General features: G+C 47.0%; 4 protein-coding genes across 11 annotated transcripts in view; 3 read left to right on the forward strand and 1 right to left on the reverse strand.

The window, feature by feature from the left end:
• Positions 1-1,518: 1,518 nt before the first annotated feature.
• On the reverse strand, positions 1,519-25,265 carry LOC139420321 (phosphatidylinositol-3,5-bisphosphate 3-phosphatase MTMR6-like). Of its 2 annotated transcripts, XM_071170289.1 has the most exons (14): positions 25,024-25,265; positions 23,151-23,279; positions 18,911-19,073; positions 18,201-18,358; positions 17,984-18,112; positions 13,807-13,941; positions 13,575-13,707; positions 13,374-13,483; positions 12,078-12,203; positions 11,770-11,913; positions 11,549-11,655; positions 11,337-11,471; positions 10,166-10,292; positions 1,519-2,144 (listed from the first exon to the last, which is right to left on the reverse strand). In XM_071170289.1, exons 1-14 carry the CDS (start codon positions 25,045-25,047, stop codon positions 1,824-1,826), a joined length of 1,941 nt encoding a protein of 646 aa, XP_071026390.1. In that variant the 5' UTR covers positions 25,048-25,265; the 3' UTR covers positions 1,519-1,823. The 2 variants fall into 2 exon arrangements, with proteins under 2 accessions (XP_071026390.1, XP_071026389.1); XM_071170288.1 differs by having other exon boundaries at positions 1,524-2,144; positions 13,575-13,941; positions 25,024-25,239.
• A 676-nt stretch (positions 25,266-25,941) lies between these two features.
• Positions 25,942-37,273, forward strand: LOC139420322 (nucleoporin 58). Of its 7 annotated transcripts, XM_071170291.1 has the most exons (14): positions 25,968-26,363; positions 26,803-26,960; positions 27,331-27,597; positions 28,991-29,032; positions 29,112-29,271; positions 29,413-29,478; positions 29,604-29,778; positions 29,888-29,967; positions 31,277-31,395; positions 31,524-31,606; positions 31,722-31,923; positions 35,573-35,656; positions 36,106-36,204; positions 36,335-37,273. In XM_071170291.1, the coding sequence occupies exons 1-14, from the start codon at positions 26,284-26,286 to the stop codon at positions 36,502-36,504; spliced, it is 1,785 nt and encodes a 594-aa protein (XP_071026392.1). In that variant the 5' UTR covers positions 25,968-26,283; the 3' UTR covers positions 36,505-37,273. The 7 variants fall into 7 exon arrangements, with proteins under 7 accessions (XP_071026394.1, XP_071026392.1, XP_071026393.1 ...); XM_071170293.1 differs by lacking the exon at positions 35,573-35,656 and having other exon boundaries at positions 25,942-26,363; XM_071170292.1 differs by lacking the exon at positions 28,991-29,032.
• Positions 37,274-47,817: 10,544 nt separating this feature from the next.
• LOC139420553 (rhophilin associated tail protein 1-like) lies at positions 47,818-52,662 on the forward strand. Its single transcript, XM_071170746.1, is given in 9 exon segments — positions 47,818-47,862; positions 47,864-47,916; positions 50,116-50,125; positions 50,727-50,876; positions 51,002-51,084; positions 51,086-51,139; positions 52,318-52,334; positions 52,483-52,589; positions 52,591-52,662. Coding segments are annotated over 9 exon segments (591 nt in total).
• Positions 52,663-60,196: 7,534 nt separating this feature from the next.
• LOC139420323 (ankyrin repeat domain 33ba) overlaps positions 60,197-68,896 on the forward strand; it is a 23,566-nt gene continuing 14,866 nt past the window's right edge. Inside the window, exon 1 of the mRNA XM_071170299.1 lies at positions 60,197-61,193. Within this exon, the coding sequence (XP_071026400.1) occupies positions 60,771-61,193 (423 nt within the window). The 5' untranslated portion in view covers positions 60,197-60,770. The remainder of the gene's footprint in view (positions 61,194-68,896) is intronic.

Raw genomic sequence — 68,896 nt, forward strand, 5'->3', positions numbered from 1 at the left:
CCAGTTATGGCTGTTCTCACCAATGTGGAGGCGGGGAAAAAAAACGCACACCTGTTTAGACGAGGTGCTGCCTAGCGGAGTAGAACACCTGTTTAGACGAGTTGCTGCCTAGCGGAGTAGAACACCTGTTTAGACGAGGTGCTGCCTAGCGGAGTAGAACACCTGTTTAGACGAGGTGCTGCCTAGCGGAGTAGAACACCTGTTTAGACGAGGTGCTGCCTAGCGGAGTAGAACACCTGTTTAGGCGAGGTGCTGCCTAGCGGAGTAGAACACCCGTTTAGACGAGGTGCTGCCTAGCGGAGTAGAACACCTGTTTAGGTGAGGTGCTGGCTAGCGGAGTAGAACACCTGTTTAGGCGAGGTGCTGCCTAGCGGAGTAGAACACCTGTTTAGACGAGGTGCTGCCTAGCGGAGTAGAACACCTGTTTAGACGAGGTGCTGCCTAGCGGAGTAGAACACCTGTTTAGACGAGGTGCTGCCTAGCGGAGTAGAACACCTGTTTAGACAAGGTGCTGCCTAGCGGAGTAGAACACTTGAAAAATAAATGGAGAGCCGCACACTCTAGGAGCTCCGATGCAATAATTGAATAACCTAACCAATGTTGAAAGACAAGCGGTCTTCATCAGGGTATAGTCACCCTGACGTTCTCACCAATGGAACATGAGGAACTGTCTGAAAGATCGCGATAACCTGGTCATGTCAAACTCATTCCATGGAGGGCCAAGCGTCTGTGGGTTTTCCTTCCTCCCTTGTACTTGGTTGATGAATTAAGGTCACTAATTAGTAAGGAACTCCCTTCTCACCTAGTTGTCCAGGTGTTCATTGAAAGGATAAACCAGCAGACACTAGGCCCTCCATGGAATGAGTTGACAGCCCTGCTCTAGTCTCCTCTAATGGATTGACAAACTCTTCCAGTCTCTCACACACAGCCACCTTGTTCTCCTGCTGACCCCTCCAATGTTCTATGACCCCAGAGTAACTATGGCAATTACCTTGAAAATGGGGTTATGACCTTACCCAGCGAGACAAAGGTAACCAACTGGATTATCCAATCAACCCAAGGGAGCCAATGGGATTATCTCAATGCCATGTCCACGGATGAATGTTGGACATGGAAGTAAAAATCAGCTTTCAGCATCCATCATTCAGATTACAGTGGAATCATGCAATCTCGGAAGATGGAACAGTTTGAAGGATAAATGATCTGATTTCAGTGCAATTCCACGTTAAAACAGGGTTATCCAAAGATGTTCTGGCTTAGACGGAGGATCGAGACGTTTTAGAACTCAAATCTGTACCTGGCCGTCACCCCATCTGGAGGATCACAATATTAAGAACATGAAATATGGGATGTTCATTACTAAAATCGGCTAGACGTTGGATTAAGGGGAGAATCTGATGGTTTGAACATCAAGAGATCAGAGCAGACACAGTCTGATGCCAGGAACTGTCCTACAGAGCATTGGCTTTCACAAATACAGTTGTGTTGAGTTGAATAACATAGGCAGACAGAACACGCAGATCTTCATGTAGTCATTTATTCTCTTTAGTGCTTTTCAACATTCTTAAAAACAAGCCTTTCTATGTGCAGTAAATGCCGCTTTCTATAAAGATTTATAATACAACCTTCATTCGCCAACATAGGAATATGGCTAAACACAACACACACACACACGCACTCACACCAACACACACACACGCACTCACACACACACACATGCACTCACACTCGTCCTTTAGTGACCCCATCTCTCACTCTTTCCATTCCTCCTCTCTCCATTCCAGCCCAATCACCCCTCCTCCATTTCTCCAGTATCACGCGCCTCAGCAGGTCATGCGGGCCACTCCAAACTCCAGGCTGACCACAGCGGGCTCGGCCTTGGCCCCGTATGTCCCCTGCAGGTCACTGTAGCTCTCCTTGCGCTCTGTACCGCTGCTGCCCTCTACTGTCCGCTCTGTGTCACTGCAGCACTCTGTCACCTCCTCTCCCACCTCCTCCTCCTCCTCCTGCTGTCGCTGTGCCTCCTTCCGGCTGAGGGGGGCTTCCAGGATGAGGGAGTGAGGGCGCGTGGGGAGGATGCGTTGGTCTCTAAGGGAAGCCTGGGGGTCCGGAGTGGGGGGGCTGATGCCATGCTTCTGTAGCCTCTGGAGGGACAAAGAAGGAGACATAGGGTTAGATTTAGTAACGAGAACCCCCCCCACCCATAAAAACACATTGCGCACCACCAATACCTCCACACAATCACCTGTTGTTTTCAGAATTCTGATGTGCTGATTGATGTCACATTGTGTGTCGTTTCAATACACCAGCACCACATTAAAACCGTACCTCTAACCCCTCCTCTCAAGCCATATTTTATTTATTAACGTACACCTTTATTTAACCAGGTAGGCTAGTTGAGAACAAGTTCCCTTTATTTAACCAGGTAGGCTAGTTGAGAACAAGTTCCCTTTATTTAACCAGGTAGGCAAGTTGAGAACACCTTTATTTAACCAGGTAGTCTAGTTGAGAACAAGTTCCCTTTATTTAACCAGGTAGTCTAGTTGAGAACACCTTTATTTAACCAGGTAGTCTAGTTGAGAACACCTTTATTTAACCAGGTAGTCTAGTTGAGAACAAGTTCCCTTTATTTAACCAGGTAGGCTAGTTGAGAACAAGTTCCCTTTATTTAACCAGGTAGGCTAGTTGAGAACAAGTTCCCTTTATTTAACCAGGTAGGCTAGTTGAGAACAAGTTCCCTTTATTTAACCAGGTAGGCTAGTTGAGAACAAATTCCCTTTATTTAACCAGGTAGGCTAGTTGAACACAAGTTCCCTTTATTTAACCAGGTAGGCTAGTTGAGAACAAGTTCCCTTTATTTAACCAGGTAGGCTAGTTGAGAACAAGTTCCCTTTATTTAACCAGGTAGGCTAGTTGAGAACAAGTTCCCTTTATTTAACCAGGTAGGCTAGTTGAGAACAAGTTCCCTTTATTTAACCAGGTAGGCTAGTTGAGAACAAGTTCCCTTTATTTAACCAGGTAGGCAAGTTGAGAACAAGTTCCCTTTATTTAACCAGGTAGGCTAGTTGAGAACAAGTTCCCTTTATTTAACCAGGTAGGCTAGTTGAGAACAAGTTCCCTTTATTTAACCAGGTAGGCTAGTTGAGAACAAGTTCCCTTTATTTAACCAGGTAGGCTAGTTGAGAACAAGTTCCCTTTATTTAACCAGGTAGGCTAGTTGAGAACAAGTTCCCTTTATTTAACCAGGTAGGCTAGTTGAGAACAAGTTCCCTTTATTTAACCAGGTAGGCTAGTTGAGAACAAGTTCCCTTTATTTAACCAGGTAGGCAAGTTGAGAACAAGTTCCCTTTATTTAACCAGGTAGGCTAGTTGAGAACAAGTTCCCTTTATTTAACCAGGTAGGCTAGTTGAGAACAAGTTCCCTTTATTTAACCAGGTAGGCTAGTTGAGAACAAGTTCCCTTTATTTAACCAGGTAGGCTAGTTGAGAACAAGTTCCCTTTATTTAACCAGGTAGGCTAGTTGAGAACAAGTTCCCTTTATTTAACCAGGTAGGCAAGTTGAGAACAAGTTCCCTTTATTTAACCAGGTAGGCTAGTTGAGAACAAGTTCCCTTTATTTAACCAGGTAGGCTAGTTGAGAACAAGTTCCCTTTATTTAACCAGGTAGGCTAGTTGAGAACAAGTTCCCTTTATTTAACCAGGTAGGCTAGTTGAGAACAAGTTCCCTTTATTTAACCAGGTAGGCTAGTTGAGAACAAGTTCCCTTTATTTAACCAGGTAGGCTAGTTGAGAACAAGTTCCCTTTATTTAACCAGGTAGGCTAGTTGAGAACAAGTTCCCTTTATTTAACCAGGTAGGCTAGTTGAGAACAAGTTCCCTTTATTTAACCAGGTAGGCTAGTTGAGAACAAGTTCCCTTTATTTAACCAGGTAGGCTAGTTGAGAACAAGTTCCCTTTATTTAACCAGGTAGGCTAGTTGAGAACAAGTTCCCTTTATTTAACCAGGTAGGCTAGTTGAGAACAAGTTCCCTTTATTTAACCAGGTAGGCTAGTTGAGAACAAGTTCTCATTTACAACTGCGACCTGGCCAAGATAAAGCAAAGCAGTTCGACACATACAACAACACAGAGTTAAACATGGAGTAAAACAAACATACAATCAAAAATACAGTAGAAACATCTTTATACAGCATGTGCCAATGAGGTAGGATAAGAGAGGTAAGGCAATAAATAGGCTATGGTGGCGAAGTAATTACAATATTGCAATTAGACAGTGGAATGGTAGAATGTGCAGAAGACGAATGTGCAAGTAGAGATACTGGAGTGCAAAAGAGCAAGATAAACAAATAAATACAGTATGGGGATGAGGTAGATTAGATGGGCTAATTACAGATGAGCTATGTACAGGTGCAGTGATCTGTGAGCTGCTCTGACAGCTGGTGCTTAAAGCTAGTGAGGGAGGTAAGGGTCTCCAGCTTTAGTGATTTTTGCAGTTCGTTCCAGTCATTGGCAGCAGAGAACTGGAAGGAGAGGCGGCCAAAGGAAGAATTGGCTTTGGGGGTAACCAGGGAGACATACCCGCTGGAGTGCGTGTCAGTGAGCTGAGATAAGGTGGGGCTTTACCTAGCGTAGACTTGTAGATGACCTGGAGCCAGTGGGTTTGGCAATGAGTATGAAGCGAGGGCCAGCCAACGAGTGTACAGATCAGTGGTGGGTAGTACATGGGGCTTTGGTGACAAAACGGGTGGCACTGTGATAGACTACATCCAATTTGTTGAGTAGAGCGTTGGAGACTATTTTATAGATGACATCACCGAAGTTGAGGATGGGTAGGATGGTCAGTTTTACGAGGGTATGTTTGGCAGCATAAGTGAAGGATGCCTTGTTGCAAAATAGGAAGCCTTTTCTAGATTTAATTGTGGATTGGAGATGTTTAATGCGAGTCTGGAAGGAGAGTTTACAGTCTAACCAGACACCCAGGTATTTGTAGTTGTCCACATATTCTAAGTCAGAACCGTCCGGAGTAGTGATGCTGAACAGGCGGGCAGGTGCGGGCAGCGATCAGTTGAAGAGCATGCATTTAGTTTTACTTGCATTTAAGAGCAGTTGGAGGCCACAGAAGGAGAGTTTTATGGCATTGAAGCTCATCTGGAGGTTAGTTAACAGTGTCCAAAGAAGAGCCAGATGTATACAGGATGGTGTCGTCTGCGTAGAGGTGGATCAAAGAATCACCCGCAGCAAGAGCGACATCATTGATGTATACAAAGCGACAGCCCCCTGAGCCCCCACACCTCCTGAAATGACGCCACACTGTTAATCATTTTATACAATTCAAACCTAAGGCAGGGTTCGTTCTTGTTAGCCATACAGACAACTTGGCCTGGCCAAACAAACAGTTCAGCAAAACACATTTTACCCTTTTCTCTGCTTGAATAGCTTGGCCCCAATCACAAACATCCCCACAGAGAAGACCACTCCCAACCTCACACACAGAGTCTAGAGACAATAACAGCATTATCCTGGCACACAGAAAAAAACATGATCAGTCTCAGTCACTGCACAAAACAGATACCCCTCCCCAACTCCCAGGTCAACCCTATAGCTACTGGTGACCAGGGCTCCATGAGGTCCTCTGACATGTTTGGCACTGGGAGCTTATAGAGCACCCTCCACCTATACCCTGCCATGCTCTCAGCCCCCCACAACCCCCTGATGCCCCGTCACTCCCACTAAGCTCCTGATGTGCCTAACCTTAACACGGAGGGTGTACAGCGCCTTACCCCCCCCACTTCCACAAACTACCACATGCTCGGCGTGCTAAATATCAGTAATATCAGTCTCTTCTGTCACTTGCAGTGGTGGCCACTCCTCCAGAGGCTGCTCTAGCACACGCTTCACTGGCTCAGGCAGAGCCTCCTGGACCTTCCCATGACTCTCTCCAGCAACCTAAGAGACGTTAGTCCCGCCTGTTGTGCCAACTCCTGGGGGGTTTCCAACCCCCCACCAGTCGTTGGTCAGCTAGTCTCCTGCTGCCATTAAACATCACTGCAGGGTGGCTGAACAAACGGACCTCAAAGGGATCAGTGGGTTGTGGAAGATGGGCTTCTCCCACGCCCCCCCTCGTGTGGGCCTCGGCAGCTGCCAGGCACTCAGTACTGCAGCATAGAAATCAGAGACCCCTGCTTCGTTTAGTCTCTCCGGCTTCTTCTCATGAAGAAGAGCTTGCGGCCCAGCCCTAAACCACTCATAAACAGAGCACATGCTGGTTCCCTCCAGCTAACATCAGTGTGGTACAGTAGCCTCTGCACTGCTTCGAGTCAGAATGATGCCACCCTGCTCTCCAGGTCCACCAGGCCTTGTCCTCCCTCCGGGACAGATAATAATCCACGTATTTGCGTTGCATGTCCACAAGCAATCTGCCGGTGGGGAGGGTTGGGTGTGTGTGTGTGTGTGTGTGTGCGCGCGCGCATCTCCCTCACAACAGAAGTTATACGCCCATCAGACAAAAGTAAACAATGGGTTTTCTTGGTTTCCACACTCTGTTTTTCCAACCCAAACAAGAAAATGGATGCTGACAGCTCTCTCTCAACATGGAAAATCCAGCTCTTACAAGTGCTCCTTTCTCTTTGATGGGATAAAGAGCCCCATGTCCCAGTTTAGTTGATAGATGATCTTGCATCCCCCACCCTATCCTGCCACACCAGCTCAACCTCCGCTAGACTCAAGCTCCCCAAGTACCCTGAAGAAGAAAAGGCTGTATACTGCTGACAGAAACAACCAATCTGGGCTTTCCATACATCCCACCACTGACAGAGACTCAAACTCCCCTTTCCGGTGTCCCCACCTCTCCCAAAAGCCTTGGAAGCTTGAGCAAAAAGTGTTATCTTGTAAGAGCTTTAATTTGAATTTTCAATAGGACACCTGCCTGGGCCCTGGTGAAACAGAGAAGTGAGCCATGGCAATATGATGGTCTGAAAGCCCAACTGGGAGAATGGAGGCTCTCACTAGCGTATTGCTCTGATTTTTGAATGCATAGATACGATCCAAACGAGTTGCGTTCACCCTCCCCCAATCACCTTTACTGCTTTGGAGGTGGGATACTTAGTTCTCCATGTGTCCACTAAATCAAACTTATTCAGAACATCATTCAACACCGCTGCCGAGACCGAACGCAATTCCTCAACATTCCTGTCTTTAGTGAAGTCAATTGTCCGGTGGATGAAGCGAGGCATGATGTCCCAGATGTGCTCAATTGGATTCAGGTCTGGGGAACGGGCAGGCCAGTCCATAGCATCAATGCCTTCCTCTTGCAGGAACTGCTGACACACTCCAGCCACATGAGGTCTAGCATTGTCTTGCATTAGGAGGAACCCAGGGCCAACCGCACCAGCATATGGTCTCACAAGGGGTCTGAGGATCTCATCTTGGTACCTAATGGCAATCAGGCTACCTCTGGCGAGCACATGGAGGAGCACTGTGCGGCCCCCCAAAGAAATGCCACCCCACACCATGACTGACCCACCGCCAAACCGGTCATGCTGGAGGATGTTGCAGGCAGCAGAACGTTCTCCACGGTGTCTCCAGACTCTGTCACGTTGGTCACATGTGCTCAGTGTGAACCTGCTTTCATCTGTGAAGAGCACAGGCGCCAGTGGTGAATTTACCAATCTTGGTGTTCTCTGGCAAATGCAAAACGTCCTGCACGGTGTTGGGCTGTAAGCCTGTGGACGTCGGTACCTCATACCACCCTCATGGAGTCTGTTTCTGACAGTTTGAGCAGACACATGCACATTTGTGGCCTGCTGGAGGTCATTTTGCAGGGCTCTGGCAGTGCTCCTCCTGCTCCTCCTTGCACAAAGGCGGAGGTAGCGGTCCTGCTGTTGGGTTGTTGCCCTCCTACGGCCTCCTCCACGTCTCCTGATGTACTGGCCTGTCTCCTGGTAGCGCCTCCATGCTCTGGACACTACGCTGACAGACACAGCAAACCTTCTTGCCACAGCTCGCATTGATGTTCCATGCTGCATGGTCTGCACAACGCATCACCGGGGGCAAACTACCTGCCCTCCAGGACACCTACACCACCCGATGTCACAGGAAGGCCATAAAGATCATCAAGGACAACAACCACCCGAGCCACTGCCTGTTCACCCCGCTATCATCCAGAAGGCGAGGTCAGTACAGGTGCATCAAAGCTGGGACCGAGAGACTGAAAAACAGCTTCTATCAAGGCCATCAGACTGTTAAACAGCCACCACTAACATTGAGTGGCTGCTGCCAACACACTGACTCAACTCCAGCCACTTTAATAATGGGAATTGATGGGAAATGATGTAAAATAGATCACTAGCCACTTTAAACAATTCTACCTAATATAATGTTTACATACCCTACATTATTCATCTCATATGTATACGTATATACTGTACTCTATATCATCTACTGCATCTTTATGTAATACATGTATCACTAGCCACTTTAACTATGCCACTTTGTTTACATACTCATCTCATATGTATATACTGCACTCAATACCATCTACTGTATCTTGCCTATGCCGCTCTGTACCATCACTCATTCATATATCTTTATGTACATATTCTTTATCCCCTTACACTTGTGTCTATAAGGTAGTAGTTTTGGAATTGTTAGCTAGATTACTTGTTGGTTATTACTGCATTGTCGGAACTAGAAGCACAAGCATTTCGCTACACTCGCATTAACATCTGCTAACCATGTGTATGTGACAAATACAATTTGATTTGATTTGGATGAGCTGCACTACCTGAGCCACTTGTGTGGGTTGTAGACTCCGTCTCATGCTACCACTAGAGTGAAAGCACCGCCAGCATTCAAAAGTGACCAAAACATCAGCCAGGAAGCATAGGAACTGAGAAGTGGTCTGTGGTCACCACCTGCAAAACCACTCCTTTATTGGGGGTGTCTTGCTAATTGCCTATAATTTCAACCTGTTGTCTATTCCATTTGCACAACAGCATGTGAAATTTATTGTCAATCAGTGTTGCTTCCTAAGTGGACAGTTTGATTTCACAGAAGTGTGATTGACTTGGAGTTACATTGTGTTGTTTAAGTGTTCCCTTTATTTTTTGGAGCAGTGTATATAATAAGAACCCCTCTCCCCACAGTCTTTGCTGCTTTCATGTTAAGGCAGCCTAACCATAAAATCTCCAGGTGGGAGAGAAAACACCACAATTAGAAACCAGTAGAGTAGCCCATGAAGCCACCGTGCCATAAAATAAATATCAATTTACACAGAGTCTATAGAAATGCCCTTACGCACCAATGTGACCCACTTTCTTAGCCTATACTGCTTCCTGGGTGAGAGGACACTAAACCCCTAATTCTTCATCAGGTGTTGTGCTGACCTTACAAACCTTTCAGAAGAAGGAATATAACACTCCAGCAGAACCTTATTTTTCCCCTTAGTTCCCTCGCTGTATGTATAGGGCCCACAGACCCTGTACTCACCGTTCCCCACAGACCCTGTACTCACCTCCTCAGCATGCTTATCGTTCCCCACAGACCCTGTACTCACCTCCTCAGCATGCTTAGCGTTCCCCACATGCCCCGGTACTCACCTCCTCAGCATGCTTATCGTTCCCCACAGACCCTGTACTCACCTCCTCAGCATGCTTAGCGTTCCCCACATGCCCCGGTACTCACCTCCTCAGCATGCTTAGCGTTCCCCACAGACCCTGTACTCACCTCCTCAGCATGCTTAGCGTTCCCCACAGACCCTGTACTTACCTCCTCAGCATGCTTATCATTCCCCACAGACCCTGTACTCACCTCCTCAGCATGCTTAGCGTTCCCCACAGACCCTGTACTCACCTCCTCAGCATGCTTAGCGTTCCCCACAGACCCTGTACTCACCTCCTCAGCATGCTTATCGTTCCCCACAGACCCTGTACTCACCTCCTCAGCATGCTTAGCGTTCCCCACAGACCCTGTACTCACCTCCACCACCAGAGTTTCCGTTACTACAACAACCTGCCTCCGCTCATTTCCCCCCCCCCATCTATACACCCCCTTCTCCAATAAACAAACAATGCGTTAACACTGCACCATGAAAAAAAAATCATAAAACAGGATAGTTGCCCTCAACACAACCCATCAACCCAGACCCCAGTGAGATACAAGTACTCACAGCCTCCAGGTCTTTTATTGTGTCCTCCAGTTGGCAGTTGCTCTCTTTCAGGGTGAGAACGTTCTTCAGGACAGACTGACGGGGGTGCATGGAGCGATCAAACTGGTGGTACATATTCCTCCAGAACCTGAGAGACAGAGACAGAGACAGACAGAGACAGAGATCAAAATGTAATTGTATTTTCTTCGTAAACAACAGGTGTAAACTAATGCTTAATTACGGACCCTTCCCAGCAATGCAGATCAAAACAAATATTTTAATGAAAATATTTGGGGGGGGGGGGGGGCTATATACACAGGGTACTGTACAGTTTATGACTGAAGAATTTTTTTTTGACACCGCCCTGTATAGAGGTCCTGGATGGCAGGGAGCTCAGCCCTAGTGATGTACTGGGCCGTACGCACTACCCTCTGTAGCATCTTGCGGTCGGATGCCAAGCAGTTACAATACCAAGTGGTGATGCAGCCAGTCAAGATGCTCTCAATGGTGCAGCTGTAGAACTTTGAGGATCCGAGGGCCCATGCCAAATCTTTTCAACCTCCTGAGGGGAAAGGGACGTTGTCGTGCCCTCTTCACGACTGTGTTGATGTGTGGACCATGATAATTAGTGATGTGGACACAGAGGAACTTGAAGCTCTAGACCTGTCCCACAACAGCCCCGTCTATGTGGATGGGGGCGTACTCGGCCCTCCATTTCCTATAGTCCTCGATCAGGTTGTTGTTCTGGCACCACACTGCCAGGTCTCTGACCTCCTCCCTGTAGGCTGTCTTATCGTCGTCGGTGATCAGGCCTACCACCATCTGCAAACTTAATGATGGTGTTGGAGTCGTGCTCGGCCACACAGTCATGGGTGAACAGGAGGGGACTAAGCACATACCCCTGAGGGGCCCCCTTGTTAAGGGTCAGCGTGGCGGATATGTTGTTGCAGAAGGTGTTTAATACCAGGGTCCTTAGCTTAGTGATGAGCTTGGAGGGCACTAGGGTGTTGACCGGTGAACTGTCGTCAATTAACAGCATCCTCACATAAGTGTTCCTTTTGTCCAGGTGGGACAAAGTAGTGTGGAGTGAAACAGAGATTAGGAAGATGAGGAAAGGATAGAGAAAGGATATTCTTAGAGTAGAGTGGATGAGGGAAGAGAGAGAGAGAGGAGGTAAAGGACTAGTTCTTACTTGAAGTGGCAGGGCAGGGTGGAGGGTTCTAGGACGGGGTGTGTGTCTGCGTAGGTGGGGCAGTAGGCAGGGTTTAGGTAGTTCTGCTGCTCTCTTAACAGAAACGCCCACAGAGAGTGAGTCCTGTCTCCAAGTCTGGCAGGAGAGAGAGAGAAGATTGAGTGAGTGAGTGGGAGAGAGATGGAAAGCGTGCATGTTTGTGGTTTACTCACTGCAGCTCTTCTCTCCGTCTCTGGTTGTTAGCCAGGAAGTTTCCGTACTGACAGGAGTGAACATGTTCATGGATCTGCAGCAGCAGCCACTCACTGAACTCAAACGCCTGAGGAAGAGTAGGTATCATCATCATCACCACAATCATTCCTCACTCTTCCACTGTGATGGCTGCTATGTGGTGAGTATACTGGAAACACCAGATGCCTGCACACACACACACCTGGGGAAACTGCTCGGTGAGCTGCCACACACACTCCAGGAACTGTGTGAAGACGGGGGACACCTCCTTGGGGTCTCCATCCAACTGGTCACACCTGTCTGCAAACTTGTGTCCAAATGAGATCCAGTCTTTCTCTATGAGGACCTGAAACAGAGAGAGCAGAGTTTCTTATGACATGTTTCTTTCCTCTACACGCACACACACACACACACACACACACACACACACACACACACACACACACACACACACACACACACACACACACACACACACACACACACACACACACACACACACACACACACCATGAAGCCTTTGATGGTGCGGTAGTAGGGGTCCATGAGCAGAGCTCCCAGAGAGCAGACCTGGGCTGTCCGATCCCAGCCGTCTGAACAGTGGACCAACACACTGGCTCCTTCTACGGTCACTGCCTATGGGGGAGGGGGACTGAAGTTAAATCACTACCATTGCCATTATCATAACTTGTAAATAAATTATATATTTTTAAATACAATGTTTTAATTGTCACACACACCGGAAAGGTGCAGTAAAATGTGTTGTTTTACATGGTCAGGATTAGGGTATTAGAACCAGTGACCTTTCGGTTACTGGCCCAATGCTAAGTGCTAGGCTACCTGCTTCATGTGACAAATTAGAAAAATGGTGGAGAGTCGACTACAAAATAATTGATTCCTCAGCTCCTTGCACGTCGACTCCCGGTGTTGACTCCCATTTCTGAATGCCAAGATTAGATTCCGATCAGAATCAACTCCTAAAGATTCAGTATTTTTGGAACAGAGGAGACAGTAGTTCCCGTACTTCCACGAACACAAACACTTGCATCTTTCATAGCGAGCTAGCGAGGGACGGATAGCGAGGGGAGGGGCACAGCATAGTCAGGTCGGCCACCAGGCAGACAGTCAGAACCGTGCACTAGGCCCATCTATAGGCAGTCAAAAGCTGTATATCGCAACGGGATGCTGTATCTCACAATTTATTTCCTTGCAATGTCTCGCAACTTCAGTAAAGCAGGGCCTATTATCAATGAATAGGCTAGGATATTCTACACGCAGCAGACGGAAGACTGAACACACACTGGCATCATGATCATAACACTGCTCTAACAGTTGAGAAGCGTTTTTCAACTAAAACTAGAGTTTCTACAGACAAATGCAGGTAGGTCCCTCCCCGTTTTCTTCTGTTTAAGAATCATTTTGCAACAGAATCGGCAGAATGAATACGCCCCCAGGCGAGCCAGCGTGAGGGAGAGAGGTGCGCATGTGTCTTGGTAATCTGTTTTGCATTCCTCGCAAATTCACCAAAGTAGCCTCAAGTTCACCTCTTCCGCTGGTTGGTTTTATTGGTTTTATTTAAATGAAACAACTTTCCCCAGACCTATATAGCATATCGTCTAGTTAGGATATAACACGGAAAATCATGTTTTGTGATAACTGCACTGCTACATTGTTTTTCGGTTTGGGATTTTTCTTAAAACGTTAAGGATCCCAAATTAACGTTTATACCCCTAACTGTCTGCAATCACAGTGTGACTAAACTGAAGTGGAAAGCAGAAAGTGATTGGAGAAGGGACATGGCCTTACCTTGGTGAGGAAGATGGCTGCATCTACCACAGCTTTGACGTGCCGTAGCCAACCACAGCTCTCCAAGCCCAGCAGGTAGTCATTTACCGACAGAAAACGACTTCCCACCACTGAGACAGGCAGAGAGAGATGGAAGGGGTGAAGTAAATAGCGCATGTGGGTGTAGTGCATGTGTGGTGTGAGTGAGTGTGCCCGTCTGACCTTCCAGGAGTTTCTGTAGGCTGGTCCTCATCACGTGGATGTTCTCGATCCCCACAAACTGGAAGCGGATGTTGGAGTAGTTATCTTCATTCTCATAGCCTTTACCTGCTGCTCTGTTGGCCATGGCATTCAACTGCAGAGAGGGAGGGCAATAAACAAAAGAATGAAGGAATGGACTGAGAATGTCCACATTCTTTGGGAAGAGCTTGCTAACAGCGTTGCGATTAGGTACCTTGGGCCTGGTATCCATGACGTAGACAAATCGGCTGTTGTGATTGGCTTTGCTGATGGCCTGCAACATGCTCTCGTCCTCCAGGCATCGTGCGCTGAACCCAGAGAGAGGCTGGCTGCACCGACACACTGCTGCCTGCAGGGGACAGGGACGAGCACAGAAAACAGGGGTTAGGCCCCACACACCTAACCGGACGATTTACAGAGACTTGTTAGGTTGGGAATATTGTGTTGGGGTGAAATGGTAAAAGTAACGGTACAGATTAGGTTTAGATTATGACTGGTGTTGTGATCAGTGGTAAAATGTTAGGGTAGGGATCATCAACTAGATTCACTGTGTACAGATTTTTCCTTGAGCAGATGGTCGGGGTGCCTGAACATAATTATAAAATAATTTGTAACTGTAAATTGACCGAAAGAAGCCCAAACAGATAATATTTGACTAGCACATAATCATTTCAAACCTTACATTTGTATACAATAATTTCTCTCCATTATGTGTGGGAATACTTGGGAACAAATGACTTAAATTAAAATCACTTGGGACTGATTAAAATTCTCAACAATAAAAAGAAAGAACTTGGGGGGGCCAGATAAAAGCAGATACGCGTTATGGTTAGGGTGAAGATGGGTAGGGTATACAGTGCATTCAGAAAGTATTCAGACCCCTTGACTTATTCCACATTTTTTTACGTTACAGCCTTATTCTAAAATGTTATTTATTTTTGTAAAAAAATAATAATAATAATACTACACACAATATCCCATAATGACAAAGCAAAAACAGGTTTTTAGAAATGTTTGAAAATGTACTACAAATAAAAGCTGAAATAACTTATTATTTTTTTTTTTTTTTTTAAATTGCCCCTTTTTCTCTCCAATTTCGTGGTATCCAATTGATAGTTACAATCGTCTCATCACTGCAACTCCCTTACGGACTCAGGAGAGGCGAAGGTCAAGAGCAATGTGCCTGGCCCGCCATAGGAGTCACTAGTGTGCGATGGGACACGAACATCCCTGCCGGTCAAACCCACCCCTAACCCGGATGACGCTGAGCCAATTGTGCGCCACCCCATGGTTCTCTCCCGGTCGCTGCGACAGAGCCTAGACTTGAACCCAGAATCTCTAGTGGCCACTGTGCCACTCAAAACCTTATATACATAACTATTCAGACCCTTTGCTATGAGACTCAATTGAGCTCAGGTGCATCCTGTTTCCATTGATCATCCTTGATGTTTCTACAACTTCATTGGTGTCCACCTGTGCTAGATTAAATTGGACATGATTTGGAAAGGCACACACCTGTCTATATACAGTTGAAGTCGGAAGTTTACATACACTTAGGTTGGAGACATTAAAACTTGTTTTTCAACCACTCCACAAATTTCTTGTTAACAAACTATAGTTTTAGCAAGTCAGTTAGGACAACTATTTTGTGCATGACAAGTAATTTTTCCAACAATTGTTTACAGACAGATTTTTTTACTGTATCACAATTCCAGTGGGTCAGAAGTTTACAAACGCTGACTGTGCCTTTAAAGAGCTTGGAAAATTCCAGAAAATGAGGTCATGGCTTTAAAAGCTTCTGATAGGCTAATTGACATAATTTGGCCTACCTACAAACTCAGTGCCTCTTTGCTTGACATCATGGGATAATCAAAAGAAAATCAGCCAAGACCTCAGAATTTTTTTTTTGTAGACTTCCACAAGTCTGGTTCATCCTTGGGAGCAATTTCCAAATGCCTGAAGGTACCACGTTCATCTGTACAAACAATAGTACGCAAATATAAACACCATGGGACCACGCAGCCATCATACCGCTCAGAAAGGAGACGCGTTCTGTCCCCTAGAGATGAACGTACAGTGGTGCGAAAAGTGCAAATCAATCCCAGAACAGCAGCAAAGGACCTTGTGAAGATGCTGGAGGAAACGGGTACAGAATAATCTATATCCACAGTAAAACGAGTCCTATATCAACATAACCTGAAAGTCCGCTCAGCAAGGAAGAAGCCACTGCTCCAAAACCGCCATAAAAAAGCCAGACTACAGTTTGCAACTGCACATGGGGACAAAGATCATACTTTTTGGAGAAATGTCCTCTGGTCTGATGAATCAAAAATATAATTGTTTGGCCATTATATCCATAGTTATGTTTGGAGGAAAAAGGGGAGGCTTGCAAGCCGAAGAACACCATCCCAACCGTGCAGCACGGGGGTGGCAGCATCATGTTGTGGGGGTGCTTTGCTGCAGGAGGGACTGGTGCACTTCACCAAATAGATGGCATCATGAAGCAGGGAAATTATGTGGATATATTGAAGCAACATCAAGACATCAGTATTAGGAAGTTTGGTCACAAATGGGTCTTCCAAATGGACAATGACCGCAAGCAAACTTCCAAAGTTGTGGACAACAAAGTCAAGGTATTGGAGGGACCATCACAAAACCTCATCCTATAGAACATTTGTGAGCAGAACAGAAAAAGCATGTGTGAGCAAGGAGGCCTACAAACCTGACTCAGTTACACCACCTCTGTCAGCAGGAATGGGCCAAAATTCACCCAACTTTTTGTGGGAAGCTTGTGCAAGGCTACCCGAAACATTTGACCCAAGTTAAACAATTTAAAAAAGGCAATGCTACAAAATACTAATTGAGTGTATGTAAACTTCTGACCCACTGGGAATGTGATGAAAGAAATAAAAGCTGAAATAAAATTACTCTACTATTATTCTGGTCCCTGACCTTAGACAGGGAATTTTTACTAGGATTAAATGTCAGGAATGACACAAGGATGTCCCTGCCGGACGACGCTGGGCCAATTGTGCGCCGCCCCATGGGCCGGCTGCGACAGGGCCTGGGCTCGAACCCAGAACCTCTGGTGGCACAGCTAGCACTGTGATACAGTGCCTTAGACCAAGAAGGATTGGAGGCCCCTCCAATCATTCTTAAATGGAAGAAGTTTGGAACCACCATGACACTTCCTAGAGCTGGCCGCCAAACGGAGCAATCGGGGGAGAGGGGCCTTGGTCAGGGAGGTGACCAAGAATCCGATGGTCACTTTGACAGAGCTCCAGAGATCCTCTGTGGAGATGGGAGAACCTTCCAGAAGGACAACCATCTCTGCAGCACTCCACCAATCAGGCCTTTATGGTAGAGCGGCCAGTCGGAAGCCACTCCTCAGAAAAAAAAGCACATGACAGCCCGGTTGGAGTTGCCAAAAGGCATTGAAGGACTCTGACCATGAAAAACAAGATTCTCTGGTCTGATGAAACCAAGATTGAACTCTTTGGCCTGCATGCCAAGGGTCACTTCTGGAGAAAACCTGGCACCATCCCTACGATGAAGCATGGTGGTGGCAGCATCATGCTGTGGGGATGTTTTTCAGCAGCAGGGACTGGGAAACTAGTCAGGATCGAGGGAAAGATGAACGGAGCAAAGTACAGAGAGATCCTTGATGAAAACCTGCTCCAGTGCGCTCAAGACCTCAGACTGGGGTAAAGGTTCACCTTCCAACAAGACAACGACCCTAAGCACACAATCAGAGGCTGGACTTGAACCCAATTGAACATCTCTGAAAAGACCAGAAAAAAGCTGTGCTGTGATGCTCCCTATCCAACCTGAAAGAACTTGAGGATCTGCAGAGAATGGGAGAAACTCCCCAAATACAGGTGTGCCAAGCTTGTAGCGTCATACCCAAGAAGACTTGAGGAAGTAATCGCCGCCAAAGATGCTTCAACAAAGTACTCAGAATAAGGTCTGAATACTTATGTAAATTGTTTTTTTTTGTTTTTTTTAATACATTTGCTAAAAAAATCTACAAACCTGTTATTTTTTTTGTTACACCTTTATTTAACTAGGCAAGTCAGTTAAGAACAAATTCTTATTTTCAATGACGGCCTAGGAACAGTGGGTTAACTGCCTGTTCAGGGGCAGAACGACAGATTTGTACCTTGTCATCTCGGGGGTTTGAACTTGCAACCTTCCGGTTACTAGTCCAACGCTCTAACCACTAGGCTACCCTGCCGCCCCGTTTCCTTTGTCATTATGGGGTATTGTGTGTAGATTGAAAACATTTTTTTTTTAAATAAAAAATATAAAATAAAAAAATAAAAAAATATTAATACATTTTTGGAATAAGTTACGGTAAGGGTGAAGGTGGGTAGGGTGGGGTAAGGTGTCACCTTCTTCTCCTGGTAGAAGTATGTGAGGACAGGAAAGCGCCCTTTGCTCCTGAACTTGGAGCTGCCGACGATGATGGGCTTACTGGCTGTAATGGGCACATACAGGTCCCTGGGATACGTCTCACATATCTACAACAGGAAACATGGGATTTGTTGTCAAACATTGAACCAATCTTATTCCATTACATCCTGAATCCTATTGGAACGCTCTGCCCACCTTGTAGTCCCTGTTGACGTCAGTGAGCTGCCATCGGTCACAGGGTACGCCCATCCTCTCAAACTCCGCCCCCAGATCGATGAGCTGCCAGCCTTCCTCTCTCTGCTGCTCGTTTTGCTTGGGGTTGTAGGAGAACGCATAGAGCTCATCATAGGATACTAGGGAGGGAGACAGAGATGGAGAAGAGGGAGAGAGCAAATGTCAACATTCTTTAGAAACTTCACTCAACTCAACCGTCCTGCACACTCAAAGTAGGCGGGCACAATTACCTTATAATCATCTAACCAACGATTATGAATGAAGACTCATTAAAATAAACAGTCATAACCGTTTAGTTTTTGTTTTTTGGGGGGTGGAATGAACTGCTGACTGAAGACAGGACGGCAGGTCATTCTTGCGGTTGAGTCCATTTCCGCGGTAACATGGACTCTTTACAACGTGATGAAACTGTTGCTCCTTGCTGAAACAAGCAAGGTGTTGTGGCAAACAAATCTTTGGTTGCCTCGGCAACACCCTCCTCCCTGCAGCAGCAGCACATGCAGTCAGGAGCAGAGGAGAGGAAGAAATGTGCGTCTTACATTTAAAATTAAAATAAAAATGCTATTCTAACGATTTTAAAACGGTGACCACGGTCATTTAGCTGACCAATAACCATCACCGTCACAGCCCTAACTGAAACACACACACACACGCTCAGGTACAGTAGGTACCTGGTCGTAGCAATCTGAGCAGTGAGCTGTAGATGTCGTGACAGTCTCTCTCTCTCTGGACCACAAAGTGGACCACTCTGAAGTTACGACACTGGATGACCAGAGGACAACCGCTGGTGGTCAACGACAGCTTCTCCACTGACGCTATGTGGTGGTGCAGGATCTGGAGGGGAACACAAAACAGTCATGACACCTTTCCTTAATATGACACCACAGGACATACTGTAGGGGCAGCAGGTAACTTAGCAGTTAAAAGCCAGCCACCGGAGGTTTCCAGTTCGAATCCCGGGTCTGACTGGAAAAATATGTTGGGAAGTGAGCTGGCAACCGGAGGGTCGCTGGTATCCAATCCTAGATGTGATTGCCTGCCATTGTGCCCTTAAGCAAGGCATTTAAACTCCCACAACAACTGGTTCATGGGCACCCAGTGTAGCAGTCCCCTGCTCCAACCTATGTAAGTGTGTCTTTTAGAGGGGTTGGGATAAAAGCGGAACTCAAATTTCGGCTTAACCTTTTGTAAAACAGACAAATAAAGTAATCTTAAATCTAGAGGTAGAGAGTGTTTTCTTTCACTTTATCAAACATTTAAACACACATAAAGGACACAGGGAGATAATGTGCACTCACACACGCGCTCATTGCAATCATAATACCTCATCACCTTTTTCTAATCTGCCAGGAGTGTGTGAATGAGGTTACCAATTCATTAAAGCCTTTTCATGACCATCAAAACAGAGAGCATGAAAGGACAATGCACCAAATAAGCATATTTAAATCAGCCCATCACCATAATCATATTAGATAACCAACAACCCTATAGTGACTCCAACCCTGGGACATTATTAAAATGCGCATTCATCAGCATAGTTAATGACTAGCAGAACATTCCAACACTAAGTGTGTGTGTGTGTGTGTGTGTGTGTGTGAGAGAGAAGTAGCAATGAGTCAGACAGTAAGTTTGGGCGATATACCGTATACCAGGTTATTTGAAAATAGAAATGGATTTTCAATACCTTTAACTATGAGACGTTTTTTTATTTTTATAAATGTGAACGTTTGTAGCTACATTTAAGTAAATACCTGCAGTCAAATTGTGATATACGTTAGGAGATAAAGAAGATTGCGTTCTTCATTTCACCAGTCATATCATTTTTTCATTATGAAGCTTGACGCTATTCGCCAGTCACATGGTGTTTGTTTACAAGCACACAATGATGAGAGACCATGGCCTTGTGAGTCACCCACTGTTGTGCAGCCAGGTGATCTAGAGGACCTAGCTACAGTATGGAATTTAAACTAAAAATGTCTTATAAAAACTCATAACTATTAAGTTAACTGTCTAAAGATGTGCTAAATGCTCTGTAGTTGTTCATTTGGTTTGTTCATTTAGTAGCTTGTGAGCCATCTAGTTACAGCGGTACCTCCTTTAAAAGTTGCAGGGTACTGCAGCACAGCTTGCACGGTGACGCAGAATTCTATGGCACGTTATTTAAGTGTGAACCACTGGTACCATTAATGCTAGTTAGTGCTACTTTGACCACCAAAGGGCATCTTTGAGATGCATTTGATAGCCTTCAATAGCGGCTGTACTACAGAATTTAAAACCTTTTTTTGTAAAAACATAGTGTAAGGGGCTGATAAAGAAATGGTGTTTCTATGCTAAGAAAAATGAAAAACCCTCTGGGTTTTCGTTAGGATAGCATGGAAAATAAGGCGCTGTACAACGTGACAGCCAGGAGTAGCCTACAGTTCTGGGCTATTTAGCTAAAGAATCCCTGTGTCATGCAGGCACGCGGGAGACCGGGGTTCAATTTGACAGAGAGGAAGGAGTAGGCTGTCCTAGTAAATAATTTGTTCTTAACGGATTCCATAGGGGTTATTTCATAGTTGTGATATATATTCACTACTTTTCTACAATGTAGAAAATAGTCAAATGAAGAGAAACCCTAATTAATTTGATTAATAATATGGTGTTTCTAATCCAAGAAAAACAAAAAACCCTCTGTTTCCGTTAGGATGGAACTTCAATGTACTCTTTAAATAAATAAGACCACCACTTTTAACAGCAAATTACTCAACACTAGTGAGATTCATGTCGCCTACGGTAGGCCTGCAGTATAGCAAAAAATATGATGTGACTCTCCGCCAATAATTACATTTTAAATATAGAGGATATTTTTATCATTATTTTATAAATGAAAGCATAAAGATGCCATTATTAGTTACATTATTTTAGTTTGAACGTGCAGACTGGCACTAAGAACAGCGGGAACGATTCCCTAGTTAGGGCCATTATTAGTGCAATCCTCCTAAAAGTGTTGCTCTGTGCTACCCAGTGGGGCGGGGGTCCACCACCCCTTTCTCATGGGCTAGGTCGTCTTCTGTGTGCGGCTCTGCGGCCCACCCTTGCCCTCGTGCCTTGAACCTTGTGTAAAATGTGCGAGATAAAGGCCATTCTTGAAAATAGGGTGAGACATTGTTATTAATTTGTAAATAAAGCCAGTTTATTATTTTGAATGATTTATTTCGGTTTTTAGAGGGAGAGAAACCAAATACCTACAGTCATCTCATGGGTCTCCCAGTCGAGGTGGGCACGGGTATTGAACCAGCATCTGTAGCAACACAGCTTGCACTGCTATGCAGAGTCTTAGACCGTTGCGCCACTTAAGCGCTGTACAACGTGACCGGTCGGGCGTGGGCTACAGTAAGAGCAAAATAATCCTAACAAAATAAACAGTATTAGTAAGTAATACTGAAGTTGTGCACAATTATCAGTTTCTATTTAGGTTTATGTCGCCCATTCATTGTCAGTTAAAGACACCGTAGGACCCAAAAGCATAATCAGCACTCCAACCCCCCCTTGCGCTGGTCTGGAGCAGTGAAGTGGTGATGCAGGGTACCGTACTAAACCACAAATTACCTCTAAATCCCGCAGCATAATCGCCAAACTTTTAGTGGAACATCCACTGTAAGTGGTTAGCCTGGTAATAGAAGAATCCCCTCTGGATCAAGAGGCTTGTTTTGCGCGTGCAGCAAACTGAGTAGCATTTTGGAGTTACTTGTATAACTTTATGAGCTGGGATGTTTGTCCTGCAAATACTTTAGGTCAGAGACTGTATACAATGTTCCCAATGCGGTCGTTAATATTTAGTTAGCACTGTTTATGGGATTTTACATGTACTTATTAGCATTGCTAACCTTCGGATTACAATAGCGCCCCTTGTATTCAGTACTGGTACTACCGAATAGCCCGGTATGAAGTTATGATAATCTGGACACCGCCCAAGCCTAAGACAAAGTCTTAGCATCTCTTGAATATTTATGCCCTGGAGGCACATTTTGCCGACTCCAACCGTGACCCTGGAGCTACACGGTTTACAGATTTCTGTTCCAGACTCCAACCCAGCCAGCACTAACTAACCTACCCGAGGGTAGTGCCTACGGCCCAGTACGTCACTGGGGCCAAGCTTCCTGCCATCCAGGACCTATAAACTAGGCGTGTCAGAGGAAAGCCCCCAAAATAGTCAAAGACTCCAGTCACCCAAGTCATAGACAGTTTTTTTTTTGCACTGCTGCTACCCGCTGTTTATTATCTATGCATAGTCACTTCACCCATACAGACATGTACAAATTACCTCGACTAACCTGTACCCCGCAGATTGACTTGGTACCCCCTGTATAGCCTCGTTATTGTTATTTTATTGTGTTACTTTTTACTTCAGTTTATTTGGTAAACATTTTCTTAACTCTTTCTTGAACTGCATGGTTGGTTAAGGTAAGTAAGCATTCCACGGTAAGGTCTACACGTTGTATTGGGCGCATGTGACAAATTAAGTTTGATTTATCAAGTCAAGTAGGCCTAATAAGAGCTGACTGTCTTCCCTCATTCCTACTCTCTCACCCCTCCCTTTCCACCTGGCACTGCCAACAGGTTACCAAGGCAATGTTGAGAATAGGCTGGGCCAGCAGGTTACTGTAGCAACAGTTGTCACTTGAGGAAGGCCGAACCCAGTTCCCACGGTGTCTCAACAGTAACTATCACCGCTAGACAGACTACACACACCTCATACTGCCCTACTTCCTCACACCACCCACACACACACCTATGATATTAATGAACACTAATCTGTAATGGGGTGTGTCAGGCATTAGCTGAAGCAAGTCCTACATTCTGAATTTAGAGCGCTGTGTGAGATGAGGTGTGTTCTGTATTCCGTATTATAATAGAGGTACTTCTTACCCAGATCTCCTGTGCAGCGGTGGTGGCAGCGTTATTGCTCTCCACGAAGATGAGATGTGTGGCTGTCAGGTGCAGCGTCCCGCTGGTGGACTTGTTACTGAAGCGTTCCAACAGACGCACCTGCTCCACCTGCACAGGTACAATTATGATTTCCAGGACACCTGTCAAACCTGTCTCCTTGCAACATTATGTAAAGAGATTTGGACTCTCTCTTTCCCTTGTCCACTCAAAACCAAGTACAAAAACACTTGTAGTGAAACCCTTCGGCCCTATTACCATGTCCTCACTAATACTCCCACAGCATGAATGTCAGTAGAACATTGACAGAGTCTGTCGAACCAGAGTTGATCATTTCCTGACTGGATGCTTTTTTTAAAAATACACATTCCTGGTTCACTGACTCCTGTTGACAGTGGTTACAAGATGAAGAACTACTTAATTTAACTCTCACCTTTGTCTTCACACCCTGTAGGTTGTATCACTTTAATGACATTTAGAACACTTGACTGAATATACTTCATCCGCACTATTCTAATCTGTGATTAACAAATCGGCTAGCCTATTCTCTCTCCCTCTCTTTGAGTCTCTCTCTGTTTCCCAGCAACCAGTGTGGTGCTAGGCAACGCCACAGGATGGCGATCAGTCAGCTCAGTCTAGGCCTGGTAGCAAACAGAAGAGAGTGTGTGTGTTTGTGTAGACTGACACACACACAGAGGAGGAAAGAAAAGGTTGATGACGGGCCTGAAGTCAAGCTGATGACTGTCCTGTTCACCAACTGCATTGCAGTTCCACAGTCCCAAGGCCTATTTCCTTGATTCGGATATCAGCATGATCCTGATTAGTGCACCCATTACCCAAGGCCACAGCAAATCTCAGGAGTTGACGGTCTGTATGTTTTAATTAAGAGTTCAAACAGGGTCCAGGGGGGCAGAGCCTAAAATACTGCAGATGGGTAACACCCTTGCAGGAGACCACACCCATCATCTTTCACCTGAACAAAACAAACACACACGACAAGTGCCAGTTCAACAGACACACTCCTTCAGGTGGCACTTCACTAATATTTTTTTTTACAAAAGGACTTTGAGGTGGCTCTTCACTGCAGTGCCACCAACAAGAAAGCTTTGAGACCGTTTTGTGAAAACAGCGGCTGTGATGACGTCTGTCACTCACTATAGCAAATCATTGTATAACTAGCTCATTATTCTGACTATAGCATAAATACAAAAAAATAACCCACTTTGCTCATTTGGCGTAGTGGTGGCCCCATGATCTGTCACACTAAGTGCATTATCTGGAAACATCCAACTGGTACAATAAATCTAATATCGTGTTTGTGCCAAGGAGGACATGCAGCTGCAGGAGGCGGCTAGCGAGAAAAACAGGTCACTGGCACACAACACATAAAACAGTCTGTTGTCAAAACAACAGAAAAAAAAGATCGTCTTCATGGTGTAGCTTACTCGGTTGTTTTATAATACTAGCAACGTCTACAGTGGCTTCCCTAAAACTCTCTCTCTATCAAGTTCTAAAATCACCACCCAAAGCGCGAGCCAACTTGCCCATTCTAAACAACCATTGTAATGGCCATTCATACAGCCGTGCAGCATCCGCTTCTCTTGGAACCAAAACAAGACTGGGCATATTAACAAGTTAGCTAGCTAACTAACTAATTAACTGGCCCTGTATCTGTCAGGCCTAACGTTAGCTTTTATGGCACCATTGTCAACGCTCCAGACGTTGTTGTAATTACAAAGCAAGTTATTATAGCTAGCTAAAGTTAGTTAACTAGCTACATCATATGCATTTGAAATGTTTTGCTGAGGTTAAACAAAAAAACAGTAACGTGAATGGCGCTAGCTAGCTTTCTTACCTTAGGCGTTCGGATATGTTCCATTTCCCTGACAGCTGTCAGTGCATGCAACGATTCAACCAGTTGACATGTGATGTGGCTCGCACATCGATTATCAAGGTGCGGCAAGCTGACGTTATTTGATCGCTTGTTTTACTTTGGTACCGACATTAGTTAAGTATTCACGATTGTGTATTTTTTCAGTAGATGCTCGCTAGCTATTAGTTATTCACTGTCGTCACTAGTCACCACAGCCACAAAGTAATAAACCCCGCCCATTTCTACAAATTATCTTCTTAAAATGTGATTTTAAACCTAACCTTAACCACACTACTAACATTATGCCTAACCCTAACTTTAAATTAACACCAAAAATCTAATTTTTGTTTTCATGAATTTTTACGATATAGAAATGTTTGACTTTGTGACTGTGGTAACTAGTGGATACCGTTATCCACTACAGCGCTTCCCGCTTGGGTGACGTCAATGGGCGTTCTACCTCACCGCCACGTAGTGCAGATTCCATTGTTTGATTGTTTATTTTTTTATTACTTGATATTTTTTGTATGTTTTAGTATTTTCTCGTTAATACATGTGTTCTGTTTTGTATGATGTAACAATGTAAATTGATGATTTGTATTTTGTATAATACATTTTTTTTTAAAACGTAGTACAGATTCCAGGCGTTATGGGAAATGTTTCACCCATCCATCAGACATCGAATTCAGAGTAGTATAAGTAGAGGATATTCTTATTAGGCATTACTCCACCACCTATTACTATTTCCAAATATTCTGTCATCGTTCCATCGTGACACATGTATGTATTTAAAACCCGTTCTCAAACTGACAAATAATTAAAGCGAATTTTTACTTCTTCAAAAACATGATAGCAATCGCTAGATGTCCCCATATGACCGTCCAATCTGCCAAGTCCTCCAGTATCCCAGCAGGCCACAATAACCGGAAAGTACATTGAGGGTAAAGCGCGGATTCGGAAAAAACAGTTTTGAGAAGGAAGCTAACATTTTAGTTCTGTTTAACTATATGCATAACGGATTAATTACGTTTCAGATCGCTGTAAATGTGTATACGTTACTAAGCGTGTGAGTTTAAATCGCCGAATAGTATGTTTTTCTTTTCTTTCACGTTACCATGACTTCGTAGCCACAGTCACACTGGCCTGCACGCGGGCGTTCGTACCTTTCAAAGCTAGCTAACAGCTATCGAATAGTCAGTTAGATAAAGTTTGACTAACTAGAAACTTGGTTGTTGCTTAAAAATGTCAGGCTTTAATTTCGGATCCGGGTCTATTGGTTCCACCAACGCTGGCGGAGGGTTTTCGTTTGGAGCCGCTGCCAGGTAAGAATTGTACGGCTGACGTACGTTAGCTTTATCTCGCGGATATGTCGATACAGCGAGGGTTACCCAGAATGTATTGTAGCTAACTAAATATCGATGTAGTAGTAATCATGCAAACAGCGCTCTGATGTAAGTGTGTCAAACTGCTAATATATTATGGGTGTGTCAACTAGTTGTTTTATATATGTGTGTGTGTGTGTGTGTGTGTGTGTGTGTGTATATTATATGAGAGAGAAGTTTGTATTCAGTGTGGGGTTTAGACTTCGGCCTTTTCTATGTCATAGCTACGTACTGTTCGTATTCAGCAGATATACATTGTAATTGTGACAGCGGCATATTGCACGTCTGTAAATATCGTGAGGCATACTGCAAAGTCATGTAATGTTTTGTACTTATTCCCTCTATCTCCCCCACTTTTTTTTCTCACCCCTTTCTCTAGTACCCCAGTTGCAGCAGGTACAGGTGGGTTTACTCTGGGTGGAGCTCTGGGTGCTACAGCCCCAGCCTCCACCACCACCACCTCTTCTCTGGGCCTGGGCGGGTCACTATTCTCACAAAAACCTACTGGGGGGTTCTCCTTTAACACTCCTGCCTCAGGTAGGCACACACATTTTCTACATGGCCTGTCGGTCTCTTTCCCTCTGCAGACCTGCCTCATGCTTGATGTTTCCTACCACCAAGCACAAAGAAATACACAGACATACATTTAGGTGTAGGTGACTATTGGAGTTATGGAGTTATGGTGCTCCTGCACCCACCCAAGGCCTTACATTAGGTGAGCTTACTATCAATGTAGCTCCACATCAGTCAAGACCTCCACTGCTACCATTGGCTCATCCCAGTCTGTGCCTTCGCATGATGATACAATAGTCCCTGTCTTGGCAGATTAATTTGTTAATGCCTGTGGGTGAGGATGTTGTATGGTTGAGTCTACCTTTAACCCTGCTCTACCTGCTGTCTCTCCCAGGTGCCCCTGCAGCCTCTACAGCCCCTACCACGGGCTTCAGTATGACCTTCAATAAACCCTCTGCCTCGGCCCAACCCTTCTCCCTCACTGCAGCCTCCTCAGCCCCCACAGGGGCAGGACTGACACTAGGCTCAGTCCTCACCTCCACTGCGCCACAGCAAGGAGCCACAGGATTCTCTCTCAACCTAGGGGGTGTGGCCGCAAGTACAGCCCCATCCACAGGTCTATCGCTGGGTTCCAGTATGTTCTCTAACATGGCTACTACTGGTTAGTTAACTAAATATCTCTGTCTCTCTCTGTTATCCAGCATGGATCCTACTGGTTAGTTAATTACACACATCTCTCTCTGGGTCTCATCTAGAGGTTGACCAATTGATCGGAATGGCCGATTAATTAGGGCCGATTTCAAGTTTTCATAACAATCGGTATTTTTGGGTACTGATTTAAAAAATAAAAAAAATTATATACCTTTATTTAACTAGGCAAGTACAACACATTCTTATTTTCAATGACGACCTAGGAACGGTGGGTTAACTGCCTTGTTCAGGGGCAGAACGACAGATTTTCATCTTGTCAGCTAGGGGGATCCAATCTTGCAACCTTATAGTTAACAAGTCCAACGCTATAACCACCTGCCTCTCGTTGCACTCCACGAGGAGACTGCCTGTTACGCGAAGCCAAGGTAATTTGCTAGCTAGCATTAAACTTATCTTACAAGAAACAAGCAATCAATCATAATCACTAGTTATAACTACACGTGGTTGATGATATTACTAGTTTATCTAGCGTGTCCTGCGTTGCATATAATCAATGGGGGATGATTTAACAAAAGCGCATTTGCAAAAAAAAGCACAATCGTTGGACAACTGTACCTAACCATAAACACCAATGCCTTTCTTAAAATCAGAACACAGTAGTATATATTTTGAAACCTTCATATTTAGCTAAAATAAATCTAGGTTAGCAGGCAATATTAACCAGGTGAAATCGTGTCACTTCTCTTGCGCTCATTGCACGCAGAGTCAGGGTATATGCAACAGAATTTTACATAATTATGACATAACATTGAAGGTTGTGCAATGTAACAAGAATATTTAGACTTAGGGATGCCACCCGTTAGATAAAATACAGAACGGTTCTGTATTTCACTGAAATAATAAACGTTTTGTTTTCGAAATGATAGTTTCCGGATTTGACCATATTAATGGCCTAAGGCTCGTATTTCTGTGTGTTATGTTATAATTAAGTCTATGATTTGATAGAGCAGTCTTGCACTTTTACTTCTCCAACACTTTGTTTTTGCATTATTTAAAGCAAATTGAACATGTTTCATTTATTTATTTGAGGCCAAATAGATTTTTATTGATGTATTATATTAAGTTAAAATAAGTGTTCATTCAGTATTGTTGTAATTGTCATTATTACAAATAAATAAAATCGGGCCGATTTTTAATCGGTATCGGCTTTTTTTGGTCCTCCAATAATCAGTATCGCCGTTGAAAAATCATAATCGGTCGACCTCTAGTCTCATCACACCTATCTTTTTCCATTTCTGTCTCTTAACTCTGTCTTTTCACTACATTCCTTATTTGGAGGTAATGAATGATCTGTCTCGCGTGTGTGTGTGACTAACACCTTTCTGATTATGTGTTGATCTTAGGTCTGAGTCAGTCCACTCTTGGAGGACTGGGGTTTGCGTTAGGTTTGTATGGGTGTCAGACTAACATTTGCATGGTTGTGTTTGTGAGTGTCGGTGTGTTTATTAGTGTTAATGTTTTCAGGTTTGGGCCAGACCACTCTCGGATCAGGGGGGTTGACGTTAGGTTCCCTGGCCTCTACCTCCACGGCGGTGTCAGCGGCCCCCAGCCTTGGACTGGGAGGAGTTGACTTCAGCACCTCCTCAGAGAAGAAAAGCGACAAATCATCAGGGGCCAGCCCACAGTGAGTCCTACTGACTGACAGCTGTCTGGACCAATGAGTGTCCACAGTGTCATTTCTTGACCAATCGTTTATAATGGTCATCATAATAGGTAATATATCTGACTCTTGTCCCTGTTTATTTTTCTTTCCTATCACTCTCAGAGACAGTAAAGCTTTGAAAGATGAAAATTTGCCTCCAGTCATCTGTCAGGATGTAGACAACTTCCAGTACGTAAATCAGTACTTTTCTTCAACTACACCCCATGTTAGTGTGTGTGGCTCTAACAGTACTGTTTGCACATCGTTGGTCATGAAGATGCATTGTGTTGACGTGTGAGTTCTCCTTCCTGTAGGAAGTTTGTGAAGGAGCAGAAGCAGGTTCACGAGGAGATCAGCAGGATGTCATCTAAAGCCATGCTGAAGGTTCAGGATGACATCAAGAGTCTCAAACAGCTGCTGTCTGTCAGCGCTTCGGGACTACAGAGAAACGCCCTGGCTATAGACAAACTGAAGATGGAGACTGCGCAGGTACACACGCTGATGTCACATTGTCTTTTGAGGAATTAAGGCTCAAAATACACATGCCCTTACTGTTGCTGAACGTCATAGTCCCTCTCTCCTAACCCTCCTCGTCTAGGAGTTGAAGAATGCAGACATAGCTCTGCGGACTCAGAAGACTCCCCCTGGACTCCAGCACGACAACACAGCTCCCTATGAGTGAGTATTCCTATCACCATCATTGTTATATCCCCCTGAACTTACATGATCAAAAGTATGTGAACACCTGCTCGTCGACTATCTCGTTCCAAAATCATGGGCATTAATATGGAGTTGGTCCCTCCTTTGCTGCTATAACAGCCTCCACTCTTCTGGGAAAGCTTTCTACTAGATGTTGGAACATTGCTGTGGGGACTTGCTTCCATTCAGCCACAAGAGCATTAGTGAGGTGGGTACTGATTTTGGGCAATTAGGCCTGGCTCGCCATCAAAGCGGCAATTCATCCCAAAGGTGTTCGATGGGGTTGAGGTCAGGACTCGGTGTAGGCCAGTCAAGTTCTTCCACACCAATCTCGACAAACCATTTCTGTATGGACCTCGCTTTGTGCACAGGGACATTTTCATGGTGAAACAGAAAAGGGCCTTCCCCAAACTGTTGCCACAAAGTTGGAAGCACAGAATCGTCTAGAATGTCATTATATGCTGTAGCATTAAGATTTCCCTTCAGTGGAACTAAGGGGCCTAGCCTGAACCATGAAAACAGCCCCGGACCATTATTCCTCCTCCACCAAGCTTGACAGTTGGCACTATGCATTAGGGCAGGTAGCGTTCTCCTGGCTTCCGCCAAACCCAGATTTGTCCGTTGGACTGCCAGATGGTGAAGCGCGATTCATCACTCCAAAGAACGCGTTTCCTCTGCTCCAGAGTCCAATAGCGACAAGCTTTATACCACTCCAGCCGATGCTTGGCATTGCGCATGGTGATCTTCACGACGCTCCCGACAAACAGTTATTGTGCTGAAGTTGCTTCCAGAAGCAGTTTGGAACTCGGTAGTGAGTGTTGCAACCGAGGACAGGTTTTTACACGCTTCCGCAGTTGGCTGTCCCGTTCTGTGAGCTCGTGGCCTACCACTTCGCAGCTAAGCCGTTGCTGCTCCTAGGCGGAAATAACAATAACAGAATTAACAGTTGACCGAGGCAGCTCTAACAGGCCAGAAATTTGATCAACTGACTTGTTGGAAAGGTGGCATCCTATGACGGTGCCATGTTGAAAGTCTCAGAGCTCTTCAGTAAGGCCATTCTACTGCCAATGTTTGTCTATGGAGATTGCATGGCTGTGTGCTTGATGCACCTGTCAGCAAAGGGTGTGGCTGAAATAGCTGAATCCACTCATTTAAAGGGGTGTCCACATACTTTTGTGTGTGTATATATAATGTACCATACCCCTTTTTTGATTTTGAACCACAGATGAATGTAGCATTTTAGCCATAATAAATTAAATCCTGTCTCATTCTTTCTCTCTGTCTGTAGTTATTTCCGGTGTTTAGTGGAACAGTTTGAGGTTCAGTTGCAGCAGTACAGACAGCAGATAGAGGAACTGGAGAATCACCTTACTACACAGGGCAGTGGATCACACATCACACCACAGGGTAATATACATGCATACATACACACACATACATACATGCATGCATGCATACATACACACAGACTCTTGACTTTCTTCATAGTCTTTATGTGTGTGTTTCTGTGTCTCTTCACTGAATATTGTGTGTAGATCTGTCACTGGCCATGCAGAAGTTGTACCAGACGTTTGTGGCTCTGGCTGCTCAGCTCCAGTCAGTACACGAGAACGTCAAGGTAAGTCCTACAGACATCACTGTTGACTGTTCTATAAGAAATCACCTTGTTACAGAAATAAATATTGAGTATTTTGAATGAAGTGATTGAGGTTCTTCCTCTGGGGTATCTGTAGACCCTGAAGCAGCAGTACCTGGGATACCGCCGGGCCTTCCTGGAGGACTCCACGGACATCTTCGAGTCCAAGCGGGTGGCCAGTAAGAAGTGGCAGAGTGCCCCACGCATCACCACTGGCCCTGCCCCCTTCAGCAGCATCCCCAATGCGGCGGCGGTCGCCATGGCAGCCACGCTGAGCCAGCAGCAGCAGCCCGGCCCAGGTCTGACCTCCGCCTTCAAGTTCTAGAACCCTGACCCCCTCACCTTTGACCTTTCACCTTACCACCCCTCAGTCTGACAGAGAGAGGGGGAGGAGAGAGATGTAGGGGGAGAGAAGGAAAGTGGGACAGAATAAAAATGTAGCCAGTGCCCAACTTTTAGGTTAGTTTGTCTTTTCTTTCTCTGGAAAGAGGGAGAGAAATGGAGGGAAGGAGAAAGAGGAGAATGTAAAAGCAACATAGTAAGTTCCAAACCGTGTTCAGTTTGTCTTTCTCCAGTGGTTCTGCTCTATACGTGTGAGAAGACCTTTTCCTCACAGGCATTAGACCCAAAGCAATCTTTCTGCGGTGGTGTTGGAACTGCCTGTTCATCAATGTAGCAGGGGCCATTACTTGGCTCTCTGCTTTCCCTTAATCTCTCTGTCTCTCTCTCTCTCTCTCTCTCTCTGTCTCTCTCTCTGTCTCTCTCTCTGTCTCTCTCTCTGTCTCTCTCTGTCTCTCTCTGTCTCTCTCTGTCTCTCTCTGTCTCTCTCTGTCTCTCTCTGTGTGTCTCTGTGTCTCTCTGTCTCTCTGTCTCTCTCTCTCTCCCTGTCTGTCTCTCTGTCTCTCTGTCTCTCTGTCTCTCTCCATAAGAGAAGCACTTAACAGTTTCTCAGTGAATCTGTGGCTTTTTAAGATGATTGAAAAAGTGTAGAGTGCTCAGATTACTGGAGATGAGACTAAAAACAAGGAAGGCAGGACTCGTATCACTGGGTATTCATTCACAGCTCTCATCTGTCCCAGACACACTCTAGACTAGAATCTTTTGAATACGTGGAGGCTACATTCTCTTTGGGTTCAGTCGCTTAATTTATACTGAATGGGTTCTTGATTATCTATATTTATTGAAGGTGCTTTTTTGTGAAGCTTAACTGCTTTGGTTTTATTGAATAAAATATCATAGGTAGTTACTCTGGACTTAGTCTGGATGGTGTAACGTGGTGGTTCCAAGTGAGTGTGCTCTGTGTCTTCGATTAGGACGCAACTGTCCAAATCGGTTTAGTTCGGAAATTGGGTCTCAACCTTTTATAAATTATTATTAGGATTTTCCTGAACAAACTGGTTTAGATTAGGACACAGTTGTGTCTGTGTGTTTTCATAAAGCAGTAATGTAGCTTTCACTGTGTGGTAGCAGTCTTGATAAGCACTTAAATCACACACACTCATTCTCTCTCTCACACACATACACACACACACACCAGCCTTAGACCAGCAGATCTCCCTTCCCAACTAGGTTGAATGTAATGATTTGTCTTTTTTTCTCAGCATCTGTCATTTTGTCTTTGATTGACATGCTTCACCTATATTTCAGGATGACATTTTAAAAGTTCAAGACGATCTGACAGTGTATAGCTTAGTGTTTAAAGAAGATATTATCATTTACTGCACAGGTCTTGCATCAAAAGGGTGTTTTAATTTCAGTGAAAGATTTGAACTGTTGAACATATGCATTCCTTTTTGTAACAACGGCAGCGTCTTTAGTTGTAATAGCAATAACAGCAGGCTCTGGTTGCTAGTGGCCAGGTGTGTGCTTGTCTGTGTGTGTGTGACTGTATCCGCATTGTAGACAGGACAATGACTGCCTCAGCCGGTAATAACCCGTTGTACAGTAATTTTAACCACAGACAAGACACCCACTTCTACCTGACAGTCCATATCACTTTCAATTCATCACTATGCATTCTACAATAACCTTTTGACTCAGATAATGATTGTGATTTATCAGTATTTCCTACACACACTACTTAACACTGGCAGGTGGTCTACCATGCAGGTCTACCTCACTCCAGGATCTAGATGGCAGAGGGGCTGATGACGCACAGTCTATCTGTACAGATGTACAGATGTCTCTTTAGTTCCAATACCATTCTATTTAATAGAAGGGCTACGGTGTTACGTCACTCACTAGTTTTACAGGGGAGAAACCGAGTGAACGTGCTGCTCGTATCGACTGCCTTGGGAAGGCCAGTTGGATCATTAGTGCCAAAAATCAGTATTTTTCTCTATTCAGTCGGCCATTTTGTGCTCCCGAGATTAACCAACTGCTGCTCTGGACTGACCCATCTGTCCTCCATTTCACGCTAGCATTCCAGGACCACTAAAACTTTGATTGTTCTAGAATGAGTAGCTAAATAGTTGTGAAACTGGAACATGTAAATTAGTTCTGGAACTCTGTGGTTGGTTTCTGTAACTCGTGGTCTGCTCTACATAGCAAACTCCTGTTAATGTGACAGGGCTGGCTAACAGGACTATGATGAATGTCTTGGGGCTTTTTGAAGGGGTTCAATGAGGTCAGAAGGTCCGATAGTTTTTTTTATTTTTTTTATCCCAGCCCCCGTCCCTGCAGGAGGCCTTTTGGTAGGCCGTCATTGTAAATAAGAATTTGTTCTTAATTCTTAACTGACTTGCCTACTTAAATAAATAAATGACTACTAGTTGTGGTTGGACTGACTGGCTGAGAGACTGTCCGTCCACTCAGACAGTGTTCAGACTCAGAGGAATAGCTAGTTGGAGCCAGTGAAGTGCTGGGATGTTTGTAGAACACTGGTATTGGCTGGGGAAGGTGTATTTTCAGACAAACGCAGATGCCAATTCTGTGGCCTGTTCAGGAGGGTGTGACGTTGTAGAACGTTCAGATAGAAATGTGTTGTAGAATAGGGAGTCATATCAGCTCTATTCATTACATTTCTGTCTTCAACGTACAGAACGTGTCACATCACTGAACACACCCCTCATCTTCACTCTGGTTCAGAGTGCTTTTGTTTAGAATGGTGTGTTTAATCTAAATATAACCAATGCTTGTTGTTGACGATGATGCATATATCTGATACTATATAATATTGTGTGCCTTTTTGAAACTAGACATATATTAATAATAATTTTGCGATGCATTTTTCCTAGCACATGCTAGTTCCTTCACTCTTGGAATCTTGAATAGTTTTGGAAAACTTGTGAAATGCAATATAGCGGCTAGGAATTAACAATCGGTTGTGTCCTTTAACTGTGTCTGTTTATATGTAAGTGGTATTGCTTTAAATTGACAATAAATCCGTTTTAAAGGAGCGACTTTGTCTTTGTTTCTTTTTGACTGGTAAATTACTGATTTTTGAACACCCAATTGGATTTAAGAGAATTAATGAGTACACTTTTTGGATGATGCTAAAAACCAAGCTGAGTTTGCATCTCTAAAATCCAATTTGAGAAACGATACAGGTGCACGGAGGTTCAGAGTGAAGGAACTAGCAGACATGTTTCTACCACAGTCACATTTGTTTGACCATTTTATCTGTGAAAATCTATCCACAGTTGCTAATGTATTTGTAGAAATGTGTAGGGATTATCTCAAAGGGAACAACTTTGATGTGGCAGTAAGGTTAGTGTTGGGGGGAGACAGGAGGTTGGGCTTAGACGTGTAGTCTGGTGGAATGTGATACAGAACCACTGATCCACGGGGTCCTGACATGTTACTCTGTTCACTCTCTTGTGGACACACACACAGCCTATATCACTACTGAACGTTGCAGAGGAGAGAGGGAACTTGACTTCAGTAACACACACACAAACGGACACTCCCTAGTCCAGAGGAGTAAGCTGTGTGCTCTCTCTGTCTCAGGGAGCCAGGTGTCCCTGGGGTCTGGCTTGGGAAACCCCTTTGCCTTGGGAGTGGGCTCTAGCTTGGGCACCTCAGGTCTCGGAGGTACTACCTCTCTTTTTACATCTAGTCTTTTCCTCTTCCTCATCCATCGCTACTATATATCTTTTCTCACTGTGTTGCTTTCTTTAGATCTCACTCGCAACCTCCCTCCATTTCTCCCCCTCCTTGTGTGTGGAAGACTGTTGGCAGTGTTAGGAATGTATGTGGTGTGAGTTAAGCTCTTCACTATCTAGGGCTGAAACAGTCTGCCTGTAGCTGTGGTATGTAGTGGGTCTCTATGCTTTACTCTCGTCATTGGAGACAGTTACTTCTACTATACCCTGTTTGTGAGAGCCATTACAGAGGCTTAGCTACTGTTCTTTCTCTCACTCTCTTGCAGTAGTTGTGTATGTGTGGTGTGTCCATGAAGCTAAGCTCTCTCCCTCATGTAGTAGCAGCATAGTGAGTGTGTGTCCCTAAAGCTTGGCTCCCTCAATCTCTCTCCCCTGCAGTGTTTGGTGGGGGTCCAGGTTTCGGGGGGGTAGCGACGGGGGGCTCCTCATTTGGTTTCTCCTCTGCCAGCAAGCCCTCGGGAGGGAGCCTGAGTGCAGGTACACACACACACCTTACCTCCTTGTGCAAGCTCTCTGGAGGGTGACAGACACACACACTCCCTGTGAGCATACTCATTATTTGAATAACTCATGTCCTCTTCTGTTTCTCCTATCTCCTTCTCTCCAGGTTTTGGAAGCAACAGTAGTTCAGGGTTTAACTTCAGTAGCCCCGGCCTCAACGCGTCTGCAGGCCTGACGTTTGGCGTGTCCAACCCTCCCGCCACGGGCTTCGGCACTGGAGGTCCACTGCTGCAGCTCAAGAAGCCCCCGGTGGGAAACAAGAGGGGCAAGAGATAGAGGGGCAAAGGGAACGGGTAGGATTTGGGGAGGGTAAGCTGATCCTCGATCTGTGACTTCCAGAACTGTCCAAGGTTGTTTAATGGGTCACAGTCCATGTAGGTGGATTTGGGAGGGTACGTTTATTCTAGACCTGTGCCTAAGGGCGACTTCTAGAGCTGTCCAGGGGAGGTCGGGGTGTAACAGTCTGTCCCAGATCTTTATTTTTATACCTGACGGGGGAGCAGAGGGTTTGAGGGAGGGGGGTTATGCAGGACCAGGGTGGAGGGAATGAGGAGAGGGAGTCCTCGAGCAGAAAAAAAGATCAGCACATTTGGATAAGGTTCATAACTTGTGTTTTGTTCTTTTTAAATGTCCTCATTATTGTTTCATCATGATTGCTTAGTTTTTGTAGAGTTTTTATTTTATACTCTTTGTAAGTGTTTGTTGTGTGTGCAAGGATGCATGCAAGTGAGAGAACTGGCTGTGCTGAATGTCCCACACAGCCTCAAATTAGAACCTGAAAGGGCACCAGAACACACCAAACATGCACAAACACATACGTACATTTCCTGTCAAGTGTGAATTTATGCAGTGTGTGTGTCAATAGACCGTGGTGTTGTTTTAGGGCTGGTGGATGATGAGGGTATTACGGTCTGTGCTTTTTCGTTGTCTATTCTGATTCTCTCTGTTACCAAATAGTGATGTCATCCTGTTCTATTCATTTGAGTTGATAAGTGTAAACCTGTATTTTCAAACATCAGTTTAATAATAAAATTCCTGATGTTGATGATGGTTTTCCTTTGTCTGTTTTTGTTGAAATGTTTCTCTTATGAGCAGAGGTCATGTATCAAGTGTTTGGAAAGATAATCTGCTGTTTGCCTGTTTACAATGCCACCCGGCGGTTGAAAAAATATTTTGCGGCAATACATGTCACCTTTCTGGTCCAATCACCGAAGCTTACTGTTGCTATATGACCTTGAGGGCAAACGTTTGGGGTTACTATGCAATGAAAATCGGGTTGTCCATCTCTAAACCAAATCAATTTATGTAATTTAGCAATTTTTCTATTGTTTTTTTGCCACCAAGAGAGATTAGATTCCATTTTTGTAGTAACTAAAACTGATTACATGACTTGGTTAGCCGTGTTTTATGTCTGCTAAACGTGACTAGCTAAGACCGTGCACTAGTTAATACTATTTATACTAGCTAATGTTTTGTAATGACCTGACTAGATCATAAAGGAACAATTGTCCAGACTGAGGCTTGAGTTTACGAATTGACGGTTTATTAACCCAAATTTACACAGGCTACTGTTTGGCCGTAGCCCACGCCAAATAAATGAAAGATACCGTGACCTTCTCTTGTGAAGCCCAGACGTAAGAGAGAAAACAATGGCTAAACCTGGTCTTAACTTCCAATGCTCCATCCCCCTTCCCAGCCCCCCTCCACGCCAACTGCCAGGATGCCCGGCATCAGAACATTCCAGGCATTCCCGTGATTGGCAGATAGCAGGTTGATTGGCATGTCGGACCCCGCGAACACTGGTAAGTATAACACAATCCACTAATGGCCTAACACATAACACACAGCTGTCTGTGCAGGTCGCTACCCCCCACCACAAAATCCCTCGTCGCCGAGGGAACAAACAAAGTCTCTGAAGCGACCCGGAGGACTCCTTTGCCTGCGTGGCCGTGATGGTCGCAGAGTGTCCAGATGTGAAACGGGCTCCATCCGTGGCAGGGGGCTGCCCCTCTGGGACCCAGGGGATGAAGGAAGTGATATGGGGGACAAGGAAGAAGGAATGGGGAATTACAGTCCGTGGCTCCGGGGAACCACGCGGTGACACAGGGAGGGAGACCGGAGGAGTGGGCTGTCTGGAGCCTTGTCTGGGGCACCTGGGGGTGGATGCCTGGAGAATGTCATTGCCAGAGAGGGGAATTGTGGGGGTTTGGGGAGAAGAGGCCCCTCTGTATGGGGCTAACCTGTCCCGGTGCAGTGCCACCTTTCTCCCCCTGGGAGGAAACTGCACCCGGTAAACAACCTCCCCTACCCTCTCCAGGACGCTGCAGGGTCCCACCCAGTGACTGTCCAACTTGGGGCATCTGCCTTTTTTTCTTAGGGGGCTGTAGACCCAGACCAGCTCCCCAGCCACAAAGTGCCTTCCCCGGGTGTGTACGTCATAGTTCCTCTTCTGCCCACACCTGCATTCACCAGCTGCTCTCTGGCAAAGGTGTGGGCTGTCTCCAGGCGGTCCTGGAGTCTCCGGGCATACTCCGGCCCCGGGGCAACATGAGGGCTATCCAGGGGCTGACCAAACGCCATCTCCACAGGGGTGTGGATCTCTCCCCAGTATGAGGAGGACAGGCGTGCAGGAGGTGGAGTCTTGGACAGCGGAGCGGCATGCCATGAGGATCATAGGCAGGTGCTTGTCTCAGTCACGCTGGTGTTTGGAAGAGACGATGGCCAGCTGCTGTCCAAGCGTTTTGTTGAAGCGCTCCACAAGGCCATCACTTTGAGGATGGAGAGGAGTAGTGCGGGTCTTGTGCATACCCAGCCTCTCACACATGGTGGCAAACACACAGGACTCAAAGTTTCTGCCTTGGTCGCTGTGGGTGGACTCCGCAGCTCCAAACCTGCTGAACATCCCCGCTATCAGGGTGTCATCGATGGTCTCTGCCTCCTGGTCAGGCAGAGTATAGGCCTCGGGCCATTTTGTAAAATAGTCCATGGCCGTGAGCACCCAGTGGTTTCCACTGTCTGTGGTGGGGAATGGCCCAACTACATCCACTCCCACCCTCTCCATGGGAGCCCCCACTGGTACACAGCGGCGGCAAAAGTCCTCCACATCCCTCTTGTGCTGTCCCCAGTGAAAGCCCTGACGGAGGCGGCAGAGTGTCCCAAAGTGTCCAGTCCCCACCCCCCCATGAGTACTCTGGAGCACAGCCTCCCGCAGTGCTTTTGGGACCGCCACCTCTCCTCTCCCGTAGCTGACTCCTTCCATGCCCGCTGTAGCACAACATCAGCCAGCCGCAGTCTCTCAAACTTTGACCACAACCCTTTGGTCTCGAGTGAGAGCGCTGTCACCTCTTCCCATGGTGGCCTCACCTGCACCTCTATCCACTGTAGCACTGGCTGTAGGTCTGTGTCCCGTCCCTGCTGCTGCTGCCCCCATTCAGCCACGTCAACAGTCTGCAGCTCACCTGACACACTGTGACACAGACCCCCTCTGCACACAGCTCTCTCTCCCGTCCCTCTCTCCGCTCACAGTGGCGGCAGCTGTCTGCAGTACAGGACCGATGGGACATGGCGTTGGAGTGGCGTGCCCTGTGCACCACTGTGAAGTCATACGGCTGAAGCTCCTCCAACCAGCGAGCCACCTGCCCCTCTGGCTCTCTGAAAGACATGAGCCACTGGAGAGCAGAGTGGTCAGTCCTTACAGTAAAGGGCAGGCCACCAAGGTAGTACTTGAAGTGTTTGACGGAAGCAAGAACAGCCAAGAGCTCCCGCCGGGTGACACAGTAGCGGCGCTCATGTTTGTCAAATGTTTTGCTGAAGTACGCCACCACTCTCTCCTCTGGCCCCACCTGGGCCAGCACCCCACCCATGCCCACATTGCTCGCGTCTATAACCAGGATAAAGGGCAAGGTGAGGTCAGGGGGGGCGAGCACGGGGACCTCGATCAGTGCACGTTTGAGGGTGTTGGAAGCCTCGTCACACTCCACTGTCCAAGTGAAGGCCTTGTCCTTCGGCAGCAGGCGGTTCAGGGGAGCAGCGACGCTTGAGAAGCCCCGTATAAACCTCCTGTAGTACGAGGCCAGGCCCAGGAAGCTCTGACGCTGGTCGGTGGGAGTGGGTCAGTCTCGGACAGCCCCCACCTTGTCCTCCATGGTGCTGATCCCCTCCTTCCCCAGTCTGTGGCCCAAGAAGGACACCTCTCTCCTCATGAAGTGACACTTCTCGGGGTGGAGCTTCAGCCCTGCGGCAGCCACCATGAGCTGCCATGGGCCAGGATGTCATCGAGATATACCAGACACTGCTGACGGGGGATGCCATCCAGCACACTGTCCATCAAACGCTCAAAAGTAGCTGGGGCGTTGCACAGGCCGAAGCACAGGACCTTGAACTGCCAGTGTCCTCTGTTAGTGGAGAACGCAGTTTTGGCTCCGGTCTCTGGGGAGAGGGGCACCCGCCAGTAGCCACTGCAGAGGTCTAGTGAGGAGAACCAGGCGGAACCCCTAACCAGGTCCAGTGACTCATCGATATGGGGTATGAGTCCTTCCTGGTTACCTCATTCAGCCACCTGTAGTCCGCACAGAACCTCAGCTCTCCCCCTTCTTAGGAACCATGATGATTGGTGCCGCCCAGGGGCTGTCTGAGGGCTCGGTGAAGTGTTCCCGCTGCATCTCCAACACAGCCTTGTCTGCCGCCTCCTGGCGTGCCAGCGGGATACGGCGGGGACACATCTTGATGGGTCGAGCATCACCTGTGTCGATCTCATGCTGCACCAGATGAGACTGACCCACCTCTTCCTCACTCAGTGCAAAGCTGTCTCTGAATTTAAACAGCAACTGCCACAACCGTTCCTGCTGCTCGGGCTCAAGACCAACACAGTTCCTCCCCCATATCTCCCTCACTGCAGACAATGTCCTCTCCTCTCCCATCTGGGGTAGCTGGGCTGGGGGGGCGCGGCCCGGACTAACGGAGAGATGTGTCGTGGAGGTAGCTGGGGGAATGTAACACACAGCCGTAGGTGACAGGGGGGCTGGGGAAAAGTCACACAGATGTGGGGGAGGGGGGGCAGCCATGAGTCTCTGCTGTTTTAACTGTTGGAGTAAAGGGGTTGTTGGGTTGTGTGAATGTGACATTAGGGGGGGCCATGGTGACTGCCGGCCCTCCCTGGAAGCTCAGTGTGCCCCCATTTAGGTCTAACTGGCAGCCTGTGCTCCTAAGAAAGTCCAACCCCAGGATACAAGGGTCCTGCACAGCCGCCACCCACACAGGATGACGCACAGTCCTGCCCCCTACTGTCAGAGTCATTATTCCCTTCCCTTTCATGGTGCCAGCTCACCTGTGACTGTGCAGAGCTGCACAGTTGTGGGCTCACACTGAGTCCAACCTGGCACAATATCCGGCCTGTGGACCCAGTGTCCACCAAGGCAGAGCAGGGCACCCCCTCCACAATGACAGGGACATGACAAAAGTCCCCAAACACAGGTCCGGCCCACCACAACAACAGGCTCCAGCCGCTTGCCCTCGTCTGCTTCTGGGGGAAGTGGAGCCTTGCTTCCCCGTCTGTGCCAGCGGGCTCCTCCTGAAGATGATGGTGGTTGGGAAAGAAAGCCATCTCCAAGGCTATCTGCAATGACTCAGGGTGAGCCAGCTGGGTCTGTATGCGCAGCTCCGTAGGAGAGAGCGCCTGTATGAACTGGTCCCGTGCTAGCTCGCTCTGCACGGAGGGGGGCATGTGAGCCTATGCCGTACGAGACAGGCTCTCAATGTCATTAGCTAGCACCCGTAGAGGCTCTCCAGGCTGCCTGCGTCTATTGCTTAGTTCGGAGCGCAGTAGCCCGGGCTGTACACACTGTCCATAGCGCCTCCTCAGTGCTCCCACTAAAGCACCATAATCATGTCTGTCCTTGGGGCTAATCAATATCAAACAGGCCAGAGCTTCATCCGTGAGGCATAAAGCAGTGCCCTTTCTTCATCCGCCGCGTCCCGCAGCGTCGACGTCACCCCTTCGGTCCACCCAACAGAATCCGCGTGAAACACAGTCGACGAAGGACTCATGCCCGCTTCAGCCGCCATCACTCTAACGTCCTCCCTCAAGCGGCCTCAGTCAGATCCTCCGACTCCCTGGCGATCTCCTCAGCCAGATCCTCCGACGTCCATGCACACGCACCTCCTTGGCCATAATCGTCCCCTACCTCTACTTTCAGATTCCCTCAAAGCATTTTCAACCCCTGTTCTCACCTACGGTAGCTAGCCACAGACGTCAGCTAGCTAGCTGGCTAACTTTTAACAACGTTTTTACTTCTGACACCAATGTAATGACCTGACTAGATCATAAAGGAACAATTGTCTAGACTGAGGCTTGAGTTTACGAATTGACGTTTTTTTAACCCAAATTTACACAGGTTACTGTTTGGCCGTAGCCCACGCCAAATAAATGAAAGATACCGTGACCTTCTCTTGTGAAGCCCAGACGTAAGAGAGAGAACAATGGCTAAACCTGGTCTTAACTTCCAATGCTCAATCCCCTTGCCTAGCCCCCCTCCACGCCACTCCGCCAACCGCCAGGATGCCCGGCATCAGAACATTCCAGGCATTCCCGTGATTGGCAGATAGCAGGTTGATTGGCATGTCGGACCCCGCGAACACTGGTAAGTATAACACAATCCACTAATGGCCTAACACATAACACACAGCTGTCTGTGCAGGTCGCTACCCCCCACCACAAAATCCCTCGTCGCCGAGGGAACAAACAAAGTCTCTGAAGCGACCCGGAGGACTCCTTTGCCTGCGTGGCCGTGATGGTCGCAGAGTGTCCAGATGTGAAACGGGCTCCATCCGTGGCAGGGGGCTGCCCCTCTGGGACCCAGGGGATGAAGGAAGTGATATGGGGGACAAGGAAGAAGGAATGGGGAATTACAGTCCGTGGCTCCGGGGAACCACGCGGTGACACAGGGAGGGAGACCGGAGGAGTGGGCTGTCTGGAGCCTTGTCTGGGGCACCTGGGGGTGGATGCCTGGAGAATGTCATTGCCAGAGAGGGGAATTGTGGGGGTTTGGGGAGAAGAGGCCCCTCTGTATGGGGCTAACCTGTCCCGGTGCAGTGCCACCTTTCTCCCCCTGGGAGGAAACTGCACCCGGTAAACAACCTCCCCTACCCTCTCCAGGACGCTGCAGGGTCCCACCCAGTGACTGTCCAACTTGGGGCATCTGCCTTTTTTTCTTAGGGGGCTGTAGACCCAGACCAGCTCCCCAGCCACAAAGTGCCTTCCCCGGGTGTGTACGTCATAGTTCCTCTTCTGCCCACACCTGCATTCACCAGCTGCTCTCTGGCAAAGGTGTGGGCTGTCTCCAGGCGGTCCTGGAGTCTCCGGGCATACTCCGGCCCCGGGGCAACATGAGGGCTATCCAGGGGCTGACCAAACGCCATCTCCACAGGGGTGTGGATCTCTCCCCAGTATGAGGAGGACAGGCGTGCAGGAGGTGGAGTCTTGGACAGCGGAGCGGCATGCCATGAGGATCATAGGCAGGTGCTTGTCTCAGTCACGCTGGTGTTTGGAAGAGACGATGGCCAGCTGCTGTCCAAGCGTTTTGTTGAAGCGCTCCACAAGGCCATCACTTTGAGGATGGAGAGGAGTAGTGCGGGTCTTGTGCATACCCAGCCTCTCACACATGGTGGCAAACACACAGGACTCAAAGTTTCTGCCTTGGTCGCTGTGGGTGGACTCCGCAGCTCCAAACCTGCTGAACATCCCCGCTATCAGGGTGTCATCGATGGTCTCTGCCTCCTGGTCAGGCAGAGTATAGGCCTCGGGCCATTTTGTAAAATAGTCCATGGCCGTGAGCACCCAGTGGTTTCCACTGTCTGTGGTGGGGAATGGCCCAACTACATCCACTCCCACCCTCTCCATGGGAGCCCCCACTGGTACACAGCGGCGGCAAAAGTCCTCCACATCCCTCTTGTGCTGTCCCCAGTGAAAGCCCTGACGGAGGCGGCAGAGTGTCCCAAAGTGTCCAGTCCCCACCCCCCCATGAGTACTCTGGAGCACAGCCTCCCGCAGTGCTTTTGGGACCGCCACCTCTCCTCTCCCGTAGCTGACTCCTTCCATGCCCGCTGTAGCACAACATCAGCCAGCCGCAGTCTCTCAAACTTTGACCACAACCCTTTGGTCTCGAGTGAGAGCGCTGTCACCTCTTCCCATGGTGGCCTCACCTGCACCTCTATCCACTGTAGCACTGGCTGTAGGTCTGTGTCCCGTCCCTGCTGCTGCTGCCCCCATTCAGCCACGTCAACAGTCTGCAGCTCACCTGACACACTGTGACACAGACCCCCTCTGCACACAGCTCTCTCTCCCGTCCCTCTCTCCGCTCACAGTGGCGGCAGCTGTCTGCAGTACAGGACCGATGGGACATGGCGTTGGAGTGGCGTGCCCTGTGCACCACTGTGAAGTCATACGGCTGAAGCTCCTCCAACCAGCGAGCCACCTGCCCCTCTGGCTCTCTGAAAGACATGAGCCACTGGAGAGCAGAGTGGTCAGTCCTTACAGTAAAGGGCAGGCCACCAAGGTAGTACTTGAAGTGTTTGACGGAAGCAAGAACAGCCAAGAGCTCCCGCCGGGTGACACAGTAGCGGCGCTCATGTTTGTCAAATGTTTTGCTGAAGTACGCCACCACTCTCTCCTCTGGCCCCACCTGGGCCAGCACCCCACCCATGCCCACATTGCTCGCGTCTATAACCAGGATAAAGGGCAAGGTGAGGTCAGGGGGGGCGAGCACGGGGACCTCGATCAGTGCACGTTTGAGGGTGTTGGAAGCCTCGTCACACTCCACTGTCCAAGTGAAGGCCTTGTCCTTCGGCAGCAGGCGGTTCAGGGGAGCAGCGACGCTTGAGAAGCCCCGTATAAACCTCCTGTAGTACGAGGCCAGGCCCAGGAAGCTCTGACGCTGGTCGGTGGGAGTGGGTCAGTCTCGGACAGCCCCCACCTTGTCCTCCATGGTGCTGATCCCCTCCTTCCCCAGTCTGTGGCCCAAGAAGGACACCTCTCTCCTCATGAAGTGACACTTCTCGGGGTGGAGCTTCAGCCCTGCGGCAGCCACCATGAGCTGCCATGGGCCAGGATGTCATCGAGATATACCAGACACTGCTGACGGGGGATGCCATCCAGCACACTGTCCATCAAACGCTCAAAAGTAGCTGGGGCGTTGCACAGGCCGAAGCACAGGACCTTGAACTGCCAGTGTCCTCTGTTAGTGGAGAACGCAGTTTTGGCTCCGGTCTCTGGGGAGAGGGGCACCCGCCAGTAGCCACTGCAGAGGTCTAGTGAGGAGAACCAGGCGGAACCCCTAACCAGGTCCAGTGACTCATCGATATGGGGTATGAGTCCTTCCTGGTTACCTCATTCAGCCACCTGTAGTCCGCACAGAACCTCAGCTCTCCCCCTTCTTAGGAACCATGATGATTGGTGCCGCCCAGGGGCTGTCTGAGGGCTCGGTGAAGTGTTCCCGCTGCATCTCCAACACAGCCTTGTCTGCCGCCTCCTGGCGTGCCAGCGGGATACGGCGGGGACACATCTTGATGGGTCGAGCATCACCTGTGTCGATCTCATGCTGCACCAGATGAGACTGACCCACCTCTTCCTCACTCAGTGCAAAGCTGTCTCTGAATTTAAACAGCAACTGCCACAACCGTTCCTGCTGCTCGGGCTCAAGACCAACACAGTTCCTCCCCCATATCTCCCTCACTGCAGACAATGTCCTCTCCTCTCCCATCTGGGGTAGCTGGGCTGGGGGGGCGCGGCCCGGACTAACGGAGAGATGTGTCGTGGAGGTAGCTGGGGGAATGTAACACACAGCCGTAGGTGACAGGGGGGCTGGGGAAAAGTCACACAGATGTGGGGGAGGGGGGGCAGCCATGAGTCTCTGCTGTTTTAACTGTTGGAGTAAAGGGGTTGTTGGGTTGTGTGAATGTGACATTAGGGGGGGCCATGGTGACTGCCGGCCCTCCCTGGAAGCTCAGTGTGCCCCCATTTAGGTCTAACTGGCAGCCTGTGCTCCTAAGAAAGTCCAACCCCAGGATACAAGGGTCCTGCACAGCCGCCACCCACACAGGATGACGCACAGTCCTGCCCCCTACTGTCAGAGTCATTATTCCCTTCCCTTTCATGGTGCCAGCTCACCTGTGACTGTGCAGAGCTGCACAGTTGTGGGCTCACACTGAGTCCAACCTGGCACAATATCCGGCCTGTGGACCCAGTGTCCACCAAGGCAGAGCAGGGCACCCCCTCCACAATGACAGGGACATGACAAAAGTCCCCAAACACAGGTCCGGCCCACCACAACAACAGGCTCCAGCCGCTTGCCCTCGTCTGCTTCTGGGGGAAGTGGAGCCTTGCTTCCCCGTCTGTGCCAGCGGGCTCCTCCTGAAGATGATGGTGGTTGGGAAAGAAAGCCATCTCCAAGGCTATCTGCAATGACTCAGGGTGAGCCAGCTGGGTCTGTATGCGCAGCTCCGTAGGAGAGAGCGCCTGTATGAACTGGTCCCGTGCTAGCTCGCTCTGCACGGAGGGGGGCATGTGAGCCTATGCCGTACGAGACAGGCTCTCAATGTCATTAGCTAGCACCCGTAGAGGCTCTCCAGGCTGCCTGCGTCTATTGCTTAGTTCGGAGCGCAGTAGCCCGGGCTGTACACACTGTCCATAGCGCCTCCTCAGTGCTCCCACTAAAGCACCATAATCATGTCTGTCCTTGGGGCTAATCAATATCAAACAGGCCAGAGCTTCATCCGTGAGGCATAAAGCAGTGCCCTTTCTTCATCCGCCGCGTCCCGCAGCGTCGACGTCACCCCTTCGGTCCACCCAACAGAATCCGCGTGAAACACAGTCGACGAAGGACTCATGCCCGCTTCAGCCGCCATCACTCTAACGTCCTCCCTCAAGCGGCCTCAGTCAGATCCTCCGACTCCCTGGCGATCTCCTCAGCCAGATCCTCCGACGTCCATGCACACGCACCTCCTTGGCCATAATCGTCCCCTACCTCTACTTTCAGATTCCCTCAAAGCATTTTCAACCCCTGTTCTCACCTACGGTAGCTAGCCACAGACGTCAGCTAGCTAGCTGGCTAACTTTTAACAACGTTTTTACTTCTGACACCAATGTAATGACCTGACTAGATCATAAAGGAACAATTGTCTAGACTGAGGCTTGAGTTTACGAATTGACGTTTTTTTAACCCAAATTTACACAGGTTACTGTTTGGCCGTAGCCCACGCCAAATAAATGAAAGATACCGTGACCTTCTCTTGTGAAGCCCAGACGTAAGAGAGAGAACAATGGCTAAACCTGGTCTTAACTTCCAATGCTCAATCCCCTTGCCTAGCCCCCCTCCACGCCACTCCGCCAACCGCCAGGATGCCCGGCATCAGAACATTCCAGGCATTCCCGTGATTGGCAGATAGCAGGTTGATTGGCATGTCGGACCCCGCGAACACTGGTAAGTATAACACAACCCACTAATAGCCTAACACATAATACACAGCTGTCTGTCCGGGTCGCTACAATATTATCACAGCTTGAATAACATTTCATTCCCACTTTATTTCCCAGAAATGACTTCTCCAGATACTATGTACTGTTCCCAGCAAATCAACATCCCCCACTGAACTACCAGACATCCTCAAACAGTTCACCAAAGCTGCCATCAGAACGTAAGTACAGGCTACAGCCTCCCTGCATGTGACTGGACTGTAGGAGAGTTAAAAATGTTCGCCCATCAAACTTCAAATGATCAGAATAGAACAACCCGTTTGAGGGTCAGTGGCCCAAGCCCGCGAACAGGAATATTCCAAGTTCAGACAGAAGGGGGAGTCAGATCGCTATGATCGCCAGGAACTTTACTTTTGGTGTATATTTTTAATTGTTGCGCTACTGGTGCTGCCTGTTGATGTTAGGTAGGCAGCTACAGAAGCTGAATGATGTTAACATCTTCAGGTTTTGTTTCATTACATTTATTTTATTTAATCTGGGTGCTTGCATCACCTACTAACACCCTGGTACTACCCGTAGCTCCCGTTCTCCTCAGTCCGAGAAAACACAGAGAAAGGTTGCAGATTACTCCTTTGTAGAAGTCCATAACGTCAAATAAATAAAACATCCCAAGGTTAATCCTGAAGATAATGTTAATATGGAGTGTGAGACTATTGAAACATGTAACTTAAGAGTTGTATTGTTATTAATATGCACTGCTCAAAAAAATAAAGGGAACACTTAAACAACACAATGTAACTCCAAGTCAATCACACTTCTGTGAAATCAAACTGTCCACTTAGGAAGCAACACTGATTGACAATAAATGTCACATGCTGTTGTGCAAATGGAATAGACAACAGGTGGAAATTATAGGCAATTAGCAAGACACCCCCAATAATGGTGTGGTTCTGCAGGTGGTGTCCACAGACCACTTCTCAGTTCCTATGCTTCCTGGCTGATGTTTTGGTCACTTTTGAATGCTGGCGGTGCTTTCACTCTAGTGGTAGCATGAGACGGAGTCTACAACCCACACAAGTGGCTCAGGTAGTGCATCTCATCCAGGATGGCACATCAATGCGAGCTGTGGCAAGAAGGTTTGCTGTGTCTGTCAGCGTAGTGTCCCGAGCATGGAGGCGCTACCAGGAGACAGGCCAGTACATCAGGAGACGTGGAAGAGGCCGTAGGAGGGCAACAACCCAGCAGCAGGACCGCTACCTCCGCCTTTGTGCAAGGAGGAGCAGGAGGAGCACTGCCAGAGCCCTGCAAAATGACCTCCAGCAGGCCACAAATGTGCATGTGTCTGCTCAAACTGTCAGAAACAGACTCCATGAGGGTGGTATGAGGGCCCGACGTCTACAGTTGGGTTGAGCTTACAGCCCAACACCGTGCAGGACGTTTGGCATTTGCCAGAGAACACCAAGATTGGCAAATTCGCCACTGGCGCCCTGTGCTCTTCACAGATGAAAGCAGGTTCACACTGAGCACATGTGACCAACGTGACAGAGTCTGGAGACGCCGTGGAGAACGTTCTGCTGCCTGCAACATCCTCCAGCATGACCGGTTTGGCGGTGTGTCAGTCATGGTGTGGGGTGGCATTTCTTTGGGGGGCCGCACAGCCCTCCATGTGCTCGCCAGAGGTAGCCTGACTGCCATTAGGTACCGAGATGAGATCCTCAGACCCCTTGTGAGACCATATTCTGGTGCGGTTGGCCCTGGGTTCCTCCTAATGCAAGACAATGCTAGACCTCATGTGGCTGGAGTGTGTCAGCAGTTCCTGCAAGAGGAAGGCATTGATGCTATGGCCCGGCCCGCCCGTTCCCCAGACCTGAATCCAATTGAGCACATCTGGGACATCATGTCTCGCTCCATCCACCAACGCCACGATCCCTCAGGAGACCATCCGCCACCTCATCAGGAGCATGCTCAGGCGTTGTAGGGAGGTCATACAGGCACGTGGAGGCCACACACACTACTGAGCCTCATTTTGACTTGTTTTAAGGACATTACATCAAAGTTGGATCAGCCTGTAGTGTGGTTTTCCACTTTAATTTTGAGTGTGACTCCAAATCCAGACCTCCATGGGTTGATACATTTGATTTCCATTGATAATTTTTGTGTGATTTTGTTGTCAGCACATTCAACTATGTAAAGAAAAAAGTATTTAATAAGAATATTTCATTAATTCCGATCTAGGATGTGTTATTTTAGTGTTCCCTTAATTTTTTTGAGCAGTGTAGTTTACAGAGTGCTAAAAGTGCTGCTGTTGCTAGCCAGCATGCCTTTCTGTGATGCAGACTGTTAGCTGAGCTGCCGAATGGTGCTGGCGTTGTATTATGGGAGATGTAGTTTTGGCTCTCTAAGTTCTAAATGGGATAGAGACGATTTCACGTTGTAACTTGTTTATGTTGCAGTGTTTTTGTACATGAGTTGTTGTATTTTGATACTGTCAACACTGAAAGCACCTATTAATGTATTGGGGATGTGAGACAGGATATGTGTTTTACCTTTCTTCATGCTCCTGTATAGAACAGCTTGTCAGATGATGCATTGGAGACTGATGTGTTCCTGTCCTGTCTTTTCACAACACTATTGCAGGTATGGTTCTATTGTCTAAGAATTAAGAGGATACATTTGTTGTATTAAGGACTGGTTATTATTTTATACTATACATTATGGCTTTATGTATGATTGTGATTTGAGTGAGAAAACACAGAGAGAGAAAGAACAACTTGTCAGATAGGGCATTGGAGACTGATGTGTTCCTGTCCTGTCTTTTCACAACACTATTGCAGATCAACATAAAAGCCTAAATGACAGCCGTGGTGTCGCTCTTCATTTCTTGGTTCTCCTGTGGTATATATAAAACCCACTACAGGACCACCAAGAGAACGGGGCTTTTATGGTACAGGTGGTCGTACATTGGCTGTGTAACTACCCAGTATCTGAGCAGGGATAATGGGCAGGGTAAGGTGAAATTGTTTCGTTAAAGTGTATCTGTTGTTGTTATATCGGGTACTTCTCTGCCCTGTCCAAAGGAGACATTCTACCAACCAAGGAGAGGCTGGAGAGGCCTGTCGCCACACAGAAGACAGATACCGGTCTAACTCCAGGCCTGCTCAAGGTCCTAAACAAACAGATCGTCAGTAACCCACGGAATGACACCAGGCCTCCTCACTCATATGTGGTACTCTAGCTTGCCCCTATTAAAACTGTCCATGGTAGTTGAACCCCTGTTCTCCCTCCTCTTTCCATGTTTCTTTCTAGCCTATTCCCAAGGAGACAATCAGTATGGAGAAGCTGCAGCAGAAGTGGAAGGGTCTGTGTCAGCACTCAGAGCAGCTGGACACTGCTGGCCCTGGGGAACTTCTTTGCCAACATCTACTGGATGCATTTATTCGCTCTGTAAGGGGTGATTGACTGGCTCCTATATGTCAGTCGACACCATTCTATATACTTCCGGCCCGTCCTTGGACACTGTGCTATCTAACCTCCAAACGAGCTTCAATGCCATACAACACTCCTTCCGTGGCCTCCAACTGCTCTTAAACGCTAGTAAAACCAAATGCATGCTTTTCAACCGTTCGCTGCCTGCACCCGCACGCCTGACTAGCATCACCACCCTGGATGGTTCCGACCTTGAATATGTGGACATCTATAAGTACCTAGGTGTCTGGCTAGACTGTAAACTTTCCTTCCAGACTCATATCAAACATCTCCAATCGAAAATCAAATCTAGAGTCGGCTTTCTATTCCGCAACAAAGCCTCCTTCACTCACGCCGCCAAACTTACCCCAGTAAACTGACTATCCTACCGATCCTCGACTTCGGCGATGTCATCTACAAAATAGCTTCCAACACTCTACTCAGCAAACTGGATGCAGTTTATCACAGTGCCATCCGTTTTGTCACTAAAGCACCTTATACCACTCACCACTGCGACCTGTATGCTCTAGTCGGCTGGCCCTCGCTACATATTCGTCGCCAGACCCACTGGCTCCAGGTCATCTACAAGTCCATGCTAGGTAAAGCTCCGCCTTATCTCAGTTCACTGGTCACGATGGCAACACCCACCCGTAGCACGCGCTCCAGCAGGTGTATCTCACTGATCATCCCTAAAGCCAACACCTCATTTGGCCGCCTTTCGTTCTAGTTCTCTGCTGCCTGTGACTGGAATGATTTGCAAAAATCGCTGAAGTTGGAGACTTTTATCTCCCTCACCAACTTCAAACATCTGCTATCTGAGCAGCTAACCGATCGCTGCAGCTGTACATAGTCTATCGGTAAATAGCCCACCCATTTTTACCTACCTCATCCCCATACTGTTTTTATTTATTTACTTTTCTGCTCTTTTGCACATCTCTACCTGTACATGACCATCTGATCATTCATCACTCCAATGTTAATCTGCAAAATTGTAATTATTCGCCTACCTCCTCATGCCTTTTGCACACAATGTATATAGACTCTCTTTTTTTTCTACTGTGTTATTGACTTGTTAATTGTGTACTCCATGTGTAACTCTGTGTTGTGTGTGTCAAACTGCTTTGCTTTATCTTGGCCAGGTCGCAATTGTAAATGAGAACTTGTTCTCAACTAGCCTACCTGGTTAAATAAAGGTGAAATATTTTTTTTTATTTTTTTAAAGTCTGTCTCCAGAGAGAAACTGTGGTGTAGTTCGTATAAGTACCACATGGAGGCACTATTTCACTGTCTTGATGACCTGGCGTTTACTGACTTTTCTGTGTGTGTTCCGATCATCAATGCCCTGAGGTATGCGTGTGAAATCCTGAAAGAGTATGAGGGGGGTGGAGCGGCGAGGATGCCCTTTGATCTGTTTGCAGGGCTGTACACCCTACCTGGCCTACCTGGGCGGAGAGATCCCCAGGATAGACAGCTTCCTAAGCAGCCTGCAGAAGCCTGTCTGAGTACACTACCCTACACATACTTTCTCTATCACTCTGTAGCTGTCTGTCTGTCTCTCTCTCTCTCACTATCTATCCCCCTCTGTCTCTACCTCTCTCATACTATCTATCCTGTTGTTCATTAGCCGTATAGGCCTAGTACAGTAATCTCATTGGTTTATAGTGCGAGAACATACCTGTAGTATTCACAGCACACCTGTAATGTGGATGGTACATTACATTACTAAGGCGGTCAATACCCTCTAAAATATCCTAACCCTAATTCTATTGGCTATCATTGCGTAATATCTGATTACGTTATCTAACACTGCCTAAGACGATTGGGAATATACCCTCAACATGAGATGCTAGAGATACTGTAGTTATAATCATAGATTTGATAGTAAGCAGCATGAAATGGTTCTAAAACAAGGCATTAATGTTTACACCACCAAACAGATAGACATGATTCAGGTGGCTAACTTCTACAGCGGCAAAAATTGAGAGAATAGGAGAGGGAGAGAGACGATAGGGAAGAGGAGAAGGAGAGAGACGATAGGGAAGAGGAGAGGGAGAGAGACGATAGGGAAGAGGAGAGGGAGAGAGACGATAGGGAAGAGGAGAGGGAGAGAGACGATAGGGAAGAGGAGAGGGAGAGAGACGATAGGGAAGAGGAGAAGGAGAGAGACGATAGGGAAGAGGAGAGGGAGAGAGACGATAGGGAAGAGGAGAGGGAGAGAGACGATAGGGAAGATGAGAGGGAGAGAGACGATAGGGAAGAGGAGAGGGAGAGAGACGATAGGGAAGAGGAGAGGGAGAGAGACGATAGGGAAGAGGAGAAGGAGAGAGACGATAGGGAAGAGGAGAGGGAGAGAGACTATAGGGAAGAGGAGAGGGAGAGAGACGATAGGGAAGAGGAGAGGGAGAGAGACGATAGGGAAGAGGAGAGGGAGAGAGACGATAGGGAAGAGGAGAGGGAGAGAGACGATAGGGAAGAGGAGAAGGAAGAAACTGAGCATAGCAGGAAAAAAGGGTTTACTACTTACTGTACAAATACATTCTCTAAATCAACATGAATTCAGGATCAGTGATTTTCTTCTCTATTAATGCTCAGATTTGGACAATAATAATAAATAATAGCCAGTGCCTGAATTATATCCCAAACAGAATGCTCTCAGGGTCATTGAGTTTGGTCCATATCTTATTGAGAGTTGCTGTGATATTACATGGAAGGCTACTTACTATATGTAAGTTAGTATCACTGTTTCCAATGACACTCGCTCCTGTCCTGACAGGTTAGTCGATAGTTAATTTGTCATGCTCATGTCTTATCACTCAAGTGTCTGTTGCATTCACTTTCCACTTGGCATATTCTGTGAGAGGTTCTGAGACAGAGAGATTGTCAGCTCTTGTGAAATGGAGATACAGTGTTCGTATCAGTGGTCCTCTCGACAATAGAACAGACACTGATAAGGCTAGTGAGTGAGAGAGCCCCCAGATCATCTGTTCAAAACTAACACACTCTGGTACACAGTAGCACATGCTGTAATACACAGAAGATTGCCTGTGTGTGATAGTGAAAGCCAGAAAACACATCACTGCAGTGGTTGAGCACAGGAATCAATACAGACTAATCTCTCACTTTTTCTTTCCCATACAGTCGTCATGTAGGATGAGGAAATATTACAAGGAATTGACGTCTATGTTTGACAATGTATCGAGAACTCTCATTGCATATACCAGTTGACTGCTTGCAGCATAGTAAACTCATCTCTCTAGCATGAAGCAGCCTAGGTTGCCTTGCAAAAGTATTCACCCTCCTTGGCATTTTTCCTATTTTGTTGCATTACAACCTGTAATTTTAAATTGATTTTTATTTGGATTCCATATAATGGACATACACAAAATAGTCCAAATTGGTAAAGTGAAATGAAAAAAATTACTTGTTGCAAAAAATTACTAAAAATTCTAAATGGAAAAGTGGAGCGTGCATATGTATTCACTCCTTTTGCTATGAAGCCCCTAAATGAGACCTGGTGCAACCAATTACCTTCAGAAGTCACATAATTAGTTAGATTGCACACAGGTGGACTTTATTTAAGTGTCACATGATCTGTCACATGATCTCAGTATATATACACCTGTTCTGAAAGGCCCCAGAGTCTGCAACACCACTAAGCAAGGGGCACCATCAAGAAAGTGGCACCATGAAGACCAATGAGCTCTCTAAACAGGTCAGGGACAAAGTTGTAGAGAAGTACAGATCAGGGTTGGGTTATAAAACAAATATCAGAAACCTTGAACATCCCACGGAGCACCATTTAAATCCTTGATTAAAAAATGGAAAGAATATGGCGCCACAACAACCCTGCCAAGAGCAAGGAGGGCAATAATCAGAGAGGCAACAGAGAGACCAAAGATAACCCTGAAGGAGCTGCAAAGCTCCACAGCGGAGATTGGAGTATCTGTCCATAGGACCACTTTAAGCCGTGCGCTCCACAGAGCTGAGCTTTACGGAAGAGTGGCCAGAAGAAAAATGTTTAAGAAAAAAATAAACACGTTTGAAGTTCGCCAAAAGGCATGTGGGAGATTCCCCAAACATATGGAAGAAGGTATTCTGGTTAGATGAGACTAAAATTGAGCTTTTTGGCCATCAAGGAAAACACTATGTCTGGCGCAAACCCAACACCTCTCATCCCCGCGAGAATACCATCCCCACAGTGAAGCATGGTGGTGGCAGCATCATGCTGTGGGTATTTTTTCCACGACTGGGAAACTGGTCAGAATTGAAGGAATGATGGATGGCGCTAAATACAGGGAAATTCTTGAGGGAAACATGTTTCAGTCTTCAAGAGATTTGAGACTGGGACGGAGGTTCACCTTCCAGCAGGACAATGACCCTAAGCATACTGCTAAAGCAACACTCAAGTGGTTTAAGGGGAAACATTTAAATGTCTTGGAATGGCCTAGTCAAAGCCCAGACCTCAATCCAATTGAGAATCTGTGGTACGACTTAAATATTGCTGTACACCAGCGGAACCCATCCAACTTGAAGGAGCTGGAGCAGTTTTGCCTTAAAGAATGGGCAAAAATCCCAGTGGCTAGTTGCGCCAAGCTTATAGAGACATACCCCAAGAGACTTGCAGCTGTAATTGCTGCAAAAGGTGGCTCTACAAAGTATTGACTTTGTGTGTGTGTGGCCCCCAGTCCCGGCATGGAGCCCAAAATATTTTGCATCTTCAAAGTGGTAGGCATGTTGTGTAAATCAAATGATACAACCTCCCCAAAAACCTATTTTAATTCCAAGTTGTAAGGCAACAAAATAGGAAAAATGCCAAGGGGGTGAATACTTTCGCAAGCCACTGTATTACAATGGGGATTTTGTGCCAGACAAAGTGTTTCTTGAATCTGTGCCAGGGTTTCATTGGGTTAATCTAGTTCCCTGGCTAGCCTGTCACTGATGGTAATGTAATAAACTCCTTTACCTCACAACACCCTGTCATCCCATTGGCTGTTGGCAGCGCTGCTTAATAAGCCCTGTGATCTGAATTGCTCCTGGCAGCGCTTGATGAGCTATGTAATCTGATTGGCTTCTTGCAGAAATTGGTTAGGCAATCCTGTGATTTAATTGGCTGCTGGCTGTTTTAGGTAAAGGAGTTCTTTGATCGAATTGGCTCTTGCAGTGATGGAGTGAGGGAGCAGAAAAGGGTATTGCTAAAGGTTACCCCTATTGGTTAAGGTTAGGATTTGGGGATTGGGTAATCTGGTTCTATATCTGTGGTTCTGACCTCCAGATGCAGGGTTATGGAGAGGTTTGGGTAGGCGTGCTGCTTATAGACACACCACATCATGGTGACAAAGTCATAGACACTGCAAATCTCACAGGGAACACACACCCCTTGAGGCTGTTGAGGTGAGGGCTGGCTGGCTGGCTGCTGTGAGACAGACTGCAGTATGATGCCTAACCTGAAGAGCAGACAACTCACTGCTAGGGAATCTCTTAATCCCTAACACACACACTGCAACTCTCGCAGAGTACACACACACACAAACCTCTGACAGTGAACACTTACACAAACACACATACCCTCAGAGAACAAGTTTACAAACACACAAACACGCTAGCATAGGTAGGGCAAAGTTGAGGAAAGTAGGGTTTTCCTCTTTATTTTCCGAAATGAAGGGATGTAACCATATTACACAATAGTATAGGTACTAACCAGCAGTAGAGTGTAACCTTGGCTAGGTACAGGTATAAGACATGAGGTTTCCATGCTGTGAGTGTGGAGTGATCCAGCTAAGTTACAAGCCAGGTCAGGAAATAAGATCAGGGGGATTTTATGTTTCCGGGACTGGTTAGCAGCAGGCTAGAGGGGGCAGGAAGGGGGCTCATCAGCACCCCTCCTCTTCTAACTACCCCCCCTCTAGTCTGGGCTCCATGCCGGGACTGGGGGCCATGGAAAGTTGTATATGTTTTTTCGTGACAAGGTTTTTAACATTTTGTTTAAATGATCCCTTCTATGCTGTGATCCCTTCTGTCCATATAATCGTATTCATTTTGATCTATACAGGCAAGACTGATCCTGAATCAGCACTCATACTCTGAGATGCTGTGTGGATATGGGCCCTGGTCTCTTCATTGCTCCTTAGGTATCTCACAACTGAAGCTTGTGCACAAGACACCATAGACCTCAATTACAGCCTGTGTGTAGCTTTGTAGAGTTAGTGGGCTGGGGTCCTAGAGAAGAATGTGTTGCACAACAGCAGCCTCTACTTTACTGCAGCCTGTCCCTGGGAAATAACATTTCTAGGGAGGTGACGCTATCACAGAATAGTAGGTAGGAAGGAAGGAAACGAAGGAAACGAGTGGCCAGGGCCAGAGAGAACACAAAGCCCTCAGTGAGGAGAGGGAGTAACTAGGGAGATGGAACAGGAGGAGAGAAAGAGAAGATAGCAACAAAGAAAGAGTTGGACCCGAAGAGAGGGAGGGAGAGTGTAAGGAAAACAACTTTTGTCCACTGGCAACATGCTGTAAGGGTAGGTCACAGCTAACAATACAGTAAGGTCTCTCTCCTCTACAGCAACTCATTTTCTTTGTTCTGCCAAGGAGGAATGGTGCAGCCAGCTGACTTCAGGGATGGGATTTTTCCTGAAATGTCCTTTTTTTCTGAAATCAGGAATTCCTGCTTTTTTGTCATCATCCTCCATTAAAAGACCGTTGGAATTGACGACCTATACCGCCCCCAAAAGCAGTATCCCATTTTCCCTGACTTTGTATGTTGTCTTGAATTATACTGGTCTCTTTGTATTGTGGACTTGCCCTATTCCAGACCAACAGACTGCACTGAGTAGGACCCAGGACAGATGACTTTCATATCCAGAGGCCTCATTCAAAGACCTGTCTGTCTATTGCCTGGCTATAATCATGTACTATGATCTGACTGTATGGCTGTCATGAACTGGTTCATTCTGTATGTGTGTATCTGTATCCATGTCCCATCTTATGTATCTGTATCCATGTCCCATCTTATGTATCTGAATCCATGTCCCATTTTATGTATCTGTATCCATGTCCCATCTTTTAATAAATGGTAAACACACAGTCAGACAAATACGCACATGTGCGAGTGAGTACATAAACATACAAACAAGTTGTGTTAATGAAGGGGATTTGCTCTGTGATTAGAATGTGTTAATTGCCACTCAGATGCCTGAAGAAATGCTACTGGAAGCAGTAAACACACTCCACCTATCTCTCTCGTTCCTTTGCTTTCTCCCTCCTTTAGTGTCTACCTGGTGTTCTCTGCTCTGGCAAATGAACTTATACCTGCCGGTCAAAGAGCTACTAATAAACATATTAACACGCAGCAGATTGGTGCTTTATGGGAAAAGGGGAAACAACTCAGAGACGCACACACACGGTGTACTCAAACCCACACAGAGGCCAGGGTGTGTCTAAGTAGTCACAAGAGGGCTTTTGTACACTGCAGCACAGGGTATTCCAGGTGAGGGGATGGCTTGTTAGCGGATAGTTCACCTCAGAAATATATGTACTTTTTTTTTTACAGACATTTTCCGACCTCCAAAGTAGAACCACTTTTGAGGGCTGAAAACAACTTTGGGTGGATCTATGCCTTTAAGGTGTTGTGTAGGCTCTGTGTTTTAAAGAAATTCATTGAGAGGTCTGTAGGTAGAGAGTGCATGTATAGACATGTTTAAATCCCAGTTAAGATGCTGTTGTTGTGTTGAGGAATACTGACAAAGATGAAGAATATAGGCAGTATGAGATATTAGTTGTCAGTTTATCTACTTATAAAGGCACGATCTTCATAGAAAAAAAAAATATATATACTGATGATTAGCATCTATAGAGCATTGACACGGGCCCACAGAAAATGCTTAGGTGTAAAGTTTTGGGTGCTGATCTGTTGAGTGACACCCCTTTCTCTGGCTGTCACACACCTATGACCCTCAGAACATGGGCTCGGGCCAGACGTTTACCTGTCTTTACCCCCCACTGGTTCTACTCCGATTGGCTGTCTGGGGATTCCAGGTGCGGCTCACAAGTCAAGATGAGATCAGGTGGGTCAGAATCACAGAGTGATAGATTAATAATTGCTACATATGAAGTTATATGGCAGGAACCAGGCAGGTTCTTATTGCCTCTGTCGCGCACACAAACAAACAAACCAGCCAGGGCCACTGGATGTTTGTCTGCATCAGGCCTTTGACTACATCAGGAGGACCAGGAGAAAACAGGCCTGCTGAACACTAAACAGCCTTGTCATTCACTCCTGTTGGATCTGATTAGCAATGGGCTGATACACTGCAGACTGATTTAGAGGTTGCATAGGCCTCGGGCGGCTAGGACAGCTGGGGCCGGGCCAGGGACAGATTAGGGTCAGATACACCAAGAGAGGAGAGTCCCTCTAGCAAGCAGACACACAGATCCAGAGGCCATTTAACAAGCACAATACCACTGTCTTGGATTGGCATCGTGAGTTGATGGAACCTTATTAAACATGGATTGGTCAGTGAATCAATAGTCAGTTTAGGCCTACTTTAACTTGGCTTGTTCTACAAGTGTGAAAATGTGAAAAGTGGTTGTATGGTTGAATCAAGGATGGATATCTGAACTGTTGTGACTGTTCTACTGAGTGTCTGAGTCATTCACAGTGAGAACTAAGGTAATGTAGGGGGATTTCCTGACAGATCTCACATCATCCAAGAAACAGAAAATGTACATTTGAAACCGCAGAATGACTGCACAGACGTTTTACTTTGCTTTTGCAGTATGAATCATTCTAACAATGACCAATGTCTCATAAAAGGGTTGCAATGGGGTTGCCCCCATTTAGCTAAAATTATAATCTCAAAGTATTTCTGATGTCAACATTTCAGACAGAGCGGAATTAATCTGCTCAAACGAAAACGAAATGAGGGAGGGCATGAGGGGAGAGCCATGGAGAGGAGGGGGCAGTTGGCTACGAAACTAATCGGATTATGGGACTACAGTTTATCGAGTGCCTGTTTTTCTACTCTGCGCGTTAGCTGGGTGAGTGTGGCTCTTTTACTTTGGGTACTGCGTGTCTATTGTTTTCTGTCCTAATGAGGAACACATTTTTTTTCGTACTGATGATGACATAACAAGAGTTGGCGTAACTCTCGGGTTTACTTCGTGTCGGCAAAGGGGGATTGTTGACTGTTGAATTGCACTTTAAATCACGGGCATTTCATTTTCTCACTGCTCCAGACGTGATGGAAAAACTTTCTGTGTTTTATAAAATGAACAAAAACAATCAACTTTTGACTCCGGTGAAGGCTACAACCCGGTGTAGTTTAGGTTGGTATTCCAGGGACAGCGCAGCGATTTGATTTCATGTTAATTTCTCTCTGGGATGCTGGAGTTGGACTATTATCAGGGGAATATTCCTCAACGGAGTAGGATCAGCAGTTTGCCTGTTCGATCACATCACAACGAGTTGCCAAACCTTCACTGTCATTCCATTTCCAGGCTCTTTGCAAAGTTCAACTCATACTCCGCGTTGATGTTGGAAAAAACGTCCACGTGCTCTTCGCCCGAGATCCACCCGTTCTTCCCCCCTGAGGAGGACAGCCACCTAGGGGGTTAGATGGTGCTGATCACGGATGAGAGAGACGGAGGTGGCTCCTCTACTACGGTCCGAGTCAAACAGCAGCAGCAGAACCCCAAAGGCGCCAGCGGCATCGCCCAGGTCCATCCGACCATTACCGAGGAATCACCGTCCTTATCAGACGATGACTCATACCTCGGGTCCTGCGAGTCAGGGGGGGGTGAGTACGATGAATACGACGATTTCTCGTTATTACCGGACAGTAAAAGTATCGCTTCGGACGACTCCTTTTACCCACCGGACGATGTGTTCGCGGACAACGAGCGGACCCCCTCTCCACCGAGTCCCGAGCCGCTGACGTTCTTCCAGGCGTGCTGCACCAACAACGCCACGATAGTCCGGATCATGATCCGACAAGGTGTGGGGGTAGAAGAGGTGAGGGAGACGGATAAAAACAACAGGGTAAGTCGGGTTAAATGTGCCCATATGTTCTGTGTCAAATATTTTTTTTATCGGAATGTGTTCTGTTCTAATGAATTTCTATCCAGTGGCTTCTCTTCCTGTCGTGGGTTTGGAGATGAGGTCGTTTGGCACTGCCTTGTACACAATGGTGCGTGCGGTGTGAACTCACATGTGCGTAATTACGCATGGTCAAAGTGCATATCCAAAGTGATCAACTGTTGTACATTTGTTGAAGTACGTCAACAGTCATGTATTCGCTCATGTATATCAGTGTGTCGAGGGGTTAAACAAATATATTTTTTTAAAGTTTTAAGAACATGTCAGCCACAACAACAGTAATCCGATGCTTCATATAACTTGGCCATTGTAGCAGATATTTCAACTTTGAGAGTCATGATTAACATTAGATCCCAAAGTTAAACCTATTCTTCCTATCCAAGCTGAGCTGAGTTGCTAAAGTAGTTTGTTTGACAGTAGAATCAGAACCAGAGCCACATCTCATATTAGTTTCATTTCCTTTCACGTGTGTGTCTGCCCAGGATTTATGGGTCTTGAGAGAGGAGCCTGAAGTTCTGATAGTCATAATTACAGCAACAGGAAAACACGGAGTCTCTCACAGTCAGCAGAACAACCGGCACTGTGTGTGTGTGTGTCTTTATGTGTCTGTCTGTGTTTTACTGTTTGTGGATGGATTCCGGGTACCTGTGAGAGAATCAGTGTAATATAGGTTTGCTTACTGACTTTCTAATATGAATCTACCCACAGTCAATTAAAGGGCCTGTACTGTTAAGACAGTGTTTTACAGAGACTCGTGAGAAGAGCGTTCTCATTTAGGCCTACAGGCTGTCCATTACAAGTCAATAACTGCTTTATAAATCTCACAGTAATAATGTATGTTTGATTTGACAATGCAAAGAGACCTTGAATACCAAGCAGGTAATACATGCTCAATGTTGGATGTGGCTGTGTATCAATGATATATATAAACCCTGGATTGCTGATACTATGTATTGGCCATTGAGAGGCTTTGAAGCCACCGGTCGGCCATATTGGCACTCCCCAGTAGGAGCAGTCCTCCATAGAAATGATTGGAATTCTACACTACTTCAATTAAATGTTTCAAGGGCAAGATGACATGTATTTCATATATTTTTTTGTTGCTGTAGTGGGGACAGTATCATTAGTAATCTCAAAAAATTAAAATACAAAATATTTTTTACACTGGTGAGGGAGTGCCAAGATGGAGGCATCGTGGCATCAACACAGCATCCCTTATTAGCCCATCTAATGTATACGTAATGGTTCCCAAGTGGTTTTGCATTATTGTTACGACACATGGTGTTTTCCAGATACACACTACGATGTTTTCCAACAACACAGAGAACTAAGAGGAACTGGCTGTAAACCACCAGTTGGACCCTTCATTTGAATTGATAGAGACTCAAAACCACTAAAGACCAACTCCCCTTTGAGTGTTCGTGCCTCTGTATGTTGTTTAGTTCTCACTGTGAATATAAACATATGCACACACACTCACTCACTCGTTCTGGCAGTGAGCGAGATCAGCCTTTATCAGATTGTACAGTGAAGTGGTCATGCAGTCCTCTCTCTGTGTGTTATCAATGATGAGGTCACAGGACCTGAGGGAGGAACAGCGTGAATTACATAATCAGAGTTGTAACGCCATGATGCCGACAGGCTGTCTCTCACTGCCTGGCCTTGGGACTGCTACTCATCTGCTCCCATGCTGCAGCATTCCTCATCAACTCTCTCGGTGTGTGTTGGTGGCGTTGTGCCTGCATTCCTCAACAACGCTGCCTGTCGAGGAATTCTTATGATAATTATGGGTATAATAGGAAGAGAGAAATGTGTGTGGATATCCTCAGTTGGGAGAGAGAGAGAGAGATGGAGGGAGAAAGACAGTCCTTCGTTTTAAGAGTGTGTGATAAATCTCATTACACTGGGACACAGTCCTGTCTCCTGTCTTGTGTTCATTACACTGGGACACAGTCCTGTCTCCTGTGTTCTGTTCATTACACTGGGACACAGTCCTGTCTCCTGTCTTGTGTTCATTACACTGAGACACAGTCCTGTCTCCTGTCTCATGTTCATTACACTGGGACACAGTCCTGTCTCCTGTCTCATGTTCATTACACTGGGACACAGTCCTGTCTCCTGTCTTGTGTTCATTACACTGGGACACAGTCCTGTCTCCTGTCTCCTGTGGGACACAGTCCTGTCTCCCTTGTGTTCATTACACTGGGACACAGTCCTGTCTCCTGTCTTGTGTTCATTACACTGTGACACAGTCCTGTCTCCTGTCTTGTGTTCATTACACTGGGACACAGTCCTGTCTCCTGTCTCCTGTTCATTACACTGGGACACAGTCCTGTCTCCTGTCTTGTGTTCATTACACTGGGACACAGTCCTGTCTCCTGTCTTGTGTTCATTACACTGTGACACAGTCCTGTCTCCTGTCTTGTGTTCATTACACTGGGACACAGTCCTGTCTCCTGTCTCCTGTTCATTACACTGGGACACAGTCCTGTCTCCTGTCTTGTGTTCATTACACTGGGACACAGTCCTGTCTCCTGTCTTGTGTTCATTACACTGGGACACAGTCCTGTCTCCTGTCTCCTGTCTCCTGTCTTGTGTTCATTACACTGGGACACAGTCCTGTCTCCTGTCTCCTGTTCATTACACTGGGACACAGTCCTGTCTCCTGTCTCCTGCCTTGTGTTCATTACACTGGGACACAGTCCTGTCTCCTGTCTCCTGTTCATTACACTGGGACACAGTCCTGTCTCCTGTCTCCTGTTCATTACACTGGGACACAGTCCTGTCTCCTGTCTTGTGTTCATTACACTGGGACACAGTCCTGTCTCCTGTCTTGTGTTCATTACACTGGGACACAGTCCTGTCTCCTGTGTTCTGTTCATTACACTGGGACACAGTCCTGTCTCCTGTCTCCTGTTCATTACACTGGGACACAGTCCTGTCTCCTGTCTCCTGTTCATTACACTGGGACACAGTCCTGTCTCCTGTCTTGTGTTCATTACACTGGGACACAGTCCTGTCTCCTGTCTCATGTTCATTACACTGGGACACAGTCCTGTCTCCTGTCTCCTGTTCATTACACTGGGACACAGTCCTGTCTCCTGTCTTGTGTTCATTACACTGGGACACAGTCCTGTCTCCTGTCTTGTGTTCATTACACTGGGACACAGTCCTGTCTCCTGTCTCCTGTTCATTACACTGGGACACAGTCCTGTCTCCTGTCTTGTGTTCATTACACTGGGACACAGTCCTGTCTCCTGTCTTGTGTTCATTACACTGGGACACAGTCCTGTCTCCTGTCTTGTGTTCATTACACTGGGACACAGTCCTGTCTCCTGTCTCCTGTTCATTACACTGGGACACAGTCCTGTCTCCTGTCTCCTGTTCATTACACTGGGACACAGTCCTGTCTCCTGTCTTGTGTTCATTACACTGTGACACAGTCCTGTCTCCTGTCCTGTGTTCATTACACTGGGACACAGTCCTGTCTCCTGTCTTGTGTTCATTACACTGGGACACAGTCCTGTCTCCTGTCTCCTGTTCATTACACTGGGACACAGTCCTGTCTCCTGTCTTGTGTTCATTACACTGGGACACAGTCCTGTCTCCTGTCTTGTGTTCATTACACTGGGACACAGTCCTGTCTCCTGTCTTGTGTTCATTACACTGGGACACAGTCCTGTCTCCTGTTCATTACACTGGGACACAGTCCTGTCTCCTGTCTCCTGTTCATTACACTGGGACACAGTCCTGTCTCCTGTCTCCTGTCTTGTGTTCATTACACTGGGACACAGTCCTGTCTCCTGTCTCCTGTTCATTACACTGGGACACAGTCCTGTCTCCTGTCTCCTGTCTTGTGTTCATTACGCTGGGACACAGTCCTGTCTCCTGTCTGCTGTTCATTACACTGGGACACAGTCCTGTCTCCTGTCTTGTGTTCATTACACTGGGACACAGTCCTGTCTCCTGTCTTGTGTTCATTACACTGGGACACAGTCCTGTCTCCTGTCTTGTGTTCATTACACTGGGACACAGTCCTGTCTCCTGTCTCCTGTTCATTACACTGTGACACAGTCCTGTCTCCTGTCTTGTGTTCATTACACTGAGACACAGTCCTGTCTCCTGTCTCATGTTCATTACACTGGGACACAGTCCTGTCTCCTGTCTCATGTTCATTACACTGGGACACAGTCCTGTCTCCTGTCTTGTGTTCATTACACTGGGACACAGTCCTGTCTCCTGTCTCCTGTTCATTACACTGGGACACAGTCCTGTCTCCTGTCTTGTGTTCATTACACTGGGACACAGTCCTGTCTCCTGTCTTGTGTTCATTACACTGTGACACAGTCCTGTCTCCTGTCTTGTGTTCATTACACTGGGACACAGTCCTGTCTCCTGTCTCCTGTTCATTACACTGGGACACAGTCCTGTCTCCTGTCTTGTGTTCATTACACTGGGACACAGTCCTGTCTCCTGTCTTGTGTTCATTACACTGTGACACAGTCCTGTCTCCTGTCTTGTGTTCATTACACTGGGACACAGTCCTGTCTCCTGTCTCCTGTTCATTACACTGGGACACAGTCCTGTCTCCTGTCTTGTGTTCATTACACTGGGACACAGTCCTGTCTCCTGTCTTGTGTTCATTACACTGGGACACAGTCCTGTCTCCTGTCTCCTGTCTCCTGTCTTGTGTTCATTACACTGGGACACAGTCCTGTCTCCTGTCTCCTGTTCATTACACTGGGACACAGTCCTGTCTCCTGTCTCCTGCCTTGTGTTCATTACACTGGGACACAGTCCTGTCTCCTGTCTCCTGTTCATTACACTGGGACACAGTCCTGTCTCCTGTCTCCTGTTCATTACACTGGGACACAGTCCTGTCTCCTGTCTTGTGTTCATTACACTGGGACACAGTCCTGTCTCCTGTCTTGTGTTCATTACACTGGGACACAGTCCTGTCTCCTGTGTTCTGTTCATTACACTGGGACACAGTCCTGTCTCCTGTCTCCTGTTCATTACACTGGGACACAGTCCTGTCTCCTGTCTCCTGTTCATTACACTGGGACACAGTCCTGTCTCCTGTCTTGTGTTCATTACACTGGGACACAGTCCTGTCTCCTGTCTCATGTTCATTACACTGGGACACAGTCCTGTCTCCTGTCTCCTGTTCATTACACTGGGACACAGTCCTGTCTCCTGTCTTGTGTTCATTACACTGGGACACAGTCCTGTCTCCTGTCTTGTGTTCATTACACTGGGACACAGTCCTGTCTCCTGTCTCCTGTTCATTACACTGGGACACAGTCCTGTCTCCTGTCTTGTGTTCATTACACTGGGACACAGTCCTGTCTCCTGTCTTGTGTTCATTACACTGGGACACAGTCCTGTCTCCTGTCTCCTGTCTCCTGTCTTGTGTTCATTACACTGGGACACAGTCCTGTCTCCTGTCTCCTGTTCATTACACTGGGACACAGTCCTGTCTCCTGTCTTGTGTTCATTACACTGTGACACAGTCCTGTCTCCTGTCCTGTGTTCATTACACTGGGACACAGTCCTGTCTCCTGTCTTGTGTTCATTACACTGGGACACAGTCCTGTCTCCTGTCTCCTGTTCATTACACTGGGACACAGTCCTGTCTCCTGTCTTGTGTTCATTACACTGGGACACAGTCCTGTCTCCTGTCTTGTGTTCATTACACTGGGACACAGTCCTGTCTCCTGTCTTGTGTTCATTACACTGGGACACAGTCCTGTCTCCTGTTCATTACACTGGGACACAGTCCTGTCTCCTGTCTCCTGTTCATTACACTGGGACACAGTCCTGTCTCCTGTCTCCTGTCTTGTGTTCATTACACTGGGACACAGTCCTGTCTCCTGTCTCCTGTTCATTACACTGGGACACAGTCCTGTCTCCTGTCTCCTGTCTTGTGTTCATTACGCTGGGACACAGTCCTGTCTCCTGTCTGCTGTTCATTACACTGGGACACAGTCCTGTCTCCTGTCTTGTGTTCATTACACTGGGACACAGTCCTGTCTCCTGTCTTGTGTTCATTACACTGGGACACAGTCCTGTCTCCTGTCTTGTGTTCATTACACTGGGACACAGTCCTGTCTCCTGTCTTGTGTTCATTACACTGTGACACAGTCCTGTCTCCTGTCTTGTGTTCATTACACTGGGACACAGTCCTGTCTCCTGTCTTGTGTTCATTACACTGGGACACAGTCCTGTCTCCTGTCTCATGTTCATTACACTGGGACACAGTCCTGTCTCCTGTCTTGTGTTCATTACACTGGGACACAGTCCTGTCTCCTGTCTTGTGTTCATTACATTGGGACACAGTCCTGTCTCCTGTCTTGTGTTCATTACACTGGGACACAGTCCTGTCTCCTGTCTTGTGTTCATTACACTGGGACACAGTCCTGTCTCCTGTCTTGTGTTCATTACACTGGGACACAGTCCTGTCTCCTGCGTCGTGTTCATTACACTGGGACACAGTCCTGTCTCCTGTCTCCTGTCTCCTGTCTTGTGTTCATTACACTGGGACACAGTCCTGTCTCCTGTCTCCTGTTCATTACACTGGGACACAGTCCTGTCTCCTGTCTCCTGTTCATTACACTGGGACACAGTCCTGTCTCCTGTCTTGTGTTCATTACACTGGGACACAGTCCTGTCTCCTGTCTTGTGTTCATTACACTGGGACACAGTCCTGTCTCCTGTGTTCTGTTCATTACACTGGGACACAGTCCTGTCTCCTGTCTCCTGTTCATTACACTGGGACACAGTCCTGTCTCCTGTCTCCTGTTCATTACACTGGGACACAGTCCTGTCTCCTGTCTTGTGTTCATTACACTGGGACACAGTCCTGTCTCCTGTCTCATGTTCATTACACTGGGACACAGTCCTGTCTCCTGTCTCCTGTTCATTACACTGGGACACAGTCCTGTCTCCTGTCTTGTGTTCATTACACTGGGACACAGTCCTGTCTCCTGTCTTGTGTTCATTACACTGGGACACAGTCCTGTCTCCTGTCTCCTGTTCATTACACTGGGACACAGTCCTGTCTCCTGTCTTGTGTTCATTACACTGGGACACAGTCCTGTCTCCTGTCTTGTGTTCATTACACTGGGACACAGTCCTGTCTCCTGTCTTGTGTTCATTACACTGGGACACAGTCCTGTCTCCTGTCTCCTGTTCATTACACTGGGACACAGTCCTGTCTCCTGTCTTGTGTTCATTACACTGGGACACAGTCCTGTCTCCTGTCTTGTGTTCATTACACTGTGACACAGTCCTGTCTCCTGTCCTGTGTTCATTACACTGGGACACAGTCCTGTCTCCTGTCTTGTGTTCATTACACTGGGACACAGTCCTGTCTCCTGTCTCCTGTTCATTACACTGGGACACAGTCCTGTCTCCTGTCTTGTGTTCATTACACTGGGACACAGTCCTGTCTCCTGTCTTGTGTTCATTACACTGGGACACAGTCCTGTCTCCTGTCTTGTGTTCATTACACTGGGACACAGTCCTGTCTCCTGTCTCCTGTTCATTACACTGGGACACAGTCCTGTCTCCTGTCTTGTGTTCATTACACTGGGACACAGTCCTGTCTCCTGTCTCCTGTCTCCTGTCTTGTGTTCATTACACTG

This window comes from Oncorhynchus clarkii, chromosome 11 (assembly GCF_045791955.1).
Source record: "Oncorhynchus clarkii lewisi isolate Uvic-CL-2024 chromosome 11, UVic_Ocla_1.0, whole genome shotgun sequence".
Taxonomy (NCBI): domain Eukaryota; kingdom Metazoa; phylum Chordata; class Actinopteri; order Salmoniformes; family Salmonidae; genus Oncorhynchus; species Oncorhynchus clarkii.

Bases quoted from the DNA above. Each gene is read 5' to 3' on its own strand.
- LOC139420321 (XM_071170288.1), bottom strand. From the start codon at position 25,047: ATGGAACATATCCGAACGCCTAAG. The intron at 23,280-25,023 runs GTAAGAAAGCTA...GTACCTGTGCAG, and splicing joins AACATATCCGAACGCCTAAG to GTGGAGCAGGTGCGTCTGTT. The intron at 10,293-11,336 runs GTAAGAACTAGT...TCTGTCTCTCAG, and splicing joins ACCCTGCCCTGCCACTTCAA to GTTCTGGAGGAATATGTACC.
- LOC139420322 (XM_071170291.1), top strand. From the start codon at position 26,284: ATGTCAGGCTTTAATTTCGGATCCGGGTCTATTGGTTCCACCAACGCT. The intron at 29,968-31,276 runs GTGAGTATTCCT...CTCTGTCTGTAG, and splicing joins GACAACACAGCTCCCTATGA to TTATTTCCGGTGTTTAGTGG. The intron at 31,607-31,721 runs GTAAGTCCTACA...GGGTATCTGTAG, and splicing joins CAGTACACGAGAACGTCAAG to ACCCTGAAGCAGCAGTACCT.